The sequence below is a fragment of the Phalangium opilio genome, unplaced genomic scaffold (assembly GCF_054372755.1).
Source record: "Phalangium opilio isolate 3A_F unplaced genomic scaffold, DU_Popi_V2 ptg000060l_1, whole genome shotgun sequence".
Classification (NCBI taxonomy): domain Eukaryota; kingdom Metazoa; phylum Arthropoda; class Arachnida; order Opiliones; family Phalangiidae; genus Phalangium; species Phalangium opilio.
The window spans coordinates 355,145-427,233 of NW_028324177.1; the positions used below are offsets into that span (position 1 = coordinate 355,145).

General features: G+C 37.1%; 1 long non-coding RNA gene and 1 pseudogene across 1 annotated transcript; one reads left to right on the forward strand and one right to left on the reverse strand.

Moving 5' to 3' along the window:
* The first annotated feature begins 9,086 nt into the window (after positions 1-9,086).
* LOC149665787 (uncharacterized) lies at positions 9,087-12,533 on the forward strand (annotated as a pseudogene).
* Positions 12,534-63,019: 50,486 nt separating this feature from the next.
* Positions 63,020-65,063, reverse strand: LOC149665788 (uncharacterized). The gene is made up of 3 exons (XR_016368263.1): positions 64,931-65,063; positions 64,202-64,473; positions 63,020-63,613 (listed from the first exon to the last, which is right to left on the reverse strand). It is a non-coding gene; the product is annotated as an uncharacterized LOC149665788 (long non-coding RNA).
* Between the last annotated feature and the right edge of the window lie 7,026 nt (positions 65,064-72,089).

Sequence of the window (72,089 nt, forward strand, 5' to 3'; positions counted from 1 at the left end):
TTCCGATAAACCAATTTCCCATTCGTTTGAAAGAATAATTGGTTTACCTAATTTCACCGTGAAAGACGATTGTGAATTATCGGGATATTCATCAGTTTTATCACTTAACAGAGTAACGAAAAAAGAATTGACCGACATAATTGATATTTTATTTAAAAATGAATGAGGATTTACACGTTATCCAATTTTATTTAGAAATAAAAGGTTGAACTCGATGTGATGGTTAGAGCGGGGTTCGATCTCGCGACCTATTGATTGGCGAACAAACGCGCTAACCACTACACCGAGAGCAACCTTAATCGCTTCCTACGTTTTAGAGAAGATTACATTAACATATACTTGGAAATAAAACGTGTAAATGTTCATGATAAAAACTATCGGGAGTACCGAATTTACTCATTTGTTCCTGTATGTATTTTATAAAGTCATTTCCGTAAAATTCGGCTTTTTCTTCTAAACACAATGGCGCCGGTGAATCCGTTTCCGGGGCTTTAACTCTTGTTTGATTTATACCGTGACCCAATCGGGTAAATAAAAGTCCGTCATCTAAATCCTCCAAAATAATGGTACTTCTAGGTAATATGAATCGTTTCAAAATTTCCACCTGATTCTGGTACTCGATATCTTTTACTTGAGGCTCTCTATCTTTAAACATCGGGCATTTCTTCGTAACACGAGCGATTTTCCCACTTTCAGATACTCGGTGTTCGAAACATATTGTATACATAGCGCATTGATCTAAAAGATACGCGACCATATATTGGAAATCCTCACGCCCTTTGAATCGTTGATACGTCACTATATAACGCATTTTGTAAGATCTCCCTCGACTAAAGAAGTTCACGCCTTTAACCAATTAACAAAGACCTAATCAATTGGCGACCCCCACTCTCGACCAATAAACGAACTCAGAGAAACCCCCCCGGATAAAAAACCGGTGTTCCCCCATTCTAGACTCACGCGAGTATACACGCGCGAGTCTAGCGCGCTAGAAGGCTGGCGACCTAATTAAATGACCTAATTTCCACTCCATATTTTAGGTGGTTCACTACTGACCCCCCTACCCGTGACGGAGGGATTGAAACAAGAGGCGGGTCTTATTTTCGTTATGGCGTTGTATGTATATCCGGGTCAAATAAACGTCGTCTGCCCCTTCGTCTGCCAAGTTGGAACGGGCTCAGATTATAATTTTTGAAAGAACATTGTTTAAAAATGGAAGTTGCACAAGACATAGGGCTTGCAACTGACAAAAAATCGGGAAAGACCCAAGAAAATTAAAAGTGAGTTAAAATTCAGTAATGAAATCGAAAAGTCGTCGTAGATATTACAACACGAACAGGTTTTAACCAAACACTAAGCTCACAAAACTCTTGGCCATTCACTAAGCCTTGGTTAACTTCATTAAATTTGTTAACAAAATCATGAGGATAGCAGACATGATTGGCTTAAGAAAGAATTAGCGAACACTTTTCACCCTTACTCCAAATCCAAAACACCGGCACCAAATTCACTAACTACCTTCTTAATTGCTATTAAAAACAATTGTCGAATAATTTCTGGACCCTCGCTTTTAGACGGCTCCATTTTGAACCCCTGTGAAGACGCTTTTCTGTACAACCAGAAAAAAAAATTGAGGGGTCGTAGTCATAGCGACAGAGGTAAACAGGAATTACGTATTTTTGGCCCTCCTTGTCAGCAACGTCACCAATACGTAGTTTTAGTGAGCCAAAAAGATAATTTAATTTTTTGGTTACGTGTTGAAGGAAGGGATATATAGTCGGCTATGAGTTGGACTGAAGTAATGGCCAAACGTTGTGCATTCCGTCTTAAAAAAAAAATCTATCCCTGGTGTAACTATTTGTCGAGAACGTTGGGAGGAGAGACGAAACATTTCTCAGTGCGCTCAACTTTTAAGCTTAGTTCCCACTTGACCGAAAACAAGACGGAAACACTGCGTAAGTACCTCTGCGGTATAACATCTACCGCAGAACGCAACCGAAACAGATTCGGTCGGACAGAATCGGTGTTCTATTTTTTACGCAGAGGCCGACGTAAAATTATTTTGATAATCAATCAAAATTCGTTTCGGGATGAAGCTTTTATTGACGTCATAATAGGGGAGGTTTTTTTGACTCGCCAATCACCATAGCCAAATTTGCATGTTATGAACTTTTAAGTTTGAACTCTATAACCAGATTTTATTGCGAGTCGCCAATTATCGTGTTTGCACGTTATGAACGTTTTAGTTTGAATCTCTCTGACCTGTATTTTGGTAAAAATAATCTCCCTAATTAAAATAATATCATGAAAAACTCGAAGTCCAAGGCTTAAGTTCTTGTGGCTTCGAGTCCCAATTCCAACTCGTGCCACGTCACCTTCCATTTCTGTCGGAATTCGGTCGTATGTGTGAACCGAGCAAAAATCTTGCCGTCGAAGGCCTGCGTAAAAGTCATTTTTTTGACGCAGCGCTAAATTTTTTGGTCGTTATTTTCGGTCAAGTGGGAACCTAGCTTTACGCCTTGGAACCCATCGTAGCCAGCGTTCATAAAATCAGCGAGATGTTGATTGGATGTACACTGGTTTAGCCGCCTTGCATCGCCTAGAGAGTTGAGCGCACTGAACATTGTGTAGTAGCCTAGCGTGAATACAGTCTTTTAGCATTGAAAGAATACTAGTAACAACCTGGTTGTGAAGTTTTACAATAAGACTACGGTATTCCGCGCGATCGATTTATAGTTCACGACAACCCAGAATGAGTCAAATGTTTCGCCAAGGTACAATAAATAACGGTTTAAATCAGGCTTTAAATATGTCATGCCATAGAATGCCTGTGTTTGTACACTATATTACTAAATTACAACTTACCTTTGCTAGTGATTCGTTAAGTAGATATTGCGGATGCTTTTTTTCTATATGGTATCGTTAATTCCCCGTACTAATGTTGGATTTTGGTCGTTGGGTATATGACGTGCTTAATTAGTTGCATCAAATACAATTATTTAAACCAATTAAAAAAACACGATTAAATGAGCTATACTTACTTTTCGCAGTAACGACATTGAGCCACTTCATACTTAGAGGTACCTTCCTCAGATGTTTTAAAAGACACTTTAAAATGCGTCCAAACGTCGCTCCTAGTTTGTGGGCATTTAGATTGACTTGAAACACCCTCAGTCATGACTTTATTAGATATTTAACAACGAAAATCTAACCCTTCGTTAAGCAGAAATACTATGCAATTGATTTATCACGATAAGAGTTCAGACATCCGAATGTTTAATGACTAAAGCGAGGAACATACATGCGTAAAAGTTCAACATAAACGTAAACTGAAACGTAAACGTACAAAAACCTTCGACGTAAACGTACTAGAAAAGAGAGTTGAAATTGTCTCAACTTTTTCCGTCGTAAAACATTTTACGCTAAGCTCCAGCCAATCAGATGCTCGTATCCGTACGAGGTTTTGGGCAAAAATGGCAGAGAAAAAAAGCAGATCGTAGAAGAGCACTGATTTGGGGCAATTTTAGGGAAGGTTAGAAGCTTTCCATATCTTTTTGACAAGTTTTTTTTTAATTTTAATGTGACGATTTTCGAACAAACTATTTGGCAAACCATTAGGGCGCGGTACAGTTTATTAGGTTCGTAGCACTGATTTCAACCCTAAGCCTCGGTCTCCTCTATGAGCATATAATTCTTTTTAACCGAAAGAGACTTATGATAGATGTCACTGTTTTCGAATATCAACACCGCAAATTAAGTTTTTCGATTGCGTTTACGTGTTCAAGTGCGATTCAGATCCAGAAACGTAAACGTAAACGGAATAGAAAATAGTTCGATTCCGTGAAATTTTTACGCATGTGTGTTCCTCGCTTAACATGCGTATTACAAGCGCGGAAAACACCGCTGATTGTGAATGATACAAAAAAAAACTCAATGAAAAAAATATGCCTACCTGTTTTTTATTTAACAGTTAATGTCTATTTTAAAATCTCTGCCTCTTTGGTTTTCAACAATACATAGCTTTATTGGTTAAAAAATGTACGATTGGCAAAATAAATTTTTTATATGTTTCCACAGTTGAACTTTAATCACTCAAGATTAAGTTTCCCTGATTGCAATTACTTTCTTCATTTGAAACTAAACCAATAATATAACGAATACAAGTACACGATTCTACCACACCTTGGATTCGTTTAATTTATTTGTCGTAAAAAATAATACTATGTTATATATATGAGTAAATCCCATTGCCCTTCAGATTATCTTATCCAATAAACAAAAGTTACAGAAATTCGGAGCATTAAGCAGTGGAAATTAAACAATGCTACCTAAATAGTTCGAAATAAAAATTTCTTACTTTTAAATTTGTCCAATATTAGTTTACTGAAATATTCGAATACGTTAAGATGCATTCGCAAAGGCGCTGAGACCGCTCAAAAAGCGTAAAGCTGAAGCTGAAGTTGAAAAAAACTGAGCGCTTTTTTTTTCCAAAAAAAAAGTTTCATCTTCAAAAACCAGTTTAAGCTTCGCGCTGTAACTTTCGCAAAGCAGCAGTTTTTATTAACAGCCGCTAGGGATTCATCACAAAAACATATAGAAATAAAATGGTGTCGGTGAATCGGAACTTGTTGCTGTTATTATTATTAAAAAATAAATTATTACTTTTGAAACGAAAAAGAAGAACCCAAAACCTTTTGAGGAAAAAGCCCCGTTGGTGGGTTCATCCCATCTGGAAAAACCGAAAAACTGAAGGAGATTATCAAATGTTAAGCCTTGGCTGTTAATGGGGAAAAATATACGAGTGGCTAAATGTGCGCATGTTTTGGTTATTATCAAGGTTTATCAACTGAGTAAATTTCCCCCTTTTCCAAAATATTACTAATTGGATATGTTTTAACCCGAAAATATTGCTACTTTTCCAAATTATTCTAGTTAGATTGTTTATTTCCACAATATTGTTATTTTATCTCATTTCTATCCTATTTGCTATTTTCTTCTCTCAAATATTTTTCCCTTTTTTTCATCGTTTTCTTGTTTAATTAATTCTTTCACAGAAAACATTTTCAAGATAACGAGACACGATATTCACCGTTTTAAAATACCCGCGTAAAAAATTTCAAAACCGTGACCCCAGCGCCCCCCTTTTTTATTGGCTCTTGGCATCACGTGGTACGGCGCTGAAGCTGAAAGATCAACCTCGGTTTGATCTTGGCTGAAACTTAAAATCAGCCTGCTTTCAGCGTCTGCTTTACGCTTCAGCTTTAAAAAACCAGTTTTTGCCTCTTTGCGAAAGAGTCCGCTGAAACTGATATTTTCATTCAGCTTTCAGTTTCGACTTTCAGCTTCAGCTTTCAGCGCCTTTGCGAATGCACCTTTAGCTCATTTTATTATATTATGTAATTTAACGTGTGGAACGTCTAGAATGGACAAGTAAAAATGTCCTTCGTTCTCAATCTCAAAATAAATAACAGAAAAGAGATATATAGCATACGATATTTAATTCTTTTTATAAGGGACGCAAACCCTAAAAAGTTATTTTTTTTTGCTTTAGCATTATAAACGGGTGTCAGGTCATAAGTAGGCCCCTGTAGAATTGAAAAGCTTTCGTGGCAGTTATACATGTTGGAAATTAAGCTTCTCAAATTCTCTAATATAACTCAAACGCTTTCGGATCGGCTTTCGACGTCTGTCGCTTTTCGTAAAACAGTAACGGAACCTTTAGACTGACCACATAACAAACATCTCTGACAGTGGACGAATGGCATTCCTTAGCGATGTCCTCGGGGATACTGCGGCAATACGTCTCGAGTTCAACTCCTCTGAGAGTTTGCTCAATGCCCCTTTTCCTCGAAACGCGAAAGAAATCAGCGAAGGAGACGAAAATGGCCAGCATTGTCGTAGCCGCGAATACCAGAAACAAGACGCTGACGTCGTGTAAGGAAGTCTTTGAAAATTCCATCACTCGTTTTTCATTCAAATATTTTGAACAGGCTTTCTTGCTAATGAGGTCTTTTGCTAGGATTTTATGTCCAGTCTCCCAAAAATTCGTAAGCCTACAAAAATAATGACTGAAACTTCACCATTTTTTAGAGATCATGGTTGCATAGAGTAATACTGAGAAGGGAGGAGCTACGGGAACGTGACGTCAACATTGGTAGTCTAAATTGTATGGCCTGAGCTGACGACTTCCAATATGGTCGCCAAACAGAGGTAAGAGATTGGAGGGTGTGACGTCACGAGAAAGTTCGTGGTAGCAGACTATATTTGCACCTGCATTGTTTGAGGGGCATGCCTACCTATTAACTAGAGCAGGGGCGAAATTGCTAACCGCTGTCCTTGACCCGTACATCCAGTAAGTTGTGTAATATATTTTACATTCGCGACCCCAATTAAAATCTTTCCAAAGTCACGTAAAAATTTAACGTATTAGCGAGGTGTGTTAGTTTCGTATGTGCTAATGTAGTACAGTATTAGTGTTTTCTAACTCGCCAAGGTAATATTCGAGATGGCTCACGGTTGGGGTACATTAAGTTCTTACTGAACCTAGCTAAAAAGTATTTCGTCGATCAAGCCTCCACACACAAACCACAAACATACACAACCACATATCATAATCAAAATAGACCTCGATACTTCTAGTCCCTTATCCTACTTCTGTAACTACATATATATTGAAGGGTCAGGAGAAGTATTCAACGAAACAAACACAGCCTTTATAGATAGTGCTCTTTCGCCTGAAACTGAATCTCTCATTCTAGGTACCTTGCCCGCACTCCCTATCTCACAAACCACTAACCGAAACAAGTAGTAGAGACTCGGAATATCTGCTAAGCGGTGGAATACTTTACCTTATGTTAATGACGTTTTTGATGAAATTTGAGGAGTTGATTGAGAGTTGAAACGAACTAAAGGACGTTAAAAAAGTGTTTCTTCCGTAATGCAAAGGCTTTTTCGAGGTGTAATCACGATTACAAAAATATTCCAAATGACTAATACTCCCAATGTAAACCGCGTTTCCCTTGTTGAAGACGGCATTCCAGCCTTCTCCCTTCTTCAGCGGGAACTTCTTCCATCTTCTGTCGTGTTCTTTAATGACATCTGGACGGGTGGCCTATTCAACACAACTATAAAGTCAACTCGAGAAATTTTAATGATAAAATGTAAGCTAGGTTGAAATGGAGCATTTTGGAGGGTTGGATCAGAGAGAAGTAAAATTGGAGTCGTATTGTGGGGGTGAACTAGCATTCTACACCGCGAGTCCTAGTCTATATCTATATAAATCAAAGTCCTGACTGCCTGACAGACTGACTGATAGTCAACGCCCAGACCAAGTCGCTTGCCCTAGAAGGCTGAAAATTTGCAGGAACGTTACTCATAAAGTTGTAGCGCGTACTAAGAAAGATTTTTCCAATCCGCTGCCATTTTAATAAATGACCCCCAGAAATGTAAAAAATATTCTCTATGCAACGAAGTCCGCGCGCTTCAACCGATTTCACAAATGTTAAGTACACTGGTTTCCTTTAACTTATAGGCCTGCAGAATGGTCTTTTGGGTTCGATTTGTCGCCATCTTTTTAAATGGCGGCCAGAAACTTAAGAACCCTTATTTATGGAATAATGTCCGCGTGAAAAGTAATAAAAAATGCATCCCTAGGGGCTGACGGGCAACGCCGAGTGCCTTCGCTCCTAGAGTGCTACAAAAATATTAGTCCAATAAGTAAAATCTACCCATTCTTTATATCATTTTGCTAGAAGTTCTTATTACACGCGAGTGACGCTAGACTCCCATATGAGCCAAAGGTTCATTCTTGTCGCGTTGCTTACTGTTTCTACTTCATATATTGAGAAGCTATTTGGCACCCACTCTCCAACACAAAATGTATTATTTTCTAAAGTTCTCGTACTGATTGCGAACTACAGCAAATGAACGCCTTTTTCGTAGAATGTAGGATTGAGAACCTGGTGACCTTGAAAGTGGCGTTTGTTGTTTGTGAAAATAAACCAAAACCAAGAAGTGTAGTATGGATGATAAGTGGCGAGCATTCATTTCGACGAATCGAATTTGCCATTTGGAGATTAACGAGTATTCTTGTATCTTTCGGGTCGGATACTTCTTAAATTGTATCTTTCGGGTCGGATACTTCTGAACTTGTATCTTTGGGGTCGGATACTTCTGAACTTGTATCTTTCGGGTCGGATACTTCTGAACTTGTATCTTTCGGGTCGGATACTTCTGAACTTGTATCTTTCGGGTCGGATACTTCTGAACTTGTATCTTTCGGGTCGGATACTTCTGAACTTGTATCTTTCGGGTCGGATACTTCTGAACTTGTATCTTTCGGGTCGGATACTTCTGAACTTGTATCTTTCGGATCGGATACTTCTGAACTTGTATCTTTCGGGTCGGATACTTCTGAACTTCTATCTTTGGGGTCGGATACTTCTGAATTTGTATCTTCGGGGTCGGATACTTCTGAACTTGTATCTTTGGGGTCGTATCCTCCACTAGACTTCATTAAAATGGAAGTGGCGAATTTAATTCTTAAAATAACCATTAATAATCAAATTTTTTTTAAAGCTAAATGGAAAGAAAGGTATAGGTTGTTATATTTCCCCATCCCGCGGGTGCCGGCTTTGAGTCACTGGCTGAGGCTCCGCTCTGCCTCTGCCTGTATTACGCCTTATAGGTAGTTAACATGCGATGACACTACCCTGCCTCTACCTTTATTTTAGTTTTTGGGCAATTTAACATGGGATCACACTACAATATGTCTTTCATTTTCTTTAGCTTTTTGCCAAAAATGAAATCATTGTGAAAGCTGGGCTTATCTAAAGTGAGATAAGGTTTGCTTGCGTTGGTTCTTTTGAAAACTAAATGAAAATAAAAGGTATAGCTTGTTATATTTCCCCATCCCGCGGGCGCCGGCCTTGACTGGCAGAGGCTCCGCTCTGCCTCTGCCTGTGTAATACAGGTAGTAAAGCCTAAAATTTTATGGGAGTGACCATTGCCACACACAGTGTGTGGGAATAGCCTCTGCACTGCTGCCACACATTGTGTGGGAATAGCCTCTGCACTGCTGCCACACAATGTGTGGCAGTAGCCAATCACCTATTCCCACACAGTGGGCGTGGTTCCCAATCCCATGCACGATTGCACGTGGTCGGCGCGACGCCATTTTAGTTTACTCTTCTTTGGCCAGTGAACGAAGTAAGTGAACATTTTTATCGCTCTCCAGAGTTTCGGTTTTAAATGGGTAAATTAGTTCATTGAAATTCTTAAAATTGATTTAATTTACGAAATATAAGCTCATGTTATTTACAAATTGATGTATTTGTATGTTATTTGCAAAATTATATACCTATTTGTATAACAGTTAAAAAAATGCAACGTGTTTGTTAAGCCTCGGCTAGGCTTTAAGGTCATAGGTTATATTTACCCATTAAATTCCCTTTAATAAGATAAGAGAACAGCTTATAACTGTTTTGACTTTTGACTTGATTCTAAAACTTGAATTATTTATCTTTACAGATTATCTCTGACTGTTCTTGGCTGAGTTTTGGTACTTTTGTACTGTGTTCTTGGTACTGCTGTACTGTGTTTGTAGGAGTTTAGTAGCGTTGACGTTGTGTTTAGGAGTTTGGTAGTAGCGTTGACGTTGTGTTTAGGAGTTTAGTAGCAGCGTTGACGTTGTGTTTAGGAGTTTAGGAGTTTAGTAGTAGCGTTGACGTTGTGTTTAGGAGTTTAGTAGTAGCGTTGACGTTGTGTTTAGGAGTTTAGTAGTAGCGTTGACGTTGTGTTTAGGAGTTTAGTAGTAGCGTTGACGTTGTGTTTAGGAGTTTAGTAGTAGCGTTGACGTTGTGTTTAGGAGTTTAGTAGTAGCGTTGACGTTGTGTTTAGGAGTTTAGTAGTAGCGTTGACGTTGCGTTTAGGAGTTTAGTAGCGTTGACGTTGTGTTTAGGAGTTTAGTAGTAGCGTTGACGTTGTGTTTAGGAGTTTAGTAGCGTTGACGTTGTGTTTAGGTAGTAGAAACTTTGTTAGTGCAATCACTATGCCTTCCGTTTCTGCTCCTCTTGCCCTTTCTTCCGTTTCAGTATGGCATGCCTCTTTACTGGAATTTCCTCCATTACCTCCTTCTCGCCCTGCTTGTATTATTTTGCAATCTGCTTCCGTAGTTGCTAAGCTTTCCCAATCTGCTTCCGTAGTTGCTAAGCTTTCCCAATCTGCTTCCGTAGTTGCTAAGCTTTCCCAATCCCCAGCTGCAGTCGCTAAGGGTTTCCCAATCCCCAGCTGCAGTCGCTAAGGTTTCTCAATCCCCAGCTGCAGGCGCTCAGCTTTCCCAGTCCCCAGCTGCAGGCACTAAGGTTTCCCAATCCCCAGCTGCAGTCGCTAAGGTTTCCAAATCCCCAGCTGCAGTCGCTAAGGTTTCCCAATCCCCAGCTGCAGTCGCTAGCAGTCGCTAAAGTTTCCCAATCCCCAGCTGCAGTCGCTAAGGTTTCCCAATCCCCAGCTGCAGTCGCTAAGGTTTCCCAATCCCCAGGTGCAGTCGCTCAGCTTTCCCAATCCCCAGCTTCAGTGTCGTATAATGTCTCTACATTCAACCGTTTTGATTGCCTTGGTCTTTTAAATATTGATTCTTTTCAATCAGTTACTAATTGCATGACAAAGTGTAAGAGTTCCTTGCAATCTGCTAATCATATGACAAAGTGTAAGAGTTCCTTGCAATCTGCTAGTCATATGACAAAGTGTAAGAGTTCTTTGGAATCTGCTTATCGCATGGCAAATTGTAATAGTTCTTTGCAATCAGTTACTAATCACACGGCAAAGTGTAAGAGTTCTTTCAGGAAGAAGATGCAGAACCAGGAGTGTCCCATACTAGTTGGTGGCGGTGCAACATCCGATTCTGAGGATTGTGCCAGAGGGGACGATGGAAAGGTTACAAAGATGGAGCCAATCTTTGATGCAGCCATTTTTGACACTTGGGAGGATGTTGAATTGACGATAGAATCGTGGTGTAAGCAGAACAGCCATCCATTTCGTAAACGGGCATCAAAACTCGACGACGATGGTAAGTATAAATTTGTTCATTATGCTTGTAAACATCATGGTGATGTTCGCTGTAGAAGTAAGGGAATTAGGGAAAACCAACAGCACAATGCCCGTCGTTGCCAATTCTCTTTTAGGGTGTCTAAATGTGTAACGAATTATAAGGTTACTTGCTGTAAGTTAATACACAACTATCCTGTCCAGCCCTCCATTTTTAGTAAATATCCCAATAACAGAAGATTAAATGGAGAAGAGAACAATAGAGTAGAAACCATTCGGAAGTTAAAGGTCCCAACATTGCAAGTTTAAGAGTTTGTGTCTGATAATTTTGGAAAACCTGTTACATCTAAAGATATACAAAATCTAAGAGCAAATTTAAGGGCAGAACAGTAGGGTGGTATATCACAAGGGGAGATTTAAATTGACAAACTTAAACATCTGTTACCCAAGGATTCTCTTATTGGTATTGAGGTTGATGAAAATGATGAGTTAGAATACGTATTATTTCAAACCCCCACTATGAGGATTTATGCTTAAAGTACCATGATGTTCTTTTTATGGATGGAACTTTTATAATATAGAGGGCTTCCCCCTTTATGTTATTCTCTGCGAAGATGCAAATCTTAATGGTAGACCAGTTTGCTACTTTTTTGTTAGAAGGGAAGATTCAGCTACTATAGATAAATGCAATTCAAAATTTGTTCAAGTAAATAGTTGCGTTAGCAATACAAATTTAGTAATGGTAGATAAAGATTTTATAGAAATTAATTAAACAAGCATATTCCTTCTGCCGAAGTTCTACTTTGTACATATCACGTCTTGAATTGCTTTAAGCGCAGGGTAAATCAGTATGCTGAAAGTAGAAATAGTAAAGGGGATTTAATGGGGTTTTCAATGGGAATGGTTTATTCTTTTGATAATGAGAGCTACGAGAAGCATAAGGAAAGTTTCAGATTAATTGCTAGTGCAGAATGTTTTGGGTATTTCGAGACTAATTGGGATAGCTGTAAGGAAAAATGGGTTATGTTGTTTAGAAGTGGGTTAAAAATATTAGGAAATAATACTAATAATTATTTAGAGAGTCATAATAGTAAAATTAAACATTATCTTAATTCCCGGATGAAGTTATCTGAAGCAATTGGGGAGCTTATTAAATTTGAAAAGCAAATTGAGGATGACTTAGCAGTTAAACGCTACAAAGAAATCAAAACCACCATTAATACCAATCATATGGACAATTTGCGCCTAAAAATAAACGAAATTTGTTCAGTTGGCGCAACTAAAGTACCTTTTGATCAGGCACATAAATATGAAGACTTGGGTAATATATACGAGTTTGATAAGTTAAAATCAGAGGTAAAAGTTCCGAAAAATAAGGGGGAGGTTAAGGTTTAAACATTATCTGACTCTTTAAACAGGTGTTCTTGCAAGTTCAACATAAATTATGGATTGCCATGTTCACATATATTTTTTGCAAGAAGTCAAGCTAATATTGATATTTTTAATGAAGATTTAGTTAATGATAGGTGGAATAAGATGAATATTTTTCAGCATGCTGGAACATGCGAACCTGTTGCAATTTGCGTTACCACATCACGTAAAGGGGGAAAAGTTCTAACCAAAGGACAAAAGTTTAATAAGCTTTTACCCTTGGCGAAACAGTTGTGTGATTTGGCTTCGAGTGGCGGTACACTTGAGTTTAAAGAGAAGTTCGCATTTTTATTAGAGTTACAGAGGGCTTGGCAGTTAAATGAAAGGGTTTCTTTGTCTGTAGGTAAAACTGAAAATGATATTTTGGCATCAAATAAGTATGTATCTAGTAAAGACTCAACTTCTAGTCAATGGGACACTAAGGAGTCTGAAAATTATTGTCAGAAGAATATAATTGGGGTTAGCGGGGAGCCTGTATATAGTGATAAGGAGGATAGAAGTGATTTTTGTGGGGAGGTTACAGATGATAGAGGGGATAACATTGGAGTTGGTGGGGAGCTTATAGATGGTGATAGAGGTGATAATATTGGAGTTGATGGTGAGAGAGGTGATAATATTGGAGTTGATGGTGAGAGAGGTGATAATATTGGAGTTGCTGGTGAGAGAGGTGATAATATTGGAGTTGATGGGGAGCCTACAGATGGTGAGAGAGGTGATAATATTGGAGTTAGTAGTGAGCCTTCAAATTTAGAACTTAATCAAGGGCAAGCTGTAGTTAATAACAATGTTACGGGGTTGGCCGCTGATATTTCAGTTAAGAAACCCAATCCCTTAGTATGCCATGGTTATTCTTCTGACAGTCTTTGTTCACCGCAGAAATCTGACTTAGTCAAGCCACCAAGCCCAATTTAGGTGAATTCTAGTATAATTTTGAGCAATATGAAACCATCTTATTTAAAGACTCCTGCTAGTAGCTTAAGTGTATAGGATTTTTCACATGCAAAAGGTATCTGTGATAGGATAGTTTTTGAAAGTGGCGCTTTATCGTCGCTTGTAACAGAAACCACTGCAATTGCCCCATTGTCCTTTGACTGTGTAAATACCTTAAAGAGGGAGGTGCAGAAAATTAAATTTAATTGAAACCTATTTTTTTGGGTGAGGAATGATGTAAAACGTGCTCATACAAAATTTCACTTAATGATATTCAGTCGTTTTTTCACAATAAGAATTACAAAACACCGTTTTTACACAAAAAATTCCCGGCGAAATTCAAATTTTCAATTTAGGGGCGTGGCTTAAAACTATTTCTGGCGCGTAGAAAAGCATATGTTTCGCCAACTCGAGAGCGCGATTCGCACCCGTGACCCGTCAACGCCCTGTCGCCCTCTATAGTCACGCGCTCAAGGCAGTAAGCGCGGGAAATCGGAACGAGAATCTCCAATGTCTCTAATCACTGGCGCCTGGGGGGGGGCTCTATTTAAAATAGAGCCCCCCAGAAATTTGTCAGACTTTAAATTTTGCCAATTTAGGTTTTTGCAATTTTGCGACTATAAAATGTATTCTGAATGTACTAAAAGTATATATTTTCTTGGATAATTTTTTCTGCTCTACCTTTTAGGCACAAAATCTCAGTTTTTTTGATTTTGCTGCTTGTCACTCTTTAAGTGAAAATACTTCTGCAGCCACTCCCCTTGCTCAGAGCTCACCTAAATTGAGAGTCCCTCCAGAAAGTTTCCCTGTTGCTTTCAAATGTGATGAACCAATTAATATATCATCTGGGGTAAATTCCGAAAAAAATGGGGTTAACTATTCTTAGGGATAAATTGAAAGTTCCTATAGTTAAAGCGCGCAGGGGTAGGCCGAAAAAATCTGTTAAAGGGTGGTGTCAATTCTCTAATAAGAGAAAAGAAAGACAGTTTATAAAAGTGAACCAGTTACCTGCATAAAACCTAAACAACCGAAACTATGTAATGATCCTATTCCTTTAATTAATGTAACTAATAAGTCCATTCTTTATGATATTCATCATAGGCTAGATAGCAAAGATGAGTACTATTGCAGCAATATTATAGTGTCCTTTTCAAAACTATTAGCCAAAAGGTTCCCCAGAATAAGTGGCTTTCAGCCATTAAGTTTCGCTTTTAAATTGAGTTTTGAAAAAGCTGATAAGAACATGATTCAAATTTTACATTGTTTAACTAAACAACACTGGGTAATTGTTTTAACTGTTGGTTGTCCAACCGGTACAGTTAGAATATATATTACATTGCCGCACTGTTATGCGCCAGAAATATACTATCAAGTGTGTAACATTTTAAAATATGGTGGTAAAAAGTTAAAGGTAGAGTTTGTTAATGTTCAAAATCAGGCTGACAGTAACAATTGTGGACCACTATCGCTTGGAATGGCTTAGTTAATAGCTTTGGGTTTGAATCCTAGCTGCATTAGGTTTAAAAAGAGTGAATTAAGAAAATATATAACCGCCTGTGTAAAAACTGGAACTTTCGTGATTTTCCAGAATGTATTTTTGATCGCCCTTTAAAAGTGAAGGATAACAAACCTATTGTAAAAATGGTTCATGACATGGCTTCAGGGTATGGTTTTATGTTGAATGTGCCATGTTTGGTATCACCAAACGTGGAAAAAAAATAACAAATTATAGTTTGAGAAAAATTCCCAACCCTATTTTTGTAGCACCGTATGCAATAAGGCAAAGAAAAATTAGAAACATAAATACGTTCAGCTCGACGTTGAGCCAGGAACCTAATTTAAAATGTCATATAAAAACTAATTCCTTCCTAAGGGGGTAGTTTTTTCCCATTAAAGTTTGGCATTACACCAAAAACCACGAACGTTTCTTTGTAATATCATAATTAATTGGGATTTTTCTCTCATAGTGTGGCCTCCTCGTTGGTGAGAAAGGAAACACTCGCTCACTCTCAAAAATGAGTGTCGTGGCTAACACACTTTAATGTTTTTGGAACTTTTAACTACTTTAATCTTTAAAACGATAAGATAACAAATTCTGTATCTATAAATAAGAAGGGTTTTTACCAGATAGGGATCATACGTCGACTTTTGTAACCACTGTAAATAAACACTGTTAAGTTTTCTTCCTGACCATATTCAATCTGAGAAAATCAAGCATACACAACAATTATCCATACCCTGTCTCCAGGTTGTAATTCGGGCAGTTCTTTCACTCCATGGCGACGTTAAAAATTTTATTTTTTGGCCTTGTTGGTGGGATTGTGCCTTCTCTCGTACAACTGCTTGCAGAGGGATCTGTGGTCTCAAAGATATGGACGTCATTGGGAGCCCGGTTCTTAACCGTCTGTTCATTAGTAGTTGTGCAGGACTGAATCCATTTGTCATTGGAATGGATCTGTACGCTAGAAGTCCTTGTGATAGATCTTGTGATTTCTTGAGAAGATTTCTCACGATCTTCACCGCTGCTTCTGCAAATCCATTGCTTTGGGCCTGCTTGTGATCGATTTGAATCCAAATACCTTTGCATATTCAGCAAATTCCCTCGTCCTGGTGGCTGACAAATTGGCACCGTTGTCACTTCGAACAATATCCGGGATGCCATGCCGTGCGAAAACTTCTTTAGTTATGTTGATGACGGTTTTGTTAGTTTGGTATTTTATCGGGGCTGTTCAATAAATTTGGAATACTGATCAATGATTACCAAATAGTGCTTTCCGGTATGGTGCAACATATCCATTGAGATGGTATGCCATGGACGCTACGGCAAATTGGAAAGGTTCAATGATTCATGGCGATTGGTCGACTCTCCGAGGCAACGTCTTGGGATAGCAACTGCATACGGCGTCGCTTCTGGCTTCATTTGTATGTTTTAGCGTCTTAATGTTTTTGTTTTTTATACAGTAGACATATATATATATATATTTTAATGTTTTATCTTGGGGATTAATGACCAAAGGGGGCTTTGCTTCCTAGTTTACAATTAAGATAACGGGAATCGAATAAGCCATTATGTAGGGCGGCTCGGAACGTGTAGTTGTAAGAAATGAACTAGAGAAATAATTACTATTGTAATTAGATTGCGTATTACGATATCTACACACCCAACAAATGGCGACGGACATAGGATACGGACTATCGCGCAAAAGTTGAGCTCAGTAGCAGTAGTCCAATAAAGTAATAGGCATAACACCACGACGCGTACCAACATCGCGCCACTGTCACGAACCGCGGCCCCGCAACCATAATCAAGTTATCCCGTGCGCACACCGCGTACAAACATCGCAAGATCGTAAACAACATCAGCGAAAATGACGAAAGTACAAACTGCCATAGGACAATTTCCGCCTTTCAATCCAAGCAACGACAAATGGGTGATATATTCGGAACGTCTAGAACCAGTGTTCCTCGCAAATGGAATCAAAGAAAAACCCACCAGTGAAGCCAACGCCACGCATAATCAAGACGTCCAAAAACAGAAAAGGGCAATCCTCCTGACGGTCATCGGCACCGCCACATACACTCTACTACGGACCATAGTAGCACCAGCCAAGCCACAAACGAAAACGTACGACCAGTTGATGACCATTCTCTCCGCCCAATTTGAACCAGTCCCGAAGGAAATAGTCGAGAGTTTTACAAGCGTGATAGAAAACCAGGCGAAACGATCACTGAATATACAGGGTGTTTTTGAAAGGTCCATCACAAATTAAGGAGCGTGTTTATTGGACCAAACTGACTGAAACGTATCAAAGAACATGGGGTCTACAACATTTAGTTTCAGAGATATGGCCCCCCAAACATTTGCCCCAAAAACGAGAAAATTTCCCAAAATGTGGAGTAAGGGTTATTGCCATTACCCAACTTGTTTCGAAGTCATAGACAATTTCAATAGCCTTGAATTTGAGAAACACTACTGTAACTTTAGATAGCAGAAGGGTATAAATGGGTAGAAGTACGCGTACGGCGGTAATGTAAAGCTATTAACCTAATACCAAGTGTCATAGTGTTTTAAGATTTCTCAGCACCCAGTAAAATGGTTGCGATTGAAGGTTGAGTTTGTTCATTACGTTAGTGTTTGATGTGTCACAGAGAAAACGCCTGGATACGATCCCAATGTAAATGTATTTTCTATTAGTTATGGAGAATTCATACCATTTTCACCAGGAAGCCTAAATATCTGGAGGACAAAAGCAGACGGGTTTTAGTCCGCCAGATAGTCCGGCCTCCAGGTGTAAATGGTATGAATCCTCCATGTGTGAAAACGATCTATACCGGTTTTTTTTGTAAGTTCTACAAATATAAGTGGGGTATTTTCTTAAAAATTCATAAATATGAAATTAATGCGGTATTTTTAATTTCATAATAATGACATTGGCGGGTTTTTATTTCATAGTAAATGATGTGAGGGTTTTTTTGTACTAGGACCATCTATATCTATATAAATCAAAGTCCTGACTGACTGACTGATTGACTGACTGACTGACTGATTGACTGACAGACTGACTGATAATCAACGCCCAGCCCAAACCGCTTGCCCTAGTAGTACGCGCGTACTAAGAGAGATTTCCCCCAATCCGCCGTCACCTTAAAAAATGGCGCCCAGAAATGTTTAAAATCTTTTCTATGCAAAAACGTCCGCGCGTTTCAACCGATTTCGCAAATATTTTGCACACTGCTTTCCTTTAACCTCTAGACGGGCTGAATGGACTTTTGGGCTCGATATGTTGCCATCTTTTAAAATGGCGGCCAGAAATTTAAAAACCCTTCTTTATGGAATATCGAATACCGAACTGACTATTCGATTAAAGTTCGACTACCATAAATTTAGGTCCTTGGCACTAGAGAGACCCACCTTATTTTAAAAAATATCATCCCGATTTTATTTGTTCTCCATCAAAAACTACCATCAACTGCCTAGGAAAAGTTTAAAAAATACTTGGTCACCAATGAGGAGAGGTATTTTGAAATTTAGGAGCTTCTAAATGTTTTTCTCATTGCTTTGTATTCGCGAGTATTAGGGTTAACTATTCGCGAATACTTGTCTTAACTATTCGCGATTAATCGGTTAGTAAAATATTTACCAAGGCCTAACTATTCGGTATTCGATTTGGAATAAACTATTCGATTCGGTATTTGATAAGGAAAATTTTTTAGTATTCGATAACCGGTTCGATACCCAAAAAGTCGTATTTGCACACCCCTACTAGTTAGGTTCCATTCTAAAATACTTGCATTTTTTCGTTCTTTACGACATAAATAATTTACTTTTTGCAAGTATTCTTCCCATGTGGTGTATGATTTTATTGTAATTGAATGGTGTAATATAGAGTGCAGCTTGCTTAAACTTAGCTGATTGTTGCATAACTGGATTAGTTTCAACAATAGTTTTAATATCAGGATCTGTATATTCTTGGGGAAGCCTTATCTTCAATTCATCAAGAGTTGATTGTAAAATATATTTGGTGTCACATTTATCATCTCAAAAATTTGAATTATTATTATGATAAACTTATATTTTCATCTATTTACTAAAATTCGAGCTCTTCAGCCTTTACTCCAGAGATGCTCTGGCAGCATAAGCAGAAGCCAGGGTTTGAATTTAAAATTAAGCGCCGCCTGCTTTCTAACGTCAAAATAAAGACGTCATAACCGGAAGCAGAAATAGAACTGTTGCCTGTAATAACAAGAGCCCCTAGTTGCTATTCCTTTAGTAGTTTCTCTGCCATCATCGGTGTAAAGGGAACATAATGTTATTAGCCTTATGAGCCTTAGAAAAATTAGATTACGTCCCCTTGTATGTCTCGATTTACTGAGTGTTGTCTACCCTGACCCCTTTTTTCATCGCAAAAGTTGCAAAGTAATGGATTAAAAAAGCGTGTTCGGAATTAATACGTTTTATTTGGTTTCATCTATATATAAAAAAGAAATAAAGCAAAATAATTATCATTGATAAAGGAATTTTAAATTTTAACATAATTATTCACAATTAACCTATTCAAATAGCCCAAAAACATAATCAATTACCAGTAATTATTTTTCCTTAGAATTTCCGTATGAAAACCAGGCAGTGTGGACGATGGCTGTGTGGACGCTGGCTGGGTAGGAGCTCGCTGTTGTAAAGCTAATGAACATATATTAATGAATAAAAATAATATTAGTTTCCCCATATTACGCTAACCTATCGCTAATAAAACTCTATAAAAACAATATACGTTACCTATGAACAGCGGACAGTTGGCAGGCTGATGGCCAAACTGCCTACAAGCGTAGCACAGTCGTGTGCCAGGCCTACGATTTCCACCACCTCGCCTTCCTCCTCGACGGCCACGCGTTCCTTCAATGAAGTTCATAAACAATTTAACCATTTTTAAATGTTTTCTCCTAATAAGATATTTCCAGATTGATACCAAATATCCGTCGCTTTCTGCTTTATACGCTTTAATGGGTATGGTGTTAAAAAACTTAGAACTTACAAGAACATTTTTTTAGTAATAGATTCATTGTTGTATAGATTAGAGTATAGATGGACCGAGTAGCGTCATTGGGAAAGAAAATGATGAACGCATTATTTTCTATGGTGCCTCCAACTCAGATCCAGGACTCAATTGTCTACTGGATATCGCTTATTCCACTTGTACACAAATATGTATTCATTTGGCTTCTATCCTGTCATCTGTTTACGGCTTTGTACTCATTTTAGGCGGGTATGTCGTGAATATTAAATCATAAAACGAAAAGAACTCGTAGTCCAAGTAGGGACAATAGGTGAGATATTAGGTCAAAAATATTTCCACTCCCATCTATACTAGAGTATCTTAAGTCCGAATAGAGGCAATAGGCCTAAATCGACGCCAAAGTGAAAGTTTTTGGCAATGGAAATGGGAAACCCATCAAATCATGTTTCCTCTTATTGTCTATAGCTTGGATGAGTTTTAGTGCCTTTGGATTTAATACTGACGCTCGAGAATATCGTTATTTACATTCACGCGATCCTTGTAACTAACCGGATGTGACGTTAATGGAATAAGATAATTAAATTTTGTCTTCACATAGCCCACTTCATCACGCGCTCGACTACTGAAACTGATCGCGCTATAGAACTAGTTCAATAGGCAAAAAAGTTCGAATTTTGGATTTGCCTACCGGCGGAAAGTTCGAAGGAAATAAATATTAACATTATGTTCAATGGGAGGAGGTAGAGCTTTTGGTCAGATCTTTTGTCCCATTGATTAGTTTGACCTGATGTTTTAATGAAAGGTGTGTTACAATCTATTATATCTAAAAATGGTTAAAAATGTTCAAAATTAATTAGCTTCGTCAAAATGAAAAGTTTAGTACTCTCACCCCTTTCCGACAATAAACATATTCTTTATACATGACACTAGATATCTTATAATTAAACAAAACTATAGTTCCAAAAGCCTAACTAACTGAAGAACGTTGGAGAAAAGTATCATAATATCAGTTACTGTTGGTAAAAACACAAATATTAAGTGGGGATATAGTTTAAAATTATACTTAGTTATCAAGGACGGCCAAGAATTAAAAAGCTTCCTCAAAGCCGTTATCTGCTTATTCGGGGACATTTAGAACCTTCTTGTGTGATAGACTTTACATTTGAATGCATTACCGTTTCATCAGTATCATTAGCAAATACCGATACCTCTTTCGCTAGTGTTAAACGTTCTTAATAAAAGACTTCATTTTCTGAGTAATTCAACTGCTCCGGAGTTGATGAAATAGTTTGACTATGGACAGAATGGCTTGCAATGTTGTGAGGGCATCACCAAGAAGGCTTTCGAGACATCTGGCCTTCTCGACGTTTACAAGTCTTAGAAAATTGGTTCAAGAGGTCTAGGCTTTTTAATCTTTATCTCTCTAAAAGCCATGTTTTTGGACGAGGAAGATGGGGTTCGGTTTCTTTTACCTTGGAAAACGGTTGTAAGTACTGAATTTAAAATATTGGACATTGGAAATTAAAGTTTATTTAAAAAACTTTATCCACTTTAAGAAATTTATTCTTTTTTATGTAATAGACCAGACTGTTACACACCCCTCATTCAAATTTAAGGACATTGGGATCAGTAGACCCGAAGATATATTCAATTAGCACTAAACCCATCATTTGACTTTGGAAAATAATTTTCTTAAAAAAACAAAAAAAATCAACCCTACAAGCTTGAATCCTTTTTAAAATAATATAAACTTGTTATTATAATAATATTACTACTTGGGCAAAAATTATTTTGCTTTACTCCGTGTGGTTTCCAATGTGCTAATAATATAGTAAATAATCGAGTTGAAACACTTCGTACAGAACTGTATGCATCAGACTTAATAAAAAACGACAAGTTCATATCATTCTATAGTCTAACAGGTCAAACAGTTAATTGAAATAATTTTAACGTTAATTTCTGCTGGAAAAAACATCTTCGTTTACCGAAGTTTTATTTGGCGTGCTGATTCCACCAGCCTTTTCCGCTCCTTTACAAGGAGTGTTTGGTTGGTGAACTGAAGTTTCCTCAGTTTTTTCAGGTGACGACTCAGCGCCACCAGCAGCCACATCAAACATTTCTTCGTTACTTGAAAATTAAGACAGGAATAGAATATTAATTTTTAAACTTTAACGCTGTTTAAGGCGTATCTACAAATAACTATTCCAAACATTGTACTTTATAAACGGTTTGACAGTATATAATATTCAAACAAACATCTATCGCCACCAAAATTACTTACTTTTTGATGAAAGAGCTTAACTCGAGTTCATCTGCCTCGTCAATTTCATCGGAATCCAAAACTATTACAGGTGCCGGCAAGCTTTGATTTCTGTTCAATATGGTTCATGTAAAATGAAAAATTAACTATATAGCAATGAAGCCATTTTGTGGTAGCGAATACATCCGTCGTCCCTTTAAGTGAACAGCAATAAACTTGCCCAATGATTTTATTTGGTCAAGGGAATCCCATATAAGAAATAAAGTGTCAAAGCTAGTAACTTAAGTAGGCGACGGATCTATAGACATAAAGTGAAATTGAAAACATTACATTTCAGATGATTTAGGTAAATCTGTCTCGTAAATGCCTAGTAAACGACCATTTTTTTCCAAATCATTCGAAGGAATTTTAATTAAAAAAATAGTAAATATTTAAATTGAGTGTCTTAACACATTAGTTAGAAACAATTTACCTCTTATCATTTAAAAAACAGATATTACTATTTTTCAAGGAGTAGCTCCCGATAGACATTTTAACATCAGAGCTGTTGTCCCACAGCTGATACAATAAAACCATTATTTTATTGGGGTTGTCATAAATATGAGCAACTTTATTGTACTCCAGGGCATCGCAAATTATTTGAGGTGGAATCCCGTTTAAATAACCAAACGCGCCTATCACTGATAACTGGTTTGGATAAATGATGCTTTGTTTAAAAAATAAACTTGAAATATATTGTGCCAACTTCTGTGCTGAACATTCAGCATGATATTTCACCGCCGTTTTTTTCAGTCATTTTGAAAACTATGTAGAAAAACGTTAAATGTAAAGATAAATTAATCATGGAACAATTCATATTATTATTAGATTATTATTATTATTTTCAAATACTAATACTAGAATTGCAGACTTGTTAAATCGAGATACTGCCATGTATTCTCCAGTATTTGTCAAAACTCGCTAACTTAATAGAGTTACATATTTTTTTACATTTAATGAAAGCAATCGGAGTTGGGGAATACGCTATGCACCAAAGCCTCCCCCGAAGAAAAAAAAAGACCAAAGCTGAGTCATGGGCATTGAGGTTAAGCTTATATTATTCGAATAGCGGAAGCGGAAAATACCTCTTTCAAACTAATAATTTTATGTAATGAGACCTATAGCTTTAAATTATTCATATGGCCAAATATACCTGCCGAGCATTTAAGTTTGGATACACATTTAACATATTTAACACATTTATTACGGCTTCATTCTGAATTCCTTTGGCACGATTAACGATTGTCCGATCCTTTCTAGAATCGATTGCAGACGGATCTATGCTTTCGTTCTTCATTTCTTCTTTCATAAATTTCTGATGCATTGCTATGGAGCTTCCATCATAAACATCTACAAGTGACTCGTCCATCTATAAGTAGTAGCAAAAGGTAGTAGTAAGCAAATGCGACTGCAGTGGAAGTGGAGAAACTGCCCACTAGACGACCCGCTTGCTATTCTGATGTGTAGGACTTGCTGAGACCCAAACGATTGGAAATACGAACTGTCGTCCAACTACGAAACACCAATAAGTAAACGCGAGAGCCGAGTGTATAATATTTTGGTGGGTGTAAATGACATAACCAATGTTACATCAACGTTTCTCTTCGCCTTCTTCATCTTTTTTGAAATCTGTTAATTCGTTTCCTGAAAATGTTTAATCACTTTAATATTGGAGGTGGTAGTCTTCTCGTAGACATTTGTTTTTTAATGTCTTTATCCACTGACTGTTCATAAAACCGCGTTTAGAAGCCTCGTTAACACTGGCATGTTCCAAAGTATCGACAACCGTTGGTGAACCTGCACTTGACTCTCTAGCAGGTTTTATAGTTGTGTCTAGAGTCTTCTCAGTCACAGTTTCACATTCCACTATTAAAGGGTCATTATATATTGTTCCCTGAGTTTGGTTGACATCAATATTATTCTCAATGATAAGCTCAACGCTACCTTCAACGATATTCTCAATCTTAACACTATTCTCAACACTGTTCTGGACCATACTCTCAACCCTATCATCTTCAATTCTCTGGGTGCTCTCTTCAACGGATTCTCCAAAGACATCTCCCTCTTCTCCTTCCTCTGTATCTTCAGCATATCTCTTGTGGACGTAACGTTTTGTCATTTAATCTACCTTTTTAACCCATTTATACCTCTCCTAAAGTTCTTAAACTTGGTAGAAAGCTTTTTTCTCCGAATTTCCTAAAAAATATATTTAATATCTAACCCCGTATATCCATTTATTTTTAACAATATTACACATATGTAAAACATACAAAGCAACAACCAGGTGAATCTTCCAAATGGGGATATTTCCTAACAAGAGTCTTAGCCGTTTCAAGATGGGAGGGTGGATATCTTAAAAGATGAAAAGGTGTGGTTTTATGAAGCTACACGTATCTGTAATAGTCAGTCAAAATAAATTTATACTTACAAGAAATATTTTTCCAAAAGGTCATGGGTAATAAGCGAGACGATTTCTTCGTTGATTTGTACTTTAGGCAGCATAAACAGCATCATCAGTAGCATAACGCGGTGGGTTTGGTAAAGAATATTCCATACAGAATCGAGTTCGGCTTTTGTCAAATGTCCGAGTTAAGAAATCAGTAAATTAATTAAAGGGACACAAGATGGCAAATAAAAAGAATAACATCACTATGACTTTTCGAAAACGTGAACCAAATTTGCTACGTTTCATTGTTGTGACGTTAAAATAGAAGGAGTAAACATAGAAGAAAAACTAAAAACCAAAGATCAGTCAACTCCCATAAATAAATCAAATTAAAAAGCTGTAACGGAGTGCCCGATTCTAGTTTAGTTCTGGCCGGTCTTCACGGGGGATTCCGTCACAGGACGTTCATGTAGCCCTAAATTGACTAGGGGGACCGCGTAACAACGTTAAATTTAAGAGTGTAGGCCTATTCCGTTAACTTTATCCCGTTTGGAGACTTAAGGCGGAAGTAAATAATTTTGTGTTTCGGGAAAAAAATACTAGATGGCGTTGAAACTCGTCTCTTGACGGTGTTGCCAGAAAATATTTTTGTTTGAATTCTACGCGCGAAACAACTGAAATTTACAATCCTTAGCCGTGATTGACAAGGGATAACAATACAGAACTGGCATCCTTGGCGGGAGCCGCCGGACCAGCCGAGACACTTCAACACAGGGGGTCGCTCGGCGTGTTGAGGATTATAAAAGGACGAAAGAAAACTCTCCAGATAAACCCGTTTTCTTTGCTCAGTATTAGAAGTTCATAACTAGAAGTACAAGGAGCTAGTCACTCAAATTTCATTTAACTATCAAACCTCGAGGAGCTAATTACTGTCAAATTTGGGGTTAAGATTCATCATTTTAGCACTGCCAGGGGTATCCTAAAGTCGGAGAGCTTCCCCACATTATGTAGTTTTCGTTTTAAAAACCAGAATGGTATTTTGTGACCTTCGCAACTGTTCCTTTTTACATCAAAATATGGATTCTAAAAAATCATGAGCCTATAGAATTTTTTCGTTGTCTCACTATGATTCTTCTGTAAGTACGATTCTAATAATCTACTCTTCACGGTAGCTCTTTTAAAGCTTAGCCACCTACTTTATTTTGGAAATTTACTTGACACAACCCATTTCTTTAGTGACCATGGAAATTTAGAGTGAACTACGTTATCTATTTGTAGCTTTGACAGGTGTTTTAGGCTTTCACCTTAGTGTTCCCGAAATTATTTCGTAAACTATACGGGATTTACCACAAACTATACGGGATTTACCACATTCCCTTCTGTTACCATATTACAATTAGAAAAGCATTCCTGAACCCCTTTTTTCGGAAACATCTCTAGTCAAAATATTCTTACGTTTGGGACTGTTGTTGTAAATTAGAAGTAAAGCAAGCTTACGGTTTTTGCGACAAATCTTTCTACCTCTACTACTACCCATTACCCTCAACAAATACAAAACTAAACTATTCACTATGACATAAAAGTACAGAGTCTAAATTATCGTAAGCCACGAAACAAACCTTTCAAAATTATCGCGTTGTACGCTGGTAAAACATTCAAATACCTGAAAAATTTCCCTAAAACTCCCCAGGGAAAATTTCGGGATTTCACCTTTTTGACGTAAAAAATAGGGGTAGGGAACCCTCAGTATCGGCAGTACAAGGGAGAGAGTACAATTCTAGAGAGAAACGCAGGGTATAAGATTCTGCCTTCTATCTCGCTTTTTTGACCCCCACCCCAGGTTTTTTCTCGTCGAAAGAGTATATCTTCGTCTTGAAATCGTAGTACACAGTACAAGAATGACGTTACTGCTAAGTGCTAACGCGTTATGGTGCAATTTTTACACGTTTTACCATATTTTTGCGTCAGCTCAAATTTATAGTGGACAGAGTTAAGGGGATCCGTCAGCGATGTTCGAGGTGATAAGAGCATAAAGAAAGAAAGGTATTGCACCTTCCTTCCTTTATGATAAAAGTGGTTTCAAAGGATTAGACACGCCCTTTCTTAGGGTTTCGAAGAACCGAATGGAGACAGGGAATAGAGAAAAAACCTTTAGGGTAGGGACATCTTCTGGATTTTAGCCGAACTATCGCTATTTTAGGTTTATTTAAGATTAAACAACAACCACTTAGGATTAAACATTTCTACAAACTCTGTGGATAGATATTTAGATTAGCTATCCAATGCAATTTATTTGGAAGAAATAGCTTTACGGGTTGATGAGAGGTATCGACAAACTACATAGAATAATACTATTTGAAATAAATGTTTGTAACTAATTTTTAAATAATGCAACATTTTTTCTTTGAAGCTCCACTGGTAGAAAAGATTTCAAAGTAATTTATAAAAAAAACCGTAAAGCTCTATGCTAAACCATTCACTTAAACTACTGACACAAAAATGACCCTTTTGGAAGCTAAAACCTTTGACTTCCACCTTAATGAAACAGAATTACTCATACCTTCGGCTCATATTCTTGATGATTAGAAAAACTCGTTTTATTGAAGGTACTTTTTACCTCTCCGAGTGACGTATGTCACGGAGAGGTTCTAAATTCGACGTGTCTGTCTGTCTGTCTGTCTGTCTGTCTGTCTGTCTGTCTGTCTGTCTGTCTGTCTGTCTGTCTGTCCGTTGTTATACCCACGTGACCGCGTTCGCAGTTTGCAGATCGGAGCAAACGTGTATTCAATTTCCAGACCGCATTTACAGTCCCGGAAATTGTATTCCACTTACAGGCTATAACTCCATTGTCTGTCTAACAACTGTTCATTTGTCCACCCCACATGGACACCAGTCTGAACTTTCTAGCTTCTAAACACCACCATCTTCTAGTCTTTCGCCCATTCCACATGGACACCAGTCTGTACACCTGGCTTCTAACACCACTATCTTCTGGTCTTTGTTTTTGTCCATCCCACATGGACACCAGTCTGTACACCTGGTTTCTAACACAACCATCTTCTGGTCTTTGTTTTTGTCCATCCCACATGGACACCAGTCTGTACACCTGGCTTCTAACACCACCAACATCCTTAAGGTTAAGACATACGCGGCGATCGGCTAGGGTTACGAGAAACGTCTAGCCTTCCAATGGAGGGGTCTTCCTCCAAGGTTCACGCAATTGCGATGTTCTTATCTACAGCCGCGATTCGAATCCCTTATATACTACCTATTTGAGTAAGTCGAAGCAACCGGCGTATGCTTCATTTCAAACGCCAATATTAGTCAAGTCTCTCTAGAATGTTTAATTGTTCTATATCAAAACGATGTAACGTTCAATAAGGCAAACAACTGACGAAGAAAATATTTAATATTAATTATATTTATTTTAATATTTAAGATAATCTTGTTTCTCATCTCAAAATTAATACGGAAAGAGTTAAAAAGCAGCTTATTTTTTTGTCTGTGTGTGTCCGTCCGTTGTTACACTAGTGCGTCGCGTTAGCAGTTAGCCTTGTGTTGATGTGTTAAGAAATCATACAGAACCTTAATATTCCCTTTTTACATAATATAAAGTGAATATGTGGAAGTATTTTTCGTAATTATGATGCATTTAGTAGTTTTGTAGCTTTAAAGCTCTGTTTCATTTTGATATTCCAAAGATTTTTTTTAATATTGTTATTTGAAATGGCTGTTTATATATTACTTAAGCTATACGACATCTGTATATAGAATAATCCTTGGTTTAGTGACTTCATGAAGAAACCTAAGACCTAGACTCCGGCGGGTAAAACAAGTATTATCCGCAATAGGCTTAGTGAAACAAAGTGTAAATTATTGAGGCCTGAAGTGAAGTAAACTTTTGGCTTTGATTTTCGTGTCTGAAATGAAGAGACATTAACGGTTCAGAGTGAGCCGAAAGTTAAATACACTCTTAAATAATCAGGTAAAGATTTTATAATAGAAGAAAAGATCATGGTGGCAATTAGATTAGTAAAAGGGCTAGTGGTAAACGAGTAGCTACAGACTTTTTATTCTCTTTACGGTGCGCTATGACTATTAGTGCGTCTGGGTATAATTTAGCTTTGGTGTTATTTAACGTTAACATTCGTGTTGGCAAACTAAGAATATTGTTGAGGTGAGACGAGACGATTGTGTTTACACTGAAAACCAGTTGTGAATGTAGCTACCAGAATATAGGGTAAAAAACTGAAGCGTAGACTTCATTTCCTGTTCTTTTCCCCATTGACTGATTTCCATGTGTCCAAGATTTATCCTTATTGGATGTAAAATGTCGTCTACTTTACTGTTTGCTATGTTTGGAATACTACTTCAATATTTCGTAAATTTTTACTTCAAAAAAGTGAAATAACTCCATATCTGGGTAAATAAGTTTGTAGTAGTAGACCTCTTGACTCGGAGAGGTAATATTTTGGTTTTCCCAACTTGTTAAATTTACAAATTTTGAAAAGAAAACTCCACAAAATTTTCGCGTTCGCGTGGCGCGGCACCATAGTTCTCCCTTTCGATGATTTGACTAGACTAGACTGCTTTATTTTTTCACGACGTCCGCTTTTTATGGCTAAAAATTATAAAAAAAAGAAAGGTGGGGGAGAGAAGGAAGAAAAGGAAAAAGGTGACATAGACGGTGGAGGGCTGAACATATTCCGAGGAATATGTTTGACCTTCCGTCGTCTGCAACGGTTTCGGGGAGGAATAAGTGAAAGGAAGTTGCCAGCTTGGCCCGGGGAAAAGGTTACTGGGGTGTTTAGAAAAATGATTTCTTCTCAATAGGCGATGCGGGAATTGAATTTGCCGTTTTGAAGGTCCTACTGAATGAACTTTCTTGGTAGTGGCGTAACGACGTTTGTTGGGCCCGCCCGCAGCCCGATAATTAGGGCGAGCTTTCAAAAGGTATGAGAGCGTCACTTGACGTTTAATATTACTACTTTTCCCTTTCATAATTTATAGCAAAGAACCTTGTCGCCGCTCTCGACTAAGATTTCTTGCACATACATGGCTCACTACCATAAACTGCAATGCAGGGCAAAACTCTTTTAGAGAGTTTTATAATACAAAAACTATAGCATTATATAGGACCAGGAGCAGATGACAAAGGAGTCTCGGACTCTAGCTTCCACAATGAAGAGGGCAATGGGATCCGCGTACGTCACAGCTCGGCCGAAAATGTAGTGGGATCTTTTGCCATAGAGGCGCTATCAGACTGAATAGCAGACAATTCTTTTGGTGGATTATATCTCGCACCAAAGACTGCTGGGAAATATTTTTGTAATTACGGACTAAAGGTGGCTACTGATGTTCGTCTCATCCGTTCGCGACAGAAATGTACACAATAAAATTAGCCGGTACCGGTGGTATTAAGAAAAAGGATAAGACTTCGCTTTGTAACTTTTAACCTACTAAATAGTCAAAGTACGTCCAAACCAGCAGAGAAACACATCAAAAGCCAGGTAAGCCAAGGCTTAATTAACAATTTTTGCCCACTGGAGTGATTGGACTCGGGTTTTCAAAAGATAAAAGCAAGGTTTTAAAAGATGCCAAAACTTTTAATAACCGTGACGTTCGCGGATATTGCCCTCTACATTAAGGAAGCTAGCGTCCGAGACTCCTGATAGGAGTAGATTAATCAAATTATAGATAGTGTGGATGATTTTATTTTTTAAGAACGTAACTACGCAAAGTTCTTTAAATGAGCGTTACATCGCACCTAGATATAAACAAATACTGAAGGGCTCACACAGATATATTTTTGGATTTACTCGAAAAAGTGACTATTAACTAAATGAAACTAAGTAAAAAGAGACCTAAGTGAGTGAAAATGACCAATTCAAGCTATTTAAAAGGGTCAGGTACGAAAGGATGTTTTCAGAAATGACAGTTTTTCAAAAACTCTTTTTTAAAATTAAATATATTTTTAAGGTCTGTGCTATAATTCAGTTCACTCCGTGGGCTTAGATATTTAATTGAAAGGATAGAGGCCAAATTGAATTCTGTTGTTTTGGAATGGAGCTCAGAACGCAAAGTAATTGTTATCATTTCATATAAAAACCTTAAAAAATCGTATAAATTTAATTATTTAAGAACTGAAGATAAACAAGTTGGGAAAACCAAAATTTTACCTCTCCAAATCCAGAGGACTATTTATAAACTTATTTACCTAGATGTGGAATTAATTCTCTTGTTTTTCTTGATGAGCAATTGCAAAAATTAAAGTTTATGATTCAAAGCGTTGCAAATATACATTAAAGCAGACGACATAAGGATTTTACTTGTACACATGGAAATCAGTCAATGGGGAAAAAACAGGAAATGAAGAGTATATATTATGGAGGGACATTACTTTTATGTGTTCATAAAAACCCAATTTTATACGCCTCAACTGTTTAACCTTTATGGTTAAAGCTACATTCACATCTGCATTGCCGTGTAAACACTATCCTATCGTTTCACCTCAACGATATTCTTAATAGCTATAAAGCGATTACGACCAGACCTTCCACTGATCTGATGGCCACCATGATGCTTTCTTCTATTATAAAATCTGAAGCTGATTATTTAAATTTGTTTTTAACTTTCGGCTCACACTAATGTCTCTTCATAACAGACACGAATATCAAAACCCATATTTTATTTCATCTCGGGCCTCAATTCACTAGACCTTTTGTGCATAATACTTGATTTAACCGGCAGAGCAGAGGCGTAGCCAGGGATTTTGATGCCCAGGGCGGTTGCGGCTTTTAATTCCCGCCCCATCCATTACCCCTTGATAGTCGATCAAACTGTGAATGAATGACACAAATTTTGTTTTCTCGAAAGTTCCTGCCGCGGGAACGGGGGCTACGAATGCGCAGCGCCGCGGCCGCAGCTACATCGCGAAAGGGGACTGTGGCGTAACACGCGTGTAGTTCCGACAGTCCGCCTCTCATACGTTCTAGGGAATTGTACCAGCTCTATCACACATGAAGCGTGCATTTTTGTCTTGAGAATGGTAATACCAAGAACGGATTTAAGCTAATAAGAACATAGGGCCATGGATTGAGCCTTTGGTACCATCCTCGCATATGGTTGAGAAGATTCGCCTTCAATTATTAGCGGTTACTAGGACGCGCATATATATTAGCGGTTACTAGGACGCGCATATATATTAGCAGACGAATCTTCTCAACCAATGCTAGGACGGGGACAATTTGTCCCGGACAAAATATCTTGTGTCCCATCCGTAAATCCATTCTTGGTAATACCATTTGTAGCCACATCGTACGATGTGGGTCTTAGTTTGACCCGGCCTGTTGTTGGCGGTGGTGGTGGTGGTGGCGTCGTGAAAGAGAACTGCCTTAGGCAGTATAAAATACTTCGTTCGTCATTGAAGGGAGAGTGAATGGGAGAGAATTGGGGTGTGGTGATATTTTTCGTTCCTGTATTTTAAAAGGAAGGGAATTATAATAGTAAGTTTATTTGTACTAGTAAAGTTAAGCATTGTGAATTGTGTTTTACGTTTGCTCGATATATTTTAAGCGAGAGAGAGGATTATGGTATTGCTTTAATTTAAATGGGCGGCTTAATACTCCCTTTATAATTCCTGTCACCCGTGGACAAAAAGGGTTTCACACTTTCAATCCCTCCCCCTAATTCAAAGAAATCGAGGGCAATTTTTAAAAGCAAAAGCAAGTAAATACCGGCGTTATATTTGGAACGGTCTAAGGTGGTGTTTATTATTAGAAGTTAGGTGTATTTTATCACAAATCGAGAAGAATTTGAAAAGAAAGTACAAGCTTGGGGGCCCAGATTATACAATTTTAACGTAAGTAATTATATTGAAATAGGGATTAAGGGTTTTAATTTCTTGCTAGGGCATCGAAGGGCTATTCACTCTGATTTTCAGTACTTCTTTTAATGGGTATTTCGTTTTGCCACTGTTAAAGGATGCGCATCGTGGGGATACTCACACACGTTTTCCGTCCGTGTAACACTATTGAAATGAAATTTAGTAAATTTACTAACCTGATAATCAATTACATAATCGTAATCGTCACTTTCGCTAAACTCGTTTTTTTCGAAATCTTGAGTTTTTCAGCACCTTTTGCGGAATTATTTCCAAGCTCCATTTTTTCTTCTGAGGTTAATTTAACCAAATCCGCAATATTTTTTTTTCTGGTCTAGTTGGTTTTCGAGGGTGAATTTAGAAACCATTGACATTCATTTTTTTGTTCCTTCGTATTTTGGGTTGTCATGGTATTCTTTTTCTCTTTTAATTTTTCCCGTATTTTTCATCATTATTTTTTAATTTCTTCCATGATTGAACCGTACAGTGGGATTCCTCTTCCAGAAAATTAAAATTAATTTCGAAATCCTTAATTATAATTCATCCGGAAACAATTCCAATTTCAAACTTACAAGTTTACTAATTGGTCATTGTTCAATCACATGAAATTCTATAAAAATGTTGCATTACATATAAATAACATTAAAAACCGTATAAGATATAAAAGATGCCCATATAAATAACATACTTTCTTATTTAACCATGAAATTTTACACGAATTTTACGAACTCAACTACTCCAAGTGAGTCTTTTTGATGTGGGGTCAGGAAAAAACCTCTTTGCCTTTTAACTTTTGAAGCAGTTTGATAGTGTACATTGTCAGTGTCGTGAAATGCTCCATGCCATTTGTTCAAGCATACTATGATAAATATGAAATAGCGTTAGAGACAGTTTCGATGTAAAAGTGAGATAATCCGAAAGTGATATTAATGGGTATTATATCCATATGGTATGAATAAAATAATGCATGTAGGATACCACAAGAATGTGGAATCATAACATTGGAGCTTTAAAAACGTCCAAGCAAAAGTTTATAAGACATGTTCAATAATTTTGACACTTCCCATTCTTTATAATGAACACGACGTTTGTTAGTCAATATCTCGAATTTGTCTGTACTAAAACTTTGGTTAGCGCCTCACCAGGCACCTCTTTACGAAAATATATGAAATTTTACCTACATAACTCCACAACAACCTTTCAGTCTGAAATTGAATAGTAATAGAGCATATCTTATGAACTTTTGGTTGTCAGCAACGCGTTAAAATCTGTTTTAGCGGCACTAGTGACTTAAGGGTAAAATCTTCCCGTTATATGGATCCAGCACAGCGCAGCCAAATTACGATCTTATGGTATCCTGAATCTGTTCTTGAATATACTAACTTGTTAAAGTTCAAATTTCCCAACAGATATCAATAATGTGGAGTTTGTCTGGCAATTTAACTTTTTCTTCAAAGTAGCGCACGAGATTTATTATTTGCGACCCTGTTCTTGTATGGCCGATTTGCTTGAATCTATGACGGAAAACTGTCAAATGATCATAAAAAAGGAGTATAGAAAATTGGTGTAAAACAAAAAAGAAAACATTCGGCAGCCAGATATGAAGCACTTGTCTATCAATTTTCACAATATTTACTTCGTAAGTGGTTATTGATATATTAATTAAATGGGCGACCTTAAGATAGAAGTCCGTTAAAATCAATATTTTCTGGCTTCTCAGTTTTCTTTATAAACGTTATTAATCTAAGAAAATCGCTTTAAAAGTTTATCTTACCTTCACTATATCCAAAAAAATTCAAAACCCACATCATCGCCTACTGGAATGATTCCATAGATGTTTGGAGTCGTGCCTCACATAAATTTATAAATTAGGAAAACCGGGTTTGGATAGTCACAGTAAGTAACATCACTTTACTTACTTGGATTTTAAATTTGGGACTGGTATTCTTCATTGAAACTAACAGGCATCTTAAAGGCTGAAAAATATTAAAAAATTTAAGGCTAAAGAATGTAGAAAACATTTATAAGATATTGAAAAGTCTAAAAGAGGAATGAAATTCTAACGTTGGAAACTTAATGATAATGGTTTTTTATGACTAACTCTTGCGTTTTCACTTTAATTGATGGTAACAAATAATACCAGCAATAGCTATGATAAATAAAAATCGGGCGCTATTTGATTTACATTTGGTAATTTTAAGTTAAATTGAAAAGGTTTTTATATAAGAATGTATACTACGCTTAAATTCATTATTTCAACATACAAAACATTTAATTCGAGTATTAACTAGCTATAAAGTCTGTAGTCGAGTTTTTCAAGCCTTAATTTACCATTGTATTTCAACAAGTACTAGTCGCCCCAAAAATTTCTATAATAAAAAAGGGACAAAAAGAGGGTCCACTCTGACTTTGGCGTGTGTAACTTGCTTGACCCCTGCCACCCCCTTTTTGATGTACGTAAAACTAGAAGATATTGTTGATGGAGATAGTATTTCCATGCCTCCCGGACATCCAATTATTATCTACGACGAATATAGACCGCTACTACCTCTAGCGTCTGCACCGCTTCTACCAAATGAATGTTGAGATCTGGGGATCCATCTAACCCACAATTTAACATTTGGTGTGCACATCTCTCGTGCTTGCGGGCGTGCTAATAGCCTTCTCACTGTCATCCATGCAAATTTTCCGAGCCTGTCCCCTCATTTTCTGACTCACCTCTACAACTGCTTCGTTCGCCCAATTCTCGAGTTTGGTTGTCAGGTGTGGAACCCACATCATGTAAATAGTACCGCACAGCTTGACGGTGTCCAAGCTAGAGCGTCGCGTATCCCCCGCTCCCTCTTTCATCCCTCCCGCAAGGCTCGGCTCAATAAGTTAGGCTGGACCCCACTCAAAACCAGACGTACTTATTTAGACCTCATAATCCTAATCAAAATTCTTATAAATCCTGCCCAAGACCTATTTCCATTTCCTTCCAGAGCCGTTGCCACGAGAGGCCATAGTCGTAAAATATTTTACCGCCCCTTCAAGAAAGACCCCCTTAAATTTTCTTTCTTCCGTCGTGTCATTTCCATTTGGAATGCATTACTCGAAGAACTCGTCTCAATTAGATCAATTAATGTTTTAACTCGCAACTTCGCACTCACTTAAATATGTAATTATTCGTGTAAATTTTCCATTCCATTTACTGTTATTATGATTATTATTATGTGATACAATATGATGTACAATTTCCTACTGTGATATTCTGAACTGTAAGACTTATAGCCCTAGTTCGTATTAAACCAAGGAGGAAAAAAAGTCTCTACCGGACGGTGTTGCAAATCGAAAGAGAGTATCCTCCTTCCTTACTTCCTGATTGATGGTACTTCCTAGTGGTTTTCACCCGTTTTTCACTTCCATGACGTTCATTTGAGGAGGATAAAATAAAATTGGTGTAAGATACCGTAAAACCAAAGTCTGACCTCAAAATATTTCGAAATGTTTTGCGATAATTTAGCTGAATACTGTAACGAAGATGAAGCCCGTTAAATTTTTCTAAAACATAGAGCTATTTGTTAAGGAAAAAAAAATAAACTACAGAACTTTGCCCGCAGACTAAATCACTCACTCAGCCTCCATTGCTGGCCTGTAACATGACCTCACCATCTTAACCCATCTTTGTTTCACACACGTCAAATTATAGCTTTGTCAATGAGGAATCATAAGTTACTTAATTTTTAGACTATTATCTGAATTAAATCTGATTTAATACTTATAGTTAAGTAGAATTTTACTTAAATCTTTCACTGCATAGTGATGGGTCGTATAGATGCGGTTAGGCATAGTGAGATACAACTTACATTAAATTGATTAAGTTAATAATATAAAAAGATGATGAATTACATTTGCTTGGTATCTTATAATGTCTTCCATTATGTCTTCCTTGATTTTTGTTAGAGTGAGACTGAGACATTTTTCTAAAATATTTGTTTTCAATTTCCCAAAAGTTAACAACATCAGAAGGTAACGCTTGACGGTAGAGTGAAATCCTTTGTCTGGTCGTTTCTACAATGACGTTAATTCAAATTTATGAGAGATCATTACCCAAAACCGCTATAACCAACTTCACGAAAAAGCAATAACCAACATCAGACCATAATACGTCTACAGAGTTAAATTTTATATCGGCCTTATTTTTTTACATTTAGGTCTGCTTTTTATAACAGAAATGTATTTTAGCACCGGGATAATAGCAATAAAGTGAAAATTATCCATTAGTTGAAAAACAATTTAGATTTTTTTCAACAGACCATAACCACCCCTGTACTTACTATTGACTTATGTCCCGTCCGAGGCCGTTATATATTGTTATACCGGGCACACTCAATCACGTTTAAACTGCATGCACTATAGAAGCCATTACTTGCGAAAACCAACAGCAAAATTTCCTTTGTAAAAACACGTATCAGGAATTAAAGAAGGAACTACGGGTTTTGGTCCTAATTTTGGAATTGGTCGTTGAAATCTCTTGACATTTTAATGAGATGTTCAAAGTCTATGTTCGACATGTAAGTTCTTGCAATGGTCAGTGAAATTTAATGAGTTTGATCAGGGAAATTTGATAAAGTTATATATAGTCTGGAAAATTTAATACAGTTAGTCTGGGAAATTTGACACACTTAGTCAGGGAAATCTGTGGAATTTAGTCAGGGAATTTCATTCCAAAAACTATTTTACTGAGTAACATGATACTACATTACTACGTGTCGCTTGGAAAATTTTGGTTTCTAGTTGGCAAAATAAGGTCGGTTTTCCACCCTGTCCCAAAAAACCTCGCTCCTTCAGAACGCCCCTACTAGAATACCAAATAATGAGCTTCAAAAAACCGACTATTCTATAGCGGATAAAACAATTACAAAGTGACTGTTTTTATCAGTCAATTGACCAAATTACTAGGTATTTCTGTCAATTTGAACGCGCTCTGATAGTGTCCGCTGGACCATGGCCTCATAGATCACGCGTCTCGGCAGACACATCCTGAAAATTCTGATGTGGCTATTGTTAAATATTAAATTCGTTCACCTAGTCGCGTGATCTAGGAGACTATAGCTGGAATCAGACAATCAGTCTTTAGAACTTCTATGACAATGGTAATCCATTAAAGGTTTAAAGGCGGAATGGGTATTATCAACTTTTCGCTGTGAAGCTAACTATATTGAACTTCCCTGAAACACAACACTACACTATACCTATTAAAAACTATGGTATCATCATCGATTTGCAGTTCATACACTGCAAAGCGAGTAGTGTTATCATGGATTTATGTAAATACTACGTATTATGGATTTCCAACTCGTGCCTTCCACAAGGCATTTCTCTCTGGCGCGCGTTGAGGAGAGAAAGCAGACAATTTGATTCCTCTTCCCCCTCTCGGCTCTTCAAATTGGGACGGAAGTTAGTTTTATTTTTCTCACTCCGCGTGCGCGAAATGCCAAATTGGTGGCCACTAAAATGCAAACGGTGTTCTACATACAGAATTTACGATTCAAATATGTTCCTTTCGTCGTCTTCGCAGTCTTGACTTTTTGAAGTATTCATCCATCCTCATTTTTACTATATTCGTTGATTGATTATTTGCCCATGTTTTCCTTATTACTTTAGTAATCTAGAATAGTTTTAACCGTCTAAAAGGGCAAACTTTCTTCAGTGACCGCTGTTGTGTCTGATGCCACATTTTCCAGCTATATGATTCACCGTCACATTCATCGATACTGTATAAATAGCTTTACCTGTCCCGTCGTATAAGCCTAAGTAAATATATTTGAAGGAAAGAGTCCCTTATACAAATTTATTTTTGGTTCTCGACTATAAAGTAATGAATTTTAACTAACCAATACTAAAATTTTGGTTAAGTTAGTCTTAGGAAGGTAAGGTTATGCTGTTATGTTCTAGAACTTTCTTACGAAACTTCGTTTTGGAACTCGCACAAACCTTTCAAGTTATTTTGACCAAGTATTTCTTTTCTTCTATGTACTACGTTTGTGTACGCAAATAAAATTCCTGTTTAATAGTTCCTATTTGTGACGTTGTTCAATATCTTGTGAAATTTCTTCATTTGTGTTCATAACTGTATCTTCATCCCTGGATGGAATGTCGTACTGCTTGTCGTACACCAAAAAGCTTAATTGACTCCGAAGAACATTTAACCAACTTAGAGCAGCGCTTACGCTCATATGACTTTCGGGAACGCTTATTTAACTGAGTTTGTCACTTTTTAAACGAGTTCCTTGAATTGGAGTAGCAGTTAATAAACGAGCTTTTTGAATTGTAGTAGCAGTTGGTAAAAGAGTTCCTTGAATTGGAGAAGCAGTTGAGAGACATGTTCCTTGACTACTACAAGCAGAATGTTCACGGTGAGAAATAGGATGTTGCCGATTGTTGCCTTCTAGAGTTATCACACTTTTATTTTGACGCCTCGGACCAGTAGATGTGACATCACGTGTATCTGGTAGTTCACGACCTGCTCTACTTTTAGAAACCTCATTTGGACAACTATATTTCAAGTGGCCAAAGTCATCACAAGAAAAACACCTTTTGCGAAACGTTGTAGATGATGAAATTTGGGAATTTTCATTTTCTCCATACTGGCTTTTGAAAATCTTTGATAGTTGAAGTTCAGTTAACGCTTGAGCTTTCGTCAGTGAAAATTTTGCGTTCTGAAATGATTGTTTGCTCCTAATCCAAACAAGGTAATTGTTCCCAACGAAAGAATTTATTCTTTAGATGTTATTAACACTTTATGTTTATGCAATGTTTTGTTTACGATTTGGAGATCCACTAGTGTTGTTCCAATGTAATTGGTCACATCTTCTACGGATTTGATTGATTCGTTTAAACGTTGGAATGGTGCGTCACTCGATGTTTCCCAAATGTTTTGTGGCAATCTAGAATAATAACGATCGGTGCGGACAGTACTGTCACACGCTGTTTTTGAGTTTCCTACATTCACTCTGACAAGATATGGAGGTTTTTCCGTTCTATAGGCAAAGGAAAAATTATTATCAGAGATAGAACATTAACATTTTAAAGGTGTGAAGTGGCTCTAAATAACTAGAGATGGGCCGATACCAGTTTTAACTGATACCGATATCATTCGATACTTGGGAAACCGATACGTGCCGATACCGATATTTTACCCGATCCTTCGAATAAACCGATATTAAACCGATACCGATATATTAACCGATATCAATAAGAAAATAGATGCTATAATATAGGTTTAAGAGATGGGCCGATACCGATCCCATATCGGTATTGGTACCGATATTTGACTTTAACCAATTTATCGGTATCAGTTAACAATGAACCGATATTTTTTAAAGAAAAATATCGGGTAGAAATATTGGTTCATTTTTAACCGATACCGATATATCGGTTAAAGTGAAATATCGGTACCGATACCGATATGGGATCGGTATCGGCCCATCTCTACAAATAACTATGTTAGTAGTTGTTTTCAGGGCGTGGATGGCCGTTTAAGGCTTAGCACAAACTTATCAATCCCTCTTATTTAGTTAAAACAATTGGAACTTGCGTGTAAGTGAATGAGCCTGGTTTAGTTTTGGGAAAGAAGAGATGGAAATACAATATATTCCTTCCTTTAAACACGATTGAGTAAGAACGGATAACATAAATTGTTAATGGGACAAGATATTGTATGAAGAGGTAGAAATATATTTGGTCATTATAAATAGCACTGTCATAGACAGTTTACACCCATGGAGAATTCATACCATTTACACCAGGAGGCTTTTGCGCTCTAGATATCCTGACCTTCTGGTGTAAATAGTTTGAGTCCTCCATGAGTGTAAACTATGCATGACTCAATAGGAGTCGGGCAACCCTGACCTAAACTGACAAAGACAGAAGCCAAATGTTCTCGTGTTACCGTTCAATGTCTATAAAAATATTGGGCAAATCTAATTAACACTTTAAAACTACATGCCTTAATATGAAAGCCATAACTGAATGAAACTGGGATTCTCGACTGTAATTCTGATTTTTGACTCCGACACTTGGTGAATTCGGTATTTGATGGCAACTTTGCCTCTTGACGTTAGCTCTGCTTGTTGTCGGTAATTTCAATCCTTCAGGGGAACTAAGGTACTTGACAGCAACTCCAGTACTAGACCCAAACTCTGGTTCTTGGCAGTAAATCTGATGCTTGAGCGTTTCTCCTTGGCAATAAATCTGATGATTGAGCGTTTCTCCTTGACAGTAAATCTGATGATTGAGCGTTTCTCCTTGGCAGTAAATCTGATGATTGAGCGTTTCTCCTTGACAGTAAATCTGATGATTGAGCGTTGCTCCTTGACAGTTCAGGAGAACTACAGAAATGATGGCTGAAATCAAATGTTTGAATTATATCATTTGCACAATCGTCCTCTTAAAAGTATAAATAATAACATTCAAATTTCTTTATATTGACGCAACAAATATAAAAAAACGTAATAGAAAGAATGACAATTCTTAACAAAAGGGTAGCGGTTAGATTGACTCACTCCACAAGACAATTTTAGTTAGTTGAGGTAAATTTACTCGTCTCAAAACACTGCCTGTTGAACTTGGCCAGCTCGACCCTTCCAAAGAACCATGTGGATGTGGCATCATGGCGACGACTTGAAGCTTAAGCCTCGGACTTTCAAAAATCTATTGTAATCTAACTTATTGTTCATTCAAGGAAGAAATTAACACTTTAATATCGTTTATAAATATTTAAACTTTTAACTTTTACGAATATTTTAATAACTATCATTCACAGATTGCGAAAGGTTAATCTCAAAATACATCGCACATCCACACTCACCAAGAACCGGCAGAAAAATGGAAATTGGATTGGGAGAAGGAAAATGACACAAACTCCGGGCATAGCACACTCGATCCGCGCTCACGGACGCTGCGCTACTCGCGCTATACTAGCACGAGCAGCTAGCATCGTGATGCGCGTAATCGAGTGAGCTATGCGACAAACCATAGGGTATCATCTGCAGGGCCGGAAATAAGATAAACTTATTATAGGACATGTGTCCAGTGAAGCCCAATTTGACTGGATAAATTATAGGACATTGTCCAATGGAGTGTGAAAATAGTGTGGCATTTTCAAAAGTACGGAAACTTCGTTGGTCAAAATGTCCAGTGACACCCTTAGTTTTTAACATAATTATGGGACATTTTAAAATTTTATTGGACAATATCCAGTGTCCTATGCTTATTTCCGGCCCTGATCATCTGCACCATGGGCAAAGTACCCCTAGCAGGGCTGTAAATAAAGCATGACTCAAAGCATTTGACTAATGAATATTTAAGGAGCCATCAATTAAATTCTGCAATCCTAACTTGAAAACAGTGGGCTCGAGAGTAAAATGTCATACAGTAATTTTCACTTGAAAACGCCTAGAACACCCATAATTCTTCAGTTCAAATACCAATTTCGAGGGCCATCAGGGTTGGGACGAAATTTTTATATTGAAAAACCCTCACTTTTCCAGGTTATCCCTGACCAAATTTTCCCAAAATCCCTGACCATTTTAGGGTGTTTAAGGAGCCGACTTCATCACACCGGTCTCGTATTTAGCATTGCTCCAAGCATCTTTTAATATACCAAACGAAATCCCTGACATATCCCTGACTTTTTAGGAAAAACCTTTAAATCCCTGACTTGTTCCTTTAATTTTCATATCCCTGACTTATCCAGGTTCCGTACGAACCCTTAAATAATAGCTAACGACACTACTGTTTTTTTTTAATAATTTTCGTAATAACTAATGATATTAGTTTGTTTTTTTATTAAGCTTCAAAATAAATGACAGTACTTCGTTTTTTTAAATTAAATTTCATAATAAGGATATGATTTGTTTCTTTGTTTTAAGTTTCATATCAAATAATGATATTAGTGGGGGGTTGCAATAATTGTCATAATAGATAATGGTATGTGGGGGCTTTAATTTTTTAATTTTATAATAAATAATGAAATTTTAGGGGGGTACTTAATTTTATAATAATGATCATATTTGCTTTTTCTTAAGCTACATAACAAAAAAAACTGTTTTTTTTTCAAATTTCACAACAAATATTAGTGGGGTATTCTTTTTAAAATATAATAATGCAATTAGTGCGGTTTTTTTTAATTTCGTAATAATGATATTAGTTGTTTTATTTTTTAATTTCAGAAGTTATAGTTCTTTTTTAATTTCGTCTGTGATAATAGTTTTCGTTTTTTTTTAATCTCATAATAATGTTAATAAGTGAGGTTTTTTTAAATTTCATCTTAAATGCTAAAGTGGGGTTTTTAAAGTTTCACAATTATGATAATGGTGGTTTTTTATTTCACAATAAATGATATGTGGGTTTTTTTTTTACTATGGCCAATAAATATAAATTTATGGCCTTATGGGGAAAATTTACACCCATTTAAATTAATTTTCTCCATTTTATAATTCAGCAAAATAAATAGAGTTTCCCCATTATAAATAATTACACAAAATAAATAAAGTCTCCCCATTTTAGATACAAAATTTACAATTCAAATAAGTCCCTTTCGTCGTCTAAGCAGTCCTGGCTTTTGAAACACTTTCGATTCCATCCTCATTTTTACGATCTTCTTTGATTGCTTCTTTGCCCATGTACTTTTTATTATTGGAGAAATCTGGAATCTTTGTAACCGTCAAAAGGGGCAAACTTTCCTCAGTCGATGCTGTCGCGTTTAATGCCACATTTTCCTGCTAAATGATAAATAAATTTAAATTTTTGACCAATTATTTCTTCCCTTCCATGTATGGCCTTAATGTACGCAAATAAAATACCTGTTTTGATTGTTCCTTTGAGTGACGTTGTTCAATGTCCCGTAAAATTTGTTCGTCTACGTTCATAGCTGTACATCATCACTGAATGGAATGTCGTTCTGGTTGTAGTACAAGGAGTTTAATTGACTTCGAGGAACACCGCCTATACTCATTTGACTATCGGGACCGTTTCTTTGAATGAGGGAGTCACTTTTTTGACTTTCGCGACCGCTTTTTCGACCGAGGAAGTCACTTTTTTGACTTTCGCGAACGCTTTTTCGACTGAGGGGGTCACTTTTTCGACCGAGGGGGTCACTTTTTCGACAGAGGGGGTCACTTTTTCGACTGATGGCGTTTTCCTTTGGGCAGATTTTTTACTGCCGGAGGCGCTCGAAAAACCTTTGCGTATTCCAATGGTTTAAGCTCAGTAGTGATGAGACGCTGTGCGTGCTCCATTGGTAAAATTAGCCTTGAACTCCCAGCCAACACGGCAATAATAATTCGAAACATGGCGCTTATAAAGTCCATTGGAATACGATTTCATGGGCTATCGTTTCATAATTATCGTCTGCTCGAACGTCGGCGTGCTAAGTAGTGATGTAATCAACGCGGAGCGATCGTGTAATTATCAGGCATATTCATGTCCCTAGAAAAAAATGTAGATGGCGTTGGTAAAGCCAAGGCCCAGTTGGATATCCGCAAAGATCCCAAAGGTCGAAAAGCAAAGTGGGTGTGGTAAAGTGCATCAAAAATGATCAAAGAATGGCACTGCGCAAGCTCTAAATTGAGTAGAACTGAACTGAACTACTTTTCGGAAGGGAAATTCGGCTTTCACGCTTTTGTTCCGGCAATTAGGGCGATGGGAATGTGACATTTTTCCAATGGAATATGCATACTACAACATTTATTGTGTCGTCACGATCACGTGATCGTAACACCAATGGATTTACATGGCAAACTTGCAATTATCGGTTCTTAAGGGGCATTTTCCACCCTACCAATGGAATACGCACTTTGTACTAGTATAAGAACTGACTTCTTCCGAACATAGCTATTTCGTACCAAAGTCGAACGAATAGTGTGTTCCATTGAAACAAGATTAAATATGTTTCTGTCATGGGTATATTCCATTGACATTTGAAGTTGTCGATAATTTGTTTGATCCTGTAACAGCATTACGCGAAATTGGGTTTTTTTGCCGCCAGCGCCGGCAACACAAAATTGGCCCAAAGGAAAACGGTATGAGGGAGTCATTTTTTGACATTCGCGACCGCTCATTTGACTTTCGGGAACGCTCCTTTGGCTAAGGGAGTCACTTATTTGACTTTCGCGACCGCTTTTTCGACTGAGGTAGTCACTTTTTCGACCGAGGGAGTCACTTTTTCGACCGAGGAAGTCACTTTTTCGACCGAGGGAGTCACTTTTTCGACAGAGGGAGTCACTTTTTCGACCAAGGGAGTCACGAAGGGGCAAACTTTCACCAGTCGATGCTGTCGCGTTCAATGCCACATTTTCCAGCTAAATGGTAAATAAATTTAAATTTTTGACCAATTATATCTTCCCTTCCATGTATGGCCTTAATGTACACAGATAAAATACCTGTTTTGATAGTTCCTTTGAGTGACGTTGTTCAATGTCCCGTTAAAGTTGTTCGTCTACATTCATAGCTGTATCTTCTTCACTGGATAGAATGTCGTTCTGGTTGTAGTACACCGAGGTTAATTGACTTCGAGGAACAGTTAACCGACTTAGAGCAGCGCCTACACTCTAAGAAATTGGAGTGTGATTTAACACCTATATAAGTACTTTATATGGGTCCAAATTTGACACCGTTACAGGTGTACATTTACACCCCAGAAGGGATTTAATCACACTTACACTCTAAGAAAATGGGGTAGGCTTTAACACCTTTAAAAGTAGATTATCTGGGTCCAAATTCGACACCGTTACAGGTGTTCATTTACACCCCTGAAAGGGTGTAATAACACTTATTTGAGCAATTGGTGGCAAAGATAACTAAAAAATTGTGCAACAGAGGTGCAGTTTAACACCTTTTTAACTCTTATATCGCACTGAAAGTGAATTTTTACTCTCATATTAGTGTTGTGCAACTCCTTAAAGGGTGCGGCATAGCACCTTTCAGAGTGTCGCTTCACACCTTTAAGAGTGTCGCATAACACCTTTAAGAGTGGGAGATTTTTGGTAGGATAGTAGTAGAAATTCTAGTACTTTTCCAAGACTTAGGAGCAAAACCAATGACTTAAAAAACACTATAGTAGCTACATTTTGACCACTCATGAGGCATAACTCAAATATCGAGTATGGTTTTCCGGTTTAATTAAATTTTGATTATCCGCCATTCCGCAGTATTATTAGCAATTAATGCTATATTCATAGCAGGGTTCCATCTTGAGAGAACTTCATCACCTATAGGGAGGAAAGTTCTCACATGCAGAACTATACCTCTTTTAGCGAGGGTTATTGCGTATAAAGTCATTTTTACGGGTTTATAAACTTCTGAAAAAGGCAGAAAGTGTTCATTTCGTACAAATGCATAGGGTATTAAATTAGTTTTGGAGGCTATAATATTCAAGCAGTAGATATTGACGTTCTTGTTAAATTTAATAGTCTCTTTTCACTAAGAGTTTTTCAAGCACCAGAAACGCGTTTAATCTAATTTTCACTACAGATTTTACAAAAAAAAATCCATTTAGTACTCTAATTTTTCTCAAAATAATGATAAAACATGCCACAAAAGCAACTGCCCCACTTTGGCTTCTCAAGCTGGCCCTACTGTGAGGCCAGTACCCACTCGTTTTTTAAGAGTATCGCCTAACACTATTAAGAGTGTCGCATAACACGTTTAGCATAGTTTTATGAAGGTACAACACCGCCAGATTACCAATTTCTTTGTTAATTTTATTTAAAGATAAAACTGTTTTCTTTCATGAATATCATCTTTAAAAAAGGTTTAACAAGTACGTTTTTCAATAATTTTTTACTGTTTGTATTGACTTTAATATTAAACCATTAATGAAAAAAAATGAAAGACCTTATTTTAGAAACCCGCAGTATTGTAATTTTTCAAAACTCAAGGTAATGAAACTCTCTTTTGGGTGTTTTTACGGTGTTTACACCGTTTTAATACCTTTTTAACACTTCCATTTCTCAGAGTGTACTGTGGTTTCTTCATGAAAAGTGACAAATTTATCACGAAACGAAGTCATATGGTCTGTGGCACCATTTTCCATTACCCAAACGGTATTTCCGTGACAAGCTTTGTTTCTTAATCTTGTAGTTGTTAATGCCAAGTGTTGTAGCCGTGCTGTGCTAGATTTGTTTCTTTCTTCAGAGGTAACAGCCCGGAACGCAGAGTGTTTCTTTATTTTGGAGACTGCGGTAGCTGTCTCATGTACTTCTTCATGAGTACAGTCACGTGCAATGTGTCCAAACTCCAGACAGAGATAACAGCGTCGGTTGGAATAGTCTTGTTTGTCTCCTCTTGATGGTAGGTTTCCGCGTGTATCTCTTCTATTAACGCTTGCAGGTTCAACTGGCTGTAATTGCTGGCGAGAATATCCACCTCTACTTCTGCCTCTAGACTGACGACCTCGTCCTCCTTCTCCTTGACGACTATGAATTATTAACGCTTTACTTTCACCTTTAAGCGAGTCCGTTTCACCAAAACTGGAAAGCTCCAATCTCCGTTCTTCTTCTAAGAGTTTGGCCTTTAGTAATAATAATTATAATAATAATAATTTAATTGTTAATGGAGTTCCTTCATTTTCACTCTTTAACGATTCAGAAACGTCTATTGGGCTTGTACAATTATTTTCATGGCAACGTACTCGACATAGCAGTTGATCAAGTTGATGTATCTGTTACAATGGGCAAATAGCATTAGTGACGTAGCCATTATCCCTTCTGAAATAGCTCTATAGCTTTGCGCGTGCTTACAACTGATATTTATTTCAGCACGCGCATTCTTAGGATTAGGCTTAGCTAGTTTTTTTGAGTAAAAGAATTTTACTCTTGCTGCTACCAGTAGGTAATGAATGGGGGCCATGATTCATATGGGAGTATAGCGCGCTATGGGAATTAACATTGGGAGTACTCCCTAACACAGATATAAATTTAGAGTGAAAATAAATTCAACGTAAGATAAAAACATTTTGCCGTACAATAGCGTTAATTCCCGGGGTGAGCTTGACGGGAGATATGCGTCTGTTTTATAAGCAAGAGATTTTAGATAGGCGTCTGTTTTATAAAAGAGAATTTCGGTGGAGATTTGTTCGAGAGATTTACCGGAAAATCGCGATGGGAAATGGAATAAGAAAAATTCGAAGGAGTTGCACGCGTTAATGAGCAATTATTCTTCGCAATCGAATTGAGATTTCTTCAAGTATAAAGGGTATATAAGGATGCCTTAGATGTCTAAACACCATTCCAATACGAAGTTCACTGATATATCCAAGCTATTTAAAGAGCAACTACAATATGTAAGTATTATTCTTTACACGCAGTCACCCCGAAACGTAAGCATTTAATATTTACTGTTCGGGGTGTTTCAGTCTCTCTTTAAAATAAAATAATTTTCTCAAATGTATTTATTTCTAATCCAGTAAGAATGACGTGTATTGTAGAAGGTGTTTTTTTTGAGAGCGAGAGGGAAATTTATTCCTAAGGAGATAGCGTTCTACTTAGTAGAATCTGAAGAACTCGACGTCTTCAATTTTAAACCACCCTTCCCATATGAGGAATTATCATACGCTGATAAGAGGCAATGTTCATGGATATCGAACAATATTTCTGACCTGAAGTTGACCTATTCATAGGATCAGTTACTTCCAGTTTAGCTAAATACTTGGAAAACCAAGTTAATTCAAAAAAAGCTATAAAATGGTATATGCTATTGAGAGTGAAATACATCAAAGTTCTTAGTAATGGTGAGGTTCTCGAAGCTTTCCCATACTTTCGATCAAAGTCGCATGCCAGTTTGATGTAACAACAATTACCCAATCTTATTGGAGTGTGTACCACACAAATTGCGAAAGCCATGGAAGAATACGAAGGGATAGGCAGTGGATGGGTGATCGAGCGTATCACTCTCCTACAAATTGATATAATTAAGTATAGACCTCTTATAGGTGGTACGTTTATTAAATTACCAAAGCAAATTAAAAACTGTAAAGGTGTTTTAAATATATCTACAGATAGCAAATGCTTTTAATACTGTATTCTGGCAAAGTTACACCCAGTAAAATCAAATGCGACCAGAGTGAGTAAATATCTTGAATACGCGACAGAACTTAACTGTGAGGATATCAGCTTCCCGTTTGAATTAAATCCCCTCAAGCTAAAAAAATTTCAAGATAAAAAGTTAAAAACGGGCTGTCTATCAATGTATATGCATATGATGACGGTGTATTCCCCCGTTATGTTAGTGAAAATAGGGTCATCGAAGCGCGACAGGTTGACCTGCTATTTATATCAAAGGGTGGAAGTAATCATTTCTGCCTGATCAAAGACATAAGCAAACTTTTAAACCCATTCTCACTTTTGAGAAATACGAGTGTGTAATCGCGCGCTCTCGTTGATACCCGAAATCACACGACTACGTAGTTAAATTCATTAAATATATTTATTATGACATTAATCCGGTTAATTTATATGTACAATCCGTTAGTAAATTATTAATATATATTACAATCCGTTAAATAACGTTTAACAAGTCAATAAAGTTAATTTAATATAACACAATTATTAACTGATCTTGATGCCGGTAACCCTCCAACTGCCCAGATTCCCGGGCTACGTTTGATTATATCCCCTCGGGCTTCCGGTGATCGGCCAATCCCGGCTCTCGAGCAGACGACAGGTCTAACGTTTAGCTTCCTGGGCCGTCTAGCGGGGATCCCTGGTATCGATTATGTCGCTCCCCCTAGTGGTGAACTCTTGTAACGGGCTCCCCGTTACATCCTCCCCCTCTGCAAGAAAGAAGCAGCGGCCACCGGGCGAAAGGGGAAACAGCGGTGTAAGGCCGCTGGGAGTATCTGAAAAGAAAGAGCGGGGAGGGAAACCCCACCCAAAGCCAGGGAACAAAATTCAAAACGCGGTTGGACCGCAGAGAAGGAGTTAATGAGAAAACATATTTATTTAGTCCCAACCGGGGTGAAAGAACATGCCCCTGTTCGGGGAAAAGCACAACATCGGTCCTACCGATATACAAAGAGAAAATAAACGAAAACAATGGTGTTTATTATTATATTTTTTTTTATATTTTTATGTGTAATGCTAGAGTAACTACCCTGGTAGTACGAAAATTAAAGGAATATGGTAGTGTTCAAACTGTTCTTCCGGGAAAAAGGGGGAACAACACTGGGTTCCAACAAAACAAAAGACATATTTTACGGATATGGTCAGTCTAACCCGCGTATTAACGAAAAAAGAAAAGAAGGAACGAAACCGATAATCCGGGAAAACAACGCTTAATCCGAATACCGGAATAATTTTTGGGATGTGGACCATAAGATAGCGGCCACCTCCGCGACCGGTAACGCCTTGGCCTGCGCAATCCGATTAATTACGGTCAATGCCAGTCCTGGGGACGGTACAGCTGGGGAAGCACGGGTCAGGGAAAACATTGGCGCCCCTGACTGCGCTAGCAGGCGTTCTACCGGGATACCATGTAGAAATCTTTTCATAAACTGTGGATCCATGGCCGGGGACAGCGCAAGATAGAATCGTGGGAACCGGGCAAGGAATTTTTCAGCCACGTCCCGACCGCCGGAAAAATTCAGTAATATGATGGCGTGTCCGGGAGGGAGTTCCTCACCTAGCATGCGGTAGCATGTTCGAAAAACGTCTTTTTCCTGCCGCCCTTCTCGGCATTGGACTAAGACTGGGTAGTCATAGGTTGCAGCTAGACGTAGCTGGCGCCGAAACGCCTGGCTTTGAATCTCTGGAGGACAAAGGTCGATGACCCGGGATGCATCCAAGCCAATCGCGCGAACTTTGGAAAAGGCCAAGGCCTTAATTAAATCGTGTTCGATGCGCTCGTCTTGCAAATACGCCTTAGCGTACAGGGGCGGAATGCCCACTGCACCGAGAACCCCGGGGTTCGCTAAGACGGATTGAACGAACTCGATATTGAGTTCATCCGGAATGGCGCCGAAGTGAGATATTCATCCTTTAAAACCCCCCGGGAAGTGTTCCGGGAGGCTGCGGACGTGCCGGGAAAAATGTTTTAAATCTGTTCCAGTCCGGGATGCGTAACATGGAAGTGAGGAAAAGATATCCACGTAGCGTGGAGGTAGCTCCACTTCATTTTCATCGTTCATTGAATGATCCTCTGTAATCGGATGGTTAGGGCCTGCTCCTCCACTACCGGGGTAAGGGAGGCAGCCGAACCCGGATTTTCGGGTGATCCAATCCCTAACGCCTGAGCGCCTGCCACCTCCTCTGTTTCCTTGGTGATCTCAACTACCAATGATATCGTAGCTGATGCCTGGGGAACGTCTACGGTTTCAATTTCTCCGATAATTTCAACGACCTCTGGTGGTATAGTCGCCCCGGTAATTTCTGCTACCATTGGTTGAGTTGTCGTGTAGCTCGGGTCCTCTTCGTCGCTCGACGACGCCTCCATGTCACCAAAAAGTTGACCCCAATAGATTTTTGGGAATGAACTAGCCATAGGTGTTCTATAGACAGTTAGTCTCATCATGGTTTAATCGACAGGTCCATTCAAATGGACATCCCATCTGAGTCCGATTGGACGTGCTTCACCATAAGGCATGGCGAACAATCTCAAACGGGGGATACGCAAACGGTTGGGGCTTCATGCTGAAGTTGCGCATGCCTAATAGGCGGGCTTGGTTGCGATGAGTACCAAGAAACGCCGCAATTTGTTTATATGACGGTAATTTTTCTTTTATCGGTTCTGGTGTGTAATAACATACGTCCCCACTTCTACATCCGGTATCCTTTCTCAAAACGATTTCCCTTTTCCACCCATATCGAAAGGGAGCCATCAACTCATCATCTTCATCATCCCAATCTAACTCTGGTTCCGGGAATGTTCTCTTATCCTCCCCATCCAACCCCAGATCTGGAGTGTTCCCGTTCCGATGTCCTTCCCCGGAAGGACCTGCCATCGCTAGGTCTGCCCCAGAATCCACTGGGTCTGTGATTCGTACCCGGCGTCGAAGATTGTATTCGCGCCGCGGTATCGGGGTGGGAACCGAGTCGTTTTCTACTGGAATGTTAAGATACGGAACAGGTATCTCTGGTTCTACGTCTATCGAGGTTGACGGCCTATTGACGGCTCCTTCTGTTTGGGTTTGACGAGGCCGGAAGTCATATACTCTAAAGGGCACCGTATCCCAGACATTCTCCTGACCGTCCCGGGAATCTGCCTCAATAAACGACCTTTCTTCCTGTGTGACACCCAACTCATGCTCGGGCTCATCTCCTGGGTCTACATCGATCTCCAGTTCCTGTATTACCGGTGGGATTTCGAGTTCTGTGGTTTCCTGGGTCTCAAGGACCACAGAGTTCAACAGTAGTTTCAACTGATTAATATGCCAAATGCCAGCCAAAGCACCTGACTCCAAATCCATGATAACATAGGAAACTGGGGATATCTTCTCAACTACTCTATAGGGACCCTCCCAGGCTGGAGCCAACTTAGCCGAGAACTTAGCTGCGGCATTGGATAAGCTATGACCTGCTTTCCACACTAATTGTCCCACTTCTAGCTCCCCATCGGAATAGTTCCGGTCATAGAAGCGTTTTTGTTTGGCACTGGCTTGCTCATTCATTTCCTGGGCAAAGTCAATGGACAACTGCCATTCCCTGAGTGGCCCATCCTCATAACCCCTAATCTCTCCTTCGATGTCCTCGGGTATCCCGGCCAAGGTACGTTCATCCCAGGGTAAGGTAGGCTCATAACCATGATGTAAATAAAAGGGGGATGAACCAGTTGAAGTATGTATGGCACTGTTAATGGCCAACTGAATAAGGGGCAAGCTTTCGTCCCACTTAGTGCGGAATTTCCCGGTATAAATACTCATGAGTTCTCCTATGACCCTATTTGCCCTTTCTGTCATATTCGCCTGGGGATGATAAGGGGACGTGAATTTTAACTGAATTTTTAACATTCGACATAAGCGCTTCCATAATACAGATATGAACTGAGGTCCATTGTCCGATAATAAAGCTGTCATCGTACCATGACGTGAAACATACTGTAGTAAGATCTTACATAATATAGGGGCGGTAACACTTCGTGCCTGGAATAGCTCTACATACTTGGTAAAATAATCCACCATTACCACTAAGAACCCATTCTGGGATTTCGTTACTGGTAAAGGACCCATAATATCAATCCCTACTAGATCTCCGGGATGGATTTTATGGTAGGGAATCATTAAACCTGGTCTCTTAGTGTTCCTACTCTTATACCTCTGACAAGTTTCGCATCCCCGGACATAGTCTTTAACCAGGGAGTACAACTTAGGATGGTTGTATTTAGCTTGCACCCGATTATAAGTTGCGGTGCGACCTCTATGACCCGAGAGCGGATGGTCATGGTAGGCTTGACATACCCGTGGTACTATCGCGGTTGGGATAACTACCTTTTCCGGTTGAAAACCCTGGGCTATCCGGTATAACATATCATCTTTCAGTCTATACAATTTTGACGCCTGTCCATTTTCCAAGTCCTGTCGAACAGACTGCCAGTACGGATCACTAGCCTGTGCTAACTTAATGTCGGCCTTAGTTGCTACATCCAACGGGAGACCTAATGCTACTGGGTTACACTATACCATATTGACCCGGACTTCCTGGTCCTCCGAACCGGGCGACTGATCTAGGTCGTCCGTTTCTAAAACCTTTGGACTGACTGTATCCAAATCTGATACCGGGCATCGAGATAAGGCATCGGCAACCACATTTTCCCTTCCGGATTTATGCAGGATTTCGAATGGCATAAATTCCGGTAGTTCCAGGGCCCACCGCATTAGCCGACTTTTCGTATCCTTTAAGCGTAGTAATCAGCATAACGCCCTGTGATCCGATAAGACAGCAAATTCCCGGCCCTCTATATAGTGGCGAAATTTACGTACGGCTTCTACAACCGCTAAGGCTTCCTGTTCCGGAGTACTATATTTCAGTTCCGAAGGTCTTAAAAGACGACTGGTATATGCTAGGGGGACTTCTACTTCCCCTTGGATCTGGGTTAACATACCCCCAATACCGATGCCACTAGCATCCGTGGTAACTATGAATTTCCCGTCCGGGGTTGGGGCCTGTAACATAGCTGCTTCAGCTATCGCCTGCTTTAAAGCCTGGTAAGCCTTCTCCTCATCGTCTCCCCACCGCCATCGCTGGTGTTTACGTTTGAGGCAATTAAGAGGGGCCGTCAGGTCCGCGAAATGCGGGATAAACCGGGAATAAAACCCACACATTCCCAAGAAGGATGAAACCTGTTTCATGGTTCGTGGTCTGGGAAAATTCCTAATAGCCTTCACTTTCTCTGGGTCAATCTGTACACCCTGTGCGCTTACTACATAGCCGAGTACTGCTACCTTGGAGACTCCAAAACTCGATTTTCTTAAATTCAGTGTTAAACCGGCGTGTTTTAGCTGTGAAAACGCATACCGAAGAGCTTCCAGGTGTTCCTCCCTACTAGCATTAGCTATGACAATGTCATCCAGGTATACACCAACCCCAAATCGTCTAGCATACTTCAGAACCTTATTCATCAACCGAGAAAAGGTGGAAGGAGCGTTCTTTAACCCGAATGGCATTACTAGCCATTCAAATTTCCCTTCTCGTGTGACAAATGCCGTTTTCTCGATATCATCCGGATGCATCTCTACCTGCCAGTAACCGGACTTTAGATCAAGTTTAGTAATGTATCTGGGCTTTCCCATAGAATCTATGATGTCTTCTATACGTGGTACCGGGTAGGGGTCATCTACCGTAACACTATTCAATCGGGTAACATCTATACACATTCGTTTCTCTGTTGTATTCTTCTTTCCCACCACTATCGTAGGCGACGCCCATGGACTATCTGAAGGCCGGATTAACCCCTGCTGCAATAATTCTCTGACCTGATTATCTATTTCTTCATTAGCCACCCGGCTATGGTTATAAGGCTGTCGGTGAATAGGGACAGTCCCCGGTTTTAACTTAATACGATGGCGTAACAGGTGAGTTCTACCCGAACGACCGGAGAAAAGGGATGAAAACTCTTGACAAATTTTGATTAAGTCCCCCACCTCTTGTTCCGTCAAAGTACCCATATTTAACTGGGACACATCGACTGTCCCTGTGTCGAGTTCCTGGTTTTGGGTGAACCCGGGCGCATGATCTCTCAAATAAATGAGGGGAAGAATATAGCCACAATACCGGAATTCGTTACGCTCATGGTCGATGCTAGCTCGAAGCTCGTCCAATAGGTCCATTCCCAGGATAAGTGGGAATTCTATATCCTTTAGGACGTGAAAGCGTACCGGTATCGTTCCCATTTGCGTCCCCAAATCTATTTCTAACTCAATATACCCTACAGAAGTCGTAGTTATATCTTTTTGTACACCCCTGACCATTTTCGACTGAGGAACCACTAACGCAAGGACTCCAAATTTATGTAAAAAATCCCACGCGACAATACTGTGGTCTGCCCCACTATCCAGAAAAGCAACACATGGTTGACATGCAATCTGAATGATTATACCCTTAAGTCGACTATCGTTACTATTATCTTCTTTGACTGAATGAATGAGAATGGGGTATTGTGGGTTCCGGCGCCCCTCCTGTGACCCTACCAGGATGCGTCCTAAGCGTTTCCCGCACCTGGTGCCTGACCTTGGGGGGCCACAGGTGGAAGTGCAGGTAAATTTCTCGTGTGCATCGGGCGAGGAGGTGTACCTGCGGGTCTGGGGCAATCCCGACGAAGATGGTTAAAACATGGAAGAAGTAGAAGGAATAGAAATGAGGTGTGCGATTCACACCCCATGCGAGAAGTCGGCCATACCCAGGTGGGGGTGAAAAAAAGGGGTACCGTGGTAAAATATTTGTGACGCAGCATGGCAAAAGAACTGTATGGCGCCCTCTTTCCTTAGGAAAAGAAATCCATTTTCATAATTACGTCATGAACAGCTGATTGCGTGATAATTGTCCAAATCTTCGAAAGTTTTACTTTAAGTTATCAACTTACGTTATGGATTTAATTTCAAAAGATCATAATTATTATAAAAACAAAAATAAAACAAAAATTTCAAAGGCAAAGCGGCGTGCTATTGAAACAGGTAAAATCTATTCTTAAGCCTTGCCTTATTTTTCTTAATATATTGATTTACTTTTTAGGTATTGGTTTTAATAAACAATTTTTAAAAGCAAATTTACGAGAAATACTTGCGAATGCATCTAACTTGCATAAGGTAACATACATCGGAAGACCGAAATTGGTTATTGTAAGTATATAGTTGAAGGAACATATCTGTGGACATCAACAAGTTATGGTCTGGTTGTTCTAAGTTTTAGGCATGTTGGTTATGTTTTGTCTAACATAATTAAATTATAACAGTGTTTGGGCGTTAATTTTGTTACTTTTCAAAATTACAGGATACTTTGGAAGAAATAAAGAAATTTAAAATTACTGATATATCAGAAGATGCAATTGACCAATTATCAGTTTTTTCTGATGAAATTGGACTTTTAGATAAGAAAGATTTTAATAAAAATAGACACGAACTCTTACTTAACAAAGAGTTTAAACAAGAAATAAGCAAGTCATTCACACCCTTAGCAACGTTTAAGGAACTCAATCAAAATGACCAAAACGTTGTTACAACAGTGTTCTGTCAGCGCCTCTTCAATGAAATTCAATCGAACTACTTGGAAGCAGAAACAAAAAAACCTAGTATTGGTTCACAAAAGGCAAGCAAGTTTAGTCCAGAAGAGGATCCGAAGAAACGGTTGATATCCATCCATTAAATAGCTGGCTACGCTTTAAACAAATTATTTGGATTTTATGAGTGCCCAACTTTCTCGGCAAACTGCCTTGTAAATAAAAGCCAAGCCAAGGAAGAGTTTCACAAATGGACAATGAAACAAGACAGGGGTGGATCCCTTTTCCTGACAAATGAAGCATTTTCCTTTTTTAAGAAAGCATGTGATATTATTATGCCATTTGCAAATCCTGACATCAATTTAAAAACTAATGAACTAAGGAAATCTTTGATTATCGGGGATCTTCAAAAAAATAATTCTTTAAATGAAATTTGGGACAATTTATGGGGAACCGAAGATGAAAATTCTCAAAGTGCCAAACTGAAGTGTTTTAACATAATAATTAATTGTCATTTAAAGGGGCTAACCAGACAAATTAAAAATTAATTCCAAATTGCCAAGAAAAACGGCTTAATTAGTAGTGGAATTAGAAAAGAACTAAAAGTTCTAACTCAAAATAAACCAAAAAATTCCAAAGAAAATTAAGAAAATGTTTATTTTAAGATGAAATTAACTGATTACGAACAGTTATTCTCCTTTTAACTCGCTTTTCTTTTGTACAATTTCCATTTTTACCTCTCCGAGTGACGTATGTCACGGAGAGGTTCTGTAACGATCGTGTGTGTCTGTCTGTGTGTGTGTCTATGTGTGCGTCTGTATACGATTGACAAGTGGGGATTCTGACAATCTTTTCACCCACATAGTGGGGACCCGACTTACATGTGGGGACATTTTAAAGTCCTCACATGTAAGTAATTAGATAAATGATATAATTAGACTAATTAGAGCCCAAATTAATTTTTTTAAAAAAGTCCCCACTTGTAAGGTACTTGGTCTTTTCACATTACAAGTGGGGACCATGGAAATTAACACATATCCGAGAGATGTCGCCAGAGGTTTTCACACACCCGGGTACCCAGTTGTACGAAATGAGGACCATATGGTCTCTTCGGCGTACATGTGGGGGCTCAAAAATGGGTTTTCATTACAATAAGCACAGATAGATGTCGCTACTTTAGAAATACAAAATATACATTATTCAGCGATAACAATATAAAATCTTGTATCTCACAGACCGAACGGTGATTTTTTCATAATTTAATTACACTTGACGTACGAAAACTACTTTTCCTAATTCTTTAGGCGTCATTAAATTAACTTCGTTTAAAACATTAACTCGATTTAAAAAACTGTATGTCCCCAGATGTACATTAAAAAGATGGCCAAGTTCCCCACATTTTAAAATGGGACTAACGTTACATATAATGTAAATTTCATCATAATTATCAATATTTTAATTAAAAAAAAGTGAATTAAAATGAATCTTGAAAACATGTATATTAACGACCCCACTTGTCCGTTGAAATGACAGCGAAGGTCCCCACTTGTAAAATTTTCTAGTTTAAAAAAATATCTTCAAATATTTGAAGGAACCGTAAAGATCCTATTTCTAAAATTTCATCATAATAATCTACATTTTAATTACAAAAGTATAATATACATGTATTTAGAAAATGTGTGTATAAAAGACCCCACTTGTCTGTTGAAATGACAGCCAAGGTCCCCACTTGTAAATTTATCGAGTGTGAAAAATTATCTTGAAATACTTGATGTAACCATATAGGCTTTGACACTAATTCAAAATCTAAAAATTTATACACAAATGTCCCCAGATATATGGTAGGAAGACGGTTTAGGTCCCCACTTGTAAACCTGAAATTGGCTCAAAACTTAAAAGTTAAGCTAGAAATAGGACTGATTACATAAATTTCATTCTGATAATCAATATTTTAACTATAAAATTATAATATACATGAAATTTGAAAATGTGTGTTTAAAAGACCCCACTTGTCAGTTGAAATGACAGTGAAGGTCCCCACTTGTAAATGTATCGGGTGTGAAAAATGAAATACTTGATGGAATCATATAGGCTTTGAAACTAATTCAAAATCTCTTAATTTATACACAAATGTCCCCAGATATAAGGTTGGAAGACTGTTTAGGTCCCCACTTGTAAACCTGAAATCAGCTCAAAACTTAAGTGTTAAGCCTTTCAAAGGTCCGATTACCTAAATTTCATTCTGATAATCAATATTTAAACTATAAAATTAAAATATACATGAAATTAGAAAATGTGTGTTTAAAAGACCCCACTTGTCTGTTGAAATGACGGTGAAGGTCCCCACTTGTAAATTTATCGAGTGTGAAAAATGAAATTGAAATACCTGATGGAACCATATAGGCTTTGACACTAATTTAAAACCTAATAATTTATACACAAATGTCCCCAGATATAAGGTTGGAAGACTGTTTAGGTCCCCACTTGTAAACCTGAAATCAGCTCAAAACTTAAGTGTTAAGCCTTTCAAAGGTCCGATTACCTAAATATCATTATAATAATCAATATTTAAACTATAAAATTAAAATATACATGAAATTAGAAAATTTGTGTTTAAAAGACCCCACTTGTCTGTTGAAATGACGGTGAAGGTCCCCACTTGTAAATTTATCGAGTGTGAAAAATGAAATTGAAATACCTGATGGAACCATATAGGCTTCGACACTAGTACAAAATCTAATAATTTATACACAAATGTCCCCAGATATAAGGTTGGAAGACTGTTTAGGTCCCTACTTGTAAACCTGAAATTAACTCAAAACTTAAGTGTTAAGCTAGAAATAGGACTGATTACTTAAATTTCATTCTGATAATCAATATTTAAACAATAAAATTAAAATATACATGAAATTAGAAAATGTGTGTTTAAAAGACCCCACTTGTCTGTTGAAATGACTGTGAAGGTCCCCACTTGTAAATTTATCAAGTGTGAAAAATGAAATTGAAATACTTGATTGAACCATATAGGCTTTGACACTAATTTAAAACCTAATAATTTATACACAAATGTCCCCAGATATAAGGTTGGAAGACTGTTTAGGTCCCCACTTGAAAACCTGAAATCAGCTCAAAACTTAAGTGTTAAGCCTTTCAAAGGTCCGATTACCTAAATTTCATTATAATAATCAATATTTAAACTATAAAATTAAAATATACATGAAATTAGAAAATGTGTGTTTAAAAGACCCCACTTGTCTGTTGAAATGACGGTGAAGGTCCCCACTTGTAAATTTATCGAGTGTGAGAAATGAAATTGAAATACCTGATGGAACCATATAGGCTTCGACACTAGTACAAAATCTAATAATTTAAACACAAATGTCCCCAGATATAAGGTTGGAAGACTGTTTAGGTCCCTACTTGTAAACCTGAAATTAGCTCAAAACTTAAGTGTTAAGCTAGAAATAGGACTGATTACTTAAATTTCATTCTGATAATCAATATTTAAACTATAAAATTAAAATATACATGAAATTAGAAAATGTGTGTTTAAAAGACCCCACTTGTCTGTTGAAATGACGGTGAAGGTCCCCACTTGTAAATTTATCGAGTGTGAAAAATGAAATTGAAATACTTGATTGAACCATATAGGCTTTGACACTAATTTAAAACCTAATAATTTATACACAAATGTCCCCAGATATAAGGTAGGAAGACGGTTTAGGTCCCCACTTGTAAACCTGAAATTAGCTCAAAACTTAATTGTTAAGCTAGAAATAGGACTGATTACTTAAATTTCATTCTGATAATCAATATTTTAACTATAACAGAAAAAGTTTCTTGTATTAGAGTGAGTTATTAAAGTCTTTGTGAGAGGAGGATTTATTTTGTTGTTTTTTTCCTGTGGATTTATAGATTTATATACTTTGTTCCAGTATTGGTTATCAGCAGTGGCTTTCAGCACAAGCAAAACTAGGTCTCTATGTAACGACGAACAAATATTTTGTTTCATTATACAGAATATCGCGTTTTAAAATCCTAAATATCAGTATTGCTTTCTTCTGATGGCAGTACGCAAAAACCTACCTCCCATAGAGACCTAGCATTGCTCGAACTGACCACCGAAGCTGGAACAGTGTATATATCGCGTCAGCTGCCGTCGGAGGTAAGGAGTAGAGCGAGGGGTTGGATATTTTGGATAAAATGTAGGGGATTTCGAAATCCAATTTGATTTCATCGTGTATCGTTTGATTTCGTCGGATTTTGATTCATTTCAAGATTCGATAAATTCCCACGGATTTCGTCGGATTATATTTCCACGGATTTTGAGGTATTTCCTGTGATTTCCTCGTATTTTCAGATTTTTCTGTTGATTTCGTTGGATTCTGAGATTTTTTCTTGGATTTTGTGATTGTTTTAATGAATTTCGCGATGTCTTTACTGATTTTGTGATTTTTTTATTTTGTTTTTTCTTTACTGATTTTCTGATTTCGTTACTGATTTCGGATTTTTGTAAAATTTCGAAATCAGCGAAATAAGTTTGATTTCATTCCGGATTTCTGATTTTGTTATTGATTTCTTATTTCTTAAGTTGGATTTCGTGAATGACCGACCCCTCGGAGTCGCCTATCCTATAGCGAGAAAAAAATTTCCTCACGCGTTTATGATTTCACAACAAAACGAGAGGAGAGGAGAATCTCGTCTGGTTGCCATCCATTATGACAGTGCAGAGAATGTAGGGGAGAATTATACACCTTCTGTTTTGTTCTGCCAACTACTGTTGGTTCTTTACATGTACATGAAAGAAACAGATGGAAATCGGGTTCGGGGTAGGAGTGTTGTTCAAAGACTGGTAAAAAGGAGACAGAAGTAGATTACCGTGGCGCGAAAAGTTTATTTTTGAATTTTGCCTCTGATTTCCAGAAATCTTATGGTTGAAATGTATTTATTATTATCTGGGAGAGTTTCTAATTGTGTTTGATAAGGCTAAATATGTTTAAAATTATATTAACGGCTTGTTGAAAATAAAATTTAACATAGAGTTGTAGCTTTAAGTTCATTTACTTCTGACAAGAAAATCTACGTGACGAATTGTAGGCGGATTTATATATAATGATAATGCATGAAAGGGATAAAATAGATCGGATAACAGAGACAGATAGCATCACTTGACGTGGGGCCTTTGGGACTTGGGCTAAATATATTTTTAAAAGTGGACAAGAAAATTTCACTCTTCGTTTCTCTTTGGGTACATTATGGGTTACTATACCGAAGGTTTACGAATAACTAAAAACGTGGACGTGGTCATGTGGTACACTGCAGGCTTGTGTTATGTGACTTAAGAGTCGCGTACAAGTGTCTTCATCGTTATCGGCGTTAATCTCTGTTGAAAAGGAGAATTAATTGTTGCAACTAATTGGAAGAATAGGAACTTGGCAATTCGGGCTTAACTCCGCCCCCAGCGCCATTATGGTATGTTTTTTAACAGAATGAAAGCTATATAAGCCCCTCCTCCTGGTAGGTTTTTTAGCACTACTGAAGGTAGACTGACGTTGCATGATGTAGTACTGCCAAGTCCCTATTATGGGTTTGATATAGCTTCTGGAAGGCTTCTGGTTTGTTCGCATTTATTTTGCAATTCCTTCACAACATGTTAATTTTGGACTAATTACACAAATTTAAAATAATCCTAATTAAAGTGTCGTTTAAATGGAAACTGGTTCCAAGCGTAATTTGAATTACCGCAGTCATTTGTGAGATATCAAGGTTAGATTAATTACTTTTAGATGAAAACAGTAGGGAAGTTATTTTGTCTCGGTTATGACAGCTAATCCACCTTAATCCCAATCGTCTTAAGTTGGGGCTATCTCGGGACTCTTGGAGGGGATTAACTGGAAGAAAATTGAGAAATTCGTCTGTGGTATGTTACAGTAGCAGCCGACAGACGAATTTCTTCCCGTGCCTCTCCTCCACGAATCACAAGATAAGCCTATTTTCTGGCGATAGGGAATAAGGTGGATCATAAGTTAATAAGTTATTTTCCGTAAGTATGAAACTTATGCTAGAGACTTACTGAGAGCTATCGAGATGGACGCTAGAATTGAGTACACTCGGTTTTCCAGTCCATCTTTCTATTTAGTCTGTGTTAAGCCTTTGTCAACGTCACTTCAACACAAGCTCTCAGTAACCAGTGACAAACTTATGGAACATATCTTATGACCTTATGGTGGATTGAAAATATTAATTAGTAATAATTCGTATTCATAATAAATTAGGAAAATTGAAGCGTTTAAATAGTTTTTAAAGCCATAATTAATTACTTGAGACTCAATCGCAATCAGTGCCTACAGATGGAAAGTTCAAACAGAGAGCTTCGAACGGTATGAGTCGTAGGATTTAAAAGTATTGTAATAAATGCCGGCGCGATTTATCTATTATGAATAATTGAGGATCCTACCTTTGTTTTCTATTATATTTTAACTCTGGAAAATCTAGATGTATGAATAGACAAAAAGGGTAGAAACACTTTGTTTCAATCGTATTTAGAAACTGTGGGTTAAATATTTAATAGGCTTCTTTTTAAGTAATTGTTCAAATTACAAGGGAGGTAAATTAAAAGAACTAAGGCAATTTTAAAGCAAAATACTTAGTGGTTACAAATAATTTTCTTTTCAAGCCATTTTTTATTTTGAAATGTCGATAAATTTGGGAATGAAAACACCGTTATAAAGAAATTTGTTATAAATAAGTAACACAACGTTATTAAAATACAATGCCGAACCAATTCTTCTCGAATTTCTTGGCAATATCATTCGTATTTAGCTTCTTTAAAATCTCTAGTCTTAATTTGATCTGTTCTAGCATCACAGAATTAATAAAGATTTCTTTTATTGGGCTGTAATAACAAAACGCTTCAATAGTAGACAAATTTCAGCGCAATCGCTCTTGTGGAAACTGTTTGCATCTTTCAAAATCACAAAAAAATCCGAATACTTCTAATATGTTAATTTCTTGCCTAGCTATGCTATTAAGCTGGCAACTAAATAATTACAATTAGCAGTTAGAAAAATGTTTTAAACTAATTAATTAGCCAATTAGTAATTTGACATATAAACTAATTCAATTCAATAAGAAATTAGTCATTTATTTTTAAACTAATTAATTTCAATTACAAATTTCTAATTAATTACCTGTATAATTAAGGTCAAAAAATTAACCGTAAGTAAAAAATAACACCATGAAAGTGCCCATGGACTTCCTACTCCGCCTTTGGTTATGCATTTATTGTTTTCAATAAAGGGGTATGAAAGCCTAACATGTATTATTCTCGAGAAATGAGAAAAGCCTCGAAACTTCCATCATGCTAAATTTAGTTTCATTTCATCATTTTTCTTGCCACTGTTCCTAAAACGGACTCCGGAGTTTTAAATCCATGCGCACTGCTATTAATTCAAGAGGGAAAAATCATGATCGAAATACGGGAGTTACGATTTACGAAAGAGTCAGTTTTCACTGTGAAACGGAGAGAGAGGAAACAGTGGGTGGGTTAACAATTTTGTTCCCCCCTCACTACTGGTAGTGGGACGCATTCTCTCCCGTTTAGATGAAACTCGATTTTTTACTACAAATCGGCGAAAGAGATTAATTGAAAATCCAATTGGCTAATAAGCCAAAACTAAATCTAATTAATTTTAAAATAGATAAATGCCTTTCCGATGCACACTTAGTTATTATAATTATTTCCCAATTACCTGTAAATTAATTAAAATTCAATTACCATTTTCAATTAGTGAAAAATGCCAATTAATTAGATTTTTAAATAGCTAACTAACTAATTAGCACGGCTCGGATTTCTTGTATCTCTTTCCCCCGAGTAAAATCTTTGTTTAGCAACTATACTCAGAGTTTGAGCGAAATCTCAAGAAATCTCGGTTTGGAAATTATCAATATATTTTTGAAATTAACGTAACCAACGATTCATCATTTTCTGATTTAGGGTAAAAACTGACATACATTTCTCACGTAATTACCTTGATATTTCGGGTTCACGGGTAGTTGACCGGTTTTCAAAAGAGCGTTTTGGAATAAAGCAATGCCCAAAACAGCGGTTTGCAAAACCGCGTTGAAGCAAAACCGCAGTTTCTGTTTCCGCGTTTCTCAATACAGTGCTATTTCCCAAAACAGCGGCTGCTATTTCCGCGTTTCTCAATATAGCGCTATTTTCCCAACCAGCGGTTTAGCGCTACAGCGTTTCATAACCGTTTGTGATCCTCAGGTTATGGACTGGTTCGCGGAATATATTCTGGAAAAGGTGGCAGCAAATTAATATGAGTATATTTTCGAAAAGGTGGCAGCAAATTAATAGGAAAATATTTTGGAAAAGGTGGCAGCTAACTATTAGGAGGATATTTTGGAAAAGGTGGCAGCTAATTAATAGGAGGATATTTTGGATAAGGTGGAAGGTAATTTATAGGAGTTCAAATAATCCATCCCAACCAAACATTAAAACGCATTAACAAACTAGACCACGAAATTGTTTGTTTGACAACCATTAAAATTCAAACCTAAAGCTGAAATCAATACTAATTAGAGCTCGGCATTATCCATCCGTTATCCGTAAATTAGTGAATAATCGATTATTTATAGGTAAATGTTGTAGACATAATTCGATTTAATATACAACTTCTGTTGATAATTATGGATTATGGATAAAATAACGTGGATGATGGATAGATATTGCCGAGCTCTAATACTTATACCTTCAACAATACGAAACAACGCTCAAGATGTAAACGCTGTAATCAAAATGCGCTGAAACGAGAAATGGCTATAATGGCAAACGCGTTTATGAAAAAGCCGTTTTGGACAATGCTGTTTTGATAACACGCCTAATCGATAACATACCGATATTTCGGTGCTTCAGGAAAGTTGTGAGAGTCAACTAATAGAATAAATGGAAAATTTTCTTAAGTATTTTTAACACTCAAAAAACATACAAGTGGGGCCTTCACTGTCAATTCAACAGATACGTGGGGTCTTTTAAACAAAATTTTCAAATTTCATGTATATTATAATTTTATAGCTAAAATATTGATTATCAGAATGAAATTTAAGTAATCATTCCTACTTATAGCTTAACACTTAAGTTTTGACGTAATTTCTGGTTTACAAGTGGGGACCTAAACAGTCTCCCAACCTTATATCTGGGGACATTTGTGTATAAATTATTAGATTTTGAATTAGTGTCAAAGCCTATATGGTTCCATCAAGTATTTCAATTTCATTATTCACACTCGATAAATTTACAAGTGGGGACCTTCACAGTCATTTCAACAGACAAGTGGGGTCTTTGAAACACACATTTTCTAATTTCATGTATATTTTAATTTTATAGTTTAAATATTGATTATCAGAATGAAATTTAAGTAATCAGTCCTATTTCTAGCTTAACACTCAAGTTTTGAGCAGATTTCAGGTTTACAAGTGGGGACCTAAACAGTCTTCCAACCTTACATCTGGGGACATTTGTGTATAAATTATTAGATTTAGCACTAGTGTCGAAGCCTATATGGTTCCATCAGGTATTTCAATTTCATTTTTCACACTCGATAAATTTACAAGTGGGGACTTTCACCGTCATTTCAACAGACAAGTGGGGTCTTTTAAACACACATTTTCTAATTTCATATATATTTTAATTTTATAGTTTAAATATTGATTATTAGAATGAAATTTAAGTAATCAGTCCTATTTCTAGCTTAACACTTAAGTTTTGAGCTAATTTCAGGTTTACAAGTGGGGACCTAAACAGTCTTCCAACCTTATATCTGGGGACATTTGTGTATAAATTATTAGATTTTGTACTAGTGTCGAAGCCTATATGGTTCCATCAGGTATTTCAATTTCATTTTTCACACTCGATAAATTTACAAGTGGGGACCTTCACAGTCATTTCAACAGACAAGTGGGGTCTTTTAAACACACATTTTCTAATTTCATGTATATTTTAATTTTATAGTTTAAATATTGATTATTAGAATGAAATTTAAGTAATCAGTCCTATTTCTAGCTTAACACTTAAGTTTTGAGCTAATTTCAGGTTTACAAGTGGGGACCTAAACAGTCTTCCAACCTTATATCTGGGGACATTTGTGTATAAATTATTAGATTTTGTACTAGTGTCGAAGCCTATATGGTTCCATCAGGTATTTCAATTTCATTTTTCACACTCGATAAATTTACAAGTGGGGACCTTCACCGTCATTTCAACAGACAATTGGGGTCTTTTAAACACACATTTTCTTATTTCATGTATATTTTAATTTTATATTTTAAATATTGATTATTATAATGAAATTTAGGTAATCGGACCTTTTAATGGCTTAACACTTAAGTTTTGAGCTGATTTCAGGTTTACAAGTGGGGACCTAAACAGTCTTCCAACCTTATATCTGGGGACATTTGTGTATAAATTATTAGGTTTTAAATTAGTGTCAAAGCCTATATGGTTCAATCAAGTATTTCAATTTCATTTTTCACACTCGATAAATTTACAAGTGGGGACCTTCACCGTCATTTCAACAGACAAGTGGGGTCTTTTAAACACACATTTTCTAATTTCATGTATATTTTAATTTTATATTTTAAATATCGATTATTATATTGAAATTTAAGTAATCAGTCCTATTTCAAGCTTAACACTTAAGTTTTGAGCTAATTTCAGGTTTACAAGTGGGGACCTAAACAGTCTTCCAACCTTATATCTGGGGACATTTGTGTATAAATTATTAGGTTTTAAATTAGTGTCAAAGCCTATATGGTTCCATCAGGTATTTCAATTTCATTTTTCACACTCGATAAATTTACAAGTGGGGACCTTCACAGTCATTTCAACAGACAAGTGGGGTCTTTGAAACACACATTTTCTAATTTCATGTATATTTTAATTTTATAGTTTAAATATTGATTATCAGAATGAAATTTAAGTAATCAGTCCTATTTCTAGCTTAACACTCAAGTTTTGAGCAGATTTCAGGTTTACAAGTGGGGACCTAAACAGTCTTCCAACCTTACATCTGGGGACATTTGTGTATAAATTATTAGATTTTGAATTAGTGTCGAAGCCTATATGGTTCCATCAGGTATTTCAATTTCATTTTTCACTCTCGATAAATTTACAAGTGGGGACTTTCACCGTCATTTCAACAGACAAGTGGGGTCTTTTAAACACACATTTTCTAATTTCATGTATATTTTAATTTTATATTTTAAATATTGATTATTATATTGAAATTTAAGTAATCAGTCCTATTTCAAGCTTAACACTTAAGTTTTGAGCTAATTTCAGGTTTACAAGTGGGGACCTAAACAGTCTTCCAACCTTATATCTGGGGACATTTGTGTATAAATTATTAGATTTTGTACTAGTGTCGAAGCCTATATGGTTCCATCAGGTATTTCAATTTCATTTTTCACACTCGATAAATTTACAAGTGGGGACCTTCACAGTCATTTCAACAGACAAGTGGGGTCTTTGAAACACACATTTTCTAATTTCATGTATATTTTAATTTTATAGTTTAAATATTGATTATCAGAATGAAATTTAAGTAATCAGTCCTATTTCTAGCTTAACACTCAAGTTTTGAGCAGATTTCAGGTTTACAAGTGGGGACCTAAACAGTCTTCCAACCTTACATCTGGGGACATTTGTGTATAAATTATTAGATTTTGAATTAGTGTCGAAGCCTATATGGTTCCATCAGGTATTTCAATTTCATTTTTCACTCTCGATAAATTTACAAGTGGGGACTTTCACCGTCATTTCAACAGACAAGTGGGGTCTTTTAAACACACATTTTCTAATTTCATGTATATTTTAATTTTATATTTTAAATATTGATTATTATATTGAAATTTAAGTAATCAGTCCTATTTCAAGCTTAACACTTAAGTTTTGAGCTAATTTCAGGTTTACAAGTGGGGACCTAAACAGTCTTCCAACCTTATATCTGGGGACATTTGTGTATAAATTATTAGATTTTGTACTAGTGTCGAAGCCTATATGGTTCCATCAGGTATTTCAATTTCATTTTTCACACTCGATAAATTTACAAGTGGGGACCTTCACAGTCATTTCAACAGACAAGTGGGGTCTTTTAAACACACATTTTCTAATTTCATGTATATTTTAATTTTATAGTTTAAATATTGATTATTAGAATGAAATTTAAGTAATCAGTCCTATTTCTAGCTTAACACTTAAGTTTTGAGCTAATTTCAGGTTTACAAGTGGGGACCTAAACAGTCTTCCAACCTTATATCTGGGGACATTTGTGTATAAATTATTAGGTTTTAAATTAGTGTCAAAGCCTATATGGTTCAATCAAGTATTTCAATTTCATTTTTCACACTCGATAAATTTACAAGTGGGGACCTTCACCGTCATTTCAACAGACAAGTGGGGTCTTTTAAACACACATTTTCTAATTTCATGTATATTTTAATTTTATATTTTAAATATTGATTATTATATTGAAATTTAAGTAATCAGTCCTATTTCAAGCTTAACACTTAAGTTTTGAGCTAATTTCAGGTTTACAAGTGGGGACCTAAACAGTCTTCCAACCTTATATCTGGGGACATTTGTGTATAAATTATTAGGTTTTAAATTAGTGTCAAAGCCTATATGGTTCCATCAGGTATTTCAATTTCATTTTTCACACTCGATAAATTTACAAGTGGGGACCTTCACAGTCATTTCAACAGACAAGTGGGGTCTTTGAAACACACATTTTCTAATTTCATGTATATTTTAATTTTATAGTTTAAATATTGATTATCAGAATGAAATTTAAGTAATCAGTCCTATTTCTAGCTTAACACTCAAGTTTTGAGCAGATTTCAGGTTTACAAGTGGGGACCTAAACAGTCTTCCAACCTTACATCTGGGGACATTTGTGTATAAATTATTAGATTTAGCACTAGTGTCGAAGCCTATATGGTTCCATCAGGTATTTCAATTTCATTTTTCACTCTCGATAAATTTACAAGTGGGGACTTTCACCGTCATTTCAACAGACAAGTGGGGTCTTTTAAACACACATTTTCTAATTTCATGTATATTTTAATTTTATATTTTAAATATTGATTATTATATTGAAATTTAAGTAATCAGTCCTATTTCAAGCTTAACACTTAAGTTTTGAGCTAATTTCAGGTTTACAAGTGGGGACCTAAACAGTCTTCCAACCTTATATCTGGGGACATTTGTGTATAAATTATTAGATTTTGTACTAGTGTCGAAGCCTATATGGTCCCATCAGGTATTTCAATTTCATTTTTCACACTCGATAAATTTACAAGTGGGGACCTTCACAGTCATTTCAACAGACAAGTGGGGTCTTTTAAACACACATTTTCTAATTTCATGTATATTTTAATTTTATAGTTTAAATATTGATTATTAGAATGAAATTTAAGTAATCAGTCCTATTTCTAGCTTAACACTTAAGTTTTGAGCTAATTTCAGGTTTACAAGTGGGGACCTAAACAGTCTTCCAACCTTATATCTGGGGACATTTGTGTATAAATTATTAGATTTTGTACTAGTGTCGAAGCCTATATGGTTCCATCAGGTATTTCAATTTCATTTTTCACACTCGATAAATTTACAAGTGGGGACCTTCACCGTCATTTCAACAGACAATTGGGGTCTTTTAAACACACATTTTCTTATTTCATGTATATTTTAATTTTATATTTTAAATATTGATTATTATAATGAAATTTAGGTAATCGGACCTTTTAATGGCTTAACACTTAAGTTTTGAGCTGATTTCAGGTTTACAAGTGGGGACCTAAACAGTCTTCCAACTTTATATCTGGGGACATTTGTGTATAAATTATTAGGTTTTAAATTAGTGTCAAAGCCTATATGGTTCCATCAGGTATTTCAATTTCATTTTTCACACTCGATAAATTTACAAGTGGGGACCTTCACAGTCATTTCAACAGACAAGTGGGGTCTTTTAAACACACATTTTCTAATTTCATGTACATTTTAATTTTATAGTTTAAATATTGATTATTAGAATGAAATTTAAGTAATCAGTCCTATTTCTAGCTTAACACTTAAGTTTTGAGCTAATTTCAGGTTTACAAGTGGGGACCTAAACAGTCTTCCAACCTTATATCTGGGGACATTTGTGTATAAATTATTAGATTTTGTACTAGTGTCGAAGCCTATATGGTTCCATCAGGTATTTCAATTTCATTTTTCACACTCGATAAATTTACAAGTGGGGACCTTCACCGTCATTTCAACAGACAATTGGGGTCTTTTAAACACACATTTTCTTATTTCATGTATATTTTAATTTTATATTTAAAATATTGATTATTATAATGAAATTTAGGTAATCGGACCTTTTAATGGCTTAACACTTAAGTTTTGAGCTGATTTCAGGTTTACAAGTGGGGACCTAAACAGTCTTCCAACCTTATATCTGGGGACATTTGTGTATAAATTATTAGGTTTTAAATTAGTGTCAAAGCCTATATGGTTCAATCAAGTATTTCAATTTCATTTTTCACACTCGATAAATTTACAAGTGGGGACCTTCACCGTCATTTCAACAGACAAGTGGGGTCTTTTAAACACACATTTTCTAATTTCATGTATATTTTAATTTTATATTTTAAATATTGATTATTATATTGAAATTTAAGTAATCAGTCCTATTTCAAGCTTAACACTTAAGTTTTGAGCTAATTTCAGGTTTACAAGTGGGGACCTAAACAGTCTTCCAACCTTATATCTGGGGACATTTGTGTATAAATTATTAGATTTTGTACTAGTGTCGAAGCCTATATGGTTCCATCAGGTATTTCAATTTCATTTTTCACACTCGATAAATTTACAAGTGGGGACCTTCACAGTCATTTCAACAGACAAGTGGGGTCTTTTAAACACTCATTTTCTAATTTCATGTATATTTTAATTTTATAGTGTAAATATTGATTATCAGAATGAAATTTAAGTAATCAGTCCTATTTCTAGCTGAACACTTAAGTTTTGAGCTAATTTCAGGTTTACAAGTGGGGACCTAAACAATCTTCCAACCTTATATCTGGGGACATTTGTGTATAAATTATTAGGTTATAAATTAGTGTCAAAGCCTATATGGTTCAATCAAGTATTTCAATTTCATTTTTCACACTCGATATAAATTTACAAGTGGGGACCTTCACAGTCATTTCAACAGACAAGTGGGGTCTTTTAAACACACATTTTCTAATTTCATGTATATTTTAATTTTATATTTTAAATATTGATTATTATAATGAAATTTAGGTAATCGGACCTATTAAAGGCTTAACACTTAAGTTTTGAGCTGATTTCAGGTTTACAAGTGGGGACCTAAACAGTCTTCCAACCTTATATCTGGGGACATTTTTTGATTATACACTTTCAAGATCCACGCAGTGACTTCATTGACAAGTGGGGACTTTCACCTAGCGACATCTATATCTGAAATTTGAAAGTAATCTGGAATTAAGGTCCCCATTTATGCGGTGAAAATATCGTGTGTTTTCAGGTCCCTACATATAAATGTCTTGGGTTCTTTTTCCACAGCGAGTGTTTAATTATATGCTTTACGGCGCTCAACTAATTATGAAATCCTCTTTTTAATGAACTATAGTTAATTGGGTCCTCAGATGTCAATCACTCCTTACCGGTCCCCAAGTGTCAATCGTGTGCCCGTATGTGTGTGTGTGTGTGTGTGTGTGTCTGTCTGTCACCGCGTTCGCATTTGGCAAAATTAATTTTTAATTAGTTAAAGTACAATACTTAGACTTAATTATTTAACAAGTTGGGAAAACCAAAATATTACCTCTCCGAGTCAAGAGGTCTAC